Genomic DNA, 72,089 nt, shown 5'->3' with positions numbered 1-72,089 from the left:
GGGACACATGTACCCTAATGTTTATAGCAGTACTATCAACAATAGCCAAAGTATGGAAAGAGCCCAAGTGTCCATCGATGGATGAATGGATAAAGAAGATGTGGTATATATATATATATATATATATATATATATATATATATATAATGGAGTATTACTCGGCAATCAAAAAGAATGACATCTTGCCATTTGCAACTACATGGATGGAACTGGAGGGTATTATGCTAAGCAAAATTATTCAGTCATAGAAAGACAAATATCATATGACTTCACTCACATGAGGACTTGAAGAGACAAAACAGATGAACATAAGGGAAAGGAAACAAAAATAATATAAAAACAGGGAGGAGGACAAAACATAAGAAACTCTTAAACATGGAGAATAAACACAGGGTTACTGGAGTCGTTGTAGGAGGGCGGGTGGGCTAAATGGGTAAAGGGTATTGAGGAATCTACTGAAATCATTGTTGCACTATATGCTAAATAATTTAGATGTGATTTTAAAAAATAAAATAATAAATAAATAAATAAATAAATAATAAAAAGTACACCAGTTGTGAGGGCCTGGGTGGCTCAGCCAGTTAACTGTCCTGCTCTTGACTTTGGCTCAGGTCATGATCTTATGGTTCATGAGTTTGAGCCCCACATTGGGCTATGTGCTGGCAGTGTGGAACTTGCTTGGGAAACTCTCTCTCTGCCCTCCCTGGCTCATGTGCTCTGTCCCTCCTTCTCTGAAAATCAATAAATAAACAAACAACAAAATACAAGTACATCATTAGGAAACATTACATGTTCAAGGATATTTGTCTATTGTGGCCAAAAACTTAAGTGAAATGAATGATCAGTAACAGAGTAATGGTTAAATAAATTGTGTTGTATGTCCACCATTAAATAATATACAGGTATTCACAAGAATAAATTTTGCCCTACAAGTTGGCAGGCTAGGGGTGAGGATTGGTTAGATTTTGTAAGATCATATTAAGAGAAATAAAATGTTCATTAACAAAATGGAAAGGCAACCTACTGAATGGGAGAAAATATTTGCAAATTATATATCTGATAAAGGGTTAATATGTACAAAGTATTCATACAGTATGTACATAATATATATAAAGAACTCATAGAACTCAAGAGTAAAAACAAACAAAAAAACCATGCTATTAAAAATGGGCAGGAGCACCTGAGTGGCTCAGTCATTTAACCTTTGAGTCTTCGTTTCAGCTCAGGTCATAATCTTGTGCTTCATGGGTTAGAGCCCCACTTTGAGCTCTGCAGCTAGCATGGTGGAGCCTCCTTGGGATTCTCTCTCTCTCTCTCTCTCTGTCTCTCTCTCTCTCTCTCTCCCTCTGCTCCTTCCCTGCTTGCTCTACCTCTCTTTCAAAATAAATAAACATTTTTAAAAATTGTCAGAGTCTGAACAGACATTTTCCCAAAAATATACAGACAGCCAACAGGTACATCAAAAGATGCCCAATATCACAAATAATCAGGACAAGGCAAATCAAAACCAAATGAGATATTACTCTACACCTGTAAAAAGAAAAGAAAGAAGTGTTGGCGAGGATGTGGAGAAACGGGGACCCTCAGGCACTGTTGACAGGAATGTAATTTGGTGCAGCCACTGTGAAAAATAGTATGGAGAATACTCAAACAATTAAAAAAAAATAGTACTACCATAGGTCCTAAGTACCTGATTATACTTCTGGGTACTTATCTGAAGAAAATAAAAACACTAACTTGAAAAGATATTTGCACCCCCTGCAGAATCTATTCTTTGCAGTATTTTTCACACTACCCAAGATATGGAAACAACCTTAGTGTTCATTGATGGATGATGAACGGATAAAGAAGATGTGGTATACGCATACAATATAATAGTATTCAGTAGTAACAATAATGAAATTGGGGCAGCTGGGTGGCTCAATCCGTTAAGCATCCAAGTCTTGATTTTGGATCAGGTCACAATCTCACCATTTGTGAGTCTGAGCCCCATGTCCAGCTCTGCTCTGACAGTGCAGAGCTTGCTTGGGATTCTCTCTCTCCCTGTCTCTCTGCCCCTCCGGTACTCACACTTTCTCTCTGTCTCTTTCAAAATAAATAAACTTTTTAAAAAGTTTTTCTTAATGTTTATTTATTTTGAGAAAGAGAGACAGAACATGAGCAGGGGAGGGGCAGAGAGAGAAGACACAAAATCTGAAGCAGTCTCCAGGCTCTGAGCCATCAGCCCAGAACCTTATGTGGGACTACAGTTCACGAACAGTGAGATTATGACCTGAGCTGAAGTTGGACACTTAACCAACTGAGGCACCCAAGCTCCCCATCAAAATAAATACATTTTAAAATAAATAATGAAATCTTTCCAGGGGTGATAACATGGGTGTACCTTGAGGGAATTATGCTAAGTTAAAATAGAAAAAGACCAACAATGTACAACTCATTTATATGTAGAATTAAGACAACAACAAAAACAACAAAAGAAAAAAAAAAAACCCACAACCTAATAGATACAGAGAACACACTGGTGGTACAAAGAGGTGGGGTTTGAGAGAAATGAGTAAAAGGGTTCAAAAACCACAAACACCCAGTTATAAAGTAATTAAGTCATGGGACGCCTGGGTGGCTCTGTTGGTTAAGCGACTGGCTTGATTATGGCTCAGGTCATGATTTCATGGTTTCTGAGTGTGAGCACAGAGTCAGACTCTGCAGTGGTAGTGTGGATCCTGCTTGGGATTCTTTCTCTCTCCCTCTATCTGTCCCTCCCTTGCTCATGCTCTCTTTCTCTCTCTCTCTCTTTAAAAAAATTTTTAAAATAATTAGTCACAGGGACATAATGTACAGCATGGTAACTATAGTTAACAATACTATGTTGCATATTTGAAAATTGCTAAGAGAATAGATCTTAATAGTCCTTATCACACAAAGAAAATTATAACTGTGTGTGGTGATGGATGTTAACTAGACATATTATGGTGATCATTCTGCAACATATAGAAATATTGAACCATTATGTTATATACCTGAAACCAATACAATGTAATATGTCAATTATATCTCAATAAAAATAAACAAAAATTTTAAAATTTAAAAAAAAGAAAAAACAAAATGCAGAAAAGTGTATACAAAATAACTCCATTCTAAAAAAAGGAAAATTGTAACAAAAAGTTCTATAGTTATACTATGTGTATTATAGGTCTGTATGTATATCATTTACATATAATGAACATGGGGAAAGTAAGGAAGGATACCCACCAAGTTATTAACTTGGGCTGTTGGGAGTGATTGCATTTAGGTGAAGAGAGTGTTAAGGTAGTCATACTTTCATACAGTCATTTTGAGGGTAATGCCAACATTTATGTGAAGTGCATATCACAAAATAAGAGTGTGAAATGTTAAGTATAAATCCAGATTTTTTCAGTTTCATATTCTGCTCTGGTTTCTGATCATCACTCTTGTTTTATTTTCACCTTTTTTTAAAATTCTTGATCAAATGAAGGTAATTTCTACTTAGCATCTAGAAACAAACCACATATGGTTTAGGGCTATTTACTCTGAAATATCCTGTAAACAAAGTTGGTTCATTTTTTTCCTCAGTGTGGAATCTCATTAGTATCTATCATAAAAGCTAACTATATATCCATTTGCAGAGATAAAAAAATCAGAATTTTTTCCACATACGTCAATAAACTACAAATTTGTGTTAGTATCATAAACTTGTATTCCTTTATTCCCACATAGAGAAATATTTCTTGCTTCATTTTATTGTAAATTGTCAAGACAATATATGCCTTAGAATTTGAAGATAAAAACTGTAAGTGTATTTCCAGCTGAAATGAAAAGAATGCTCATATTCATTGGACTTGGATAATACCTTAACTAATTTCAATGTTTTGTGTGATATTGGACATCTAAGAAACAAAAGACCAGTCTAGTTGTGTGACCAACCATATTTCCCAAGTTTTCAGGAAATAAAAGAAACAGAAGTTTTTCAGGAGCTGTATTATGCTAATGCAAAGCAATATCGTTAACTAGATATTGAATAAAGCAGTATAAGTTATAACCACATATTGTAGGTGAAAGAAAAATAATATTGTTATCTTAACAGGGAACTCTCTTTGTACAGGAAATAAATTTACAAGTACTGTTGAGTGTGTGAACTTAACTTCTGCTGTATGAACGAGATACAAAAGAAAAAAAAAAAAAGAGAGAGACGGCCAAGTTCCCTATAAGTCAACAGAAATGTATACGGATGGGAAGAAAAGAGAGAGACAAGTCGTGGAGAAAAATGGAGAGTAGATAACAAAACAGCAGGAGGCTGCCACTGTGGGAGCAGTCAACTGGTGAAAAATTCTAAGTGGTGGCAAAAATCCAACAGTGTATTCAAAGAGGGTTTTTTTTAAAGTTTATTTATTTTTGAGAGAGAGAGAGCAGGGGAGGAGCAGAGGGAGAGAAAGAGAGAGAATCTTAAGCAGACTCCACCTCAGTGCAAAGCCTGATACAGGGCCTGAACTCACAAACTGTGAGATCATAACCTGAGCAGAAATCAATAGTTGGAGGCTAAACTGACTGAACCACCCAGGTGCCTCTCAGTTTTTTAATGAAAAGTATATATATATATATATATATATATATATATATATATATATATAATCTTGGGATGACAACTGTTAGCTGTGCAACCTCTGCTTTAACTTTATGTGTTAATTTCTTCACGTGAAAGAAATGAAAATAATCGTTCTAGTATCTACCTGATGAGGTTGTTGTGAGAATCAAATGTACTAAAATATATAATCACTTAGGCTGATGCACATTAGGTGTCATATGGGTTGGGTTTTACTATTTTTTTAATGTTTGTTTATTTTGAAAGAGAGACAGGACACACAGGGAATAGCAGAAAGAGAGGTGGAGAGAGAGAATCTCAAACAGGCTCCAAGCTGACTCAGTCTCAGTGCTGGATCCCAGGAACTGTGAGATCATGACCTGAGCCCAAATCAAGAGTCATGCACTTAACCAACTGAGCCACACAGGTGCCCAGTTTGTTTATTTTTATTTATTTAAAGCTGCTGTTATTTCTGTAGGTAAAATGCTTGCATTACTCCTAACCTTTCAGTAAAATCTGCCACAAACATAAATTGTGTGAATAGTTGGGGTGGGAGTAGCATATCAAAAAAAGAGCTGTATAATATGACTGCTGGCTTTGTGCCAGATATAATAACAGGACTGCAACACTGAAACATGAATAGTAACATTTCATTAGTCAAAATACTCACAGCTAGAACTGACCCTGCTATTATAAACTGTTCATAATTTACAGATTTTGGAAGAAGATTTTGGATTACCCACTACATGTAAGATAGAGATGCAAGCTAATTTGTTTAAAATCTTAAAGAAAGAAAGAATGCTTTTGTATAAAATTTACACAATTTTTAATTTAGGTTATTCATTCACTTCATTTAAGAAACATATTAATTAAAATGTTTAGGTACTGTGCTAAACACTAGGAATATAAAAATTTAATTCCTGCCTTCAAAGATCTTAAATCTAATGAGAAAGAAAGATAGGAAAGTTGTGACACATTTTTAAGGTAGAAATATGCAGCTAGCAATATACTTCTGACTGTAGCAGGCAAAATGAGACCAAATGACAATATGACATTGATATACTTACATTCATATCAATTGTATTGCATAATTATCAAACCTGTACTTTATTGTAAAATAATTTGCAAAAATAAAAGACTAGTTATTACAAATATAACTAAGAGCTGATTCTTTGAAACATTTTATACTTTAAACCTTCAGAAATGTTGTTTACTTTCCACAATGAAGGAGGGTGTGGAGTATTATAATTTAAATAATTTTTAAAATACCTCATTGATTTAAAAATTACAACTGAATTCCATGAATAATCATAATAAATTTGAAAACTCAGAAAATGTTATAAATCTTCAAACCACCAGAATAAATATATTTCATAGAATATAGTTATTGAAGAAATTAAATTGAAATTTAAAAGTTGCCTGTTCCTGAATCAAACATTTGCAAAATAAACAAGTAAGACATGGCAGAAACAATTTTAAAGTCAAGTTTCACCAAATCACCAGGGGCAGATCAATTCCACCTTATATAATTTGTTACGAGAATTAATGGGACTGACTCAATTCATTTTAAATGGCTAATGTGTTTTTAGTACCCAAATTAGATAAGGACTTTTTAAGAAAATAAAAAATAGAGCTTATTGTACTTATAAACATAAATGCAAAAGCTATGAATATAATGTTATCAAATCAAATATAACAAAAAGGACAAAATAATAAAATTACAAATAGAAAAATATTTTATTGGATTTAATCCTGAATTATGTATGTATATATGTATGTATGTATATTATATATTATGAACATATGCCATATATTTTAACATAATAATATAGAAAAAGTATGTTTTTAACTTTGGAATAAGAAAGCTCATATTCAACAAGATCAAAAAGAAAGACATGAAAAAAATCTATAAAATTTATAAATTCTAAAGTCACCATAAATAAGTTTAAAATAAAAAGAAACAGACTGGTTGAAAATAATTTTTACAGATATAATGGACAGAATATCCATTATGGAAGAATATCTTCAATGTGCAACAAACTGCAAAACCACAAGAAAAAAAACCAGGACATATGACACAGATTAATAATAGTTTTAAAACAGTAAATATGCATTTCAAATAATTTTTTAAAATCTTTAAGAGTAATTAAAGAAATGTAGAAGTTTAATCTAAATTTTGTTTTAAAATAATGTGCGGGCACCTGGGTGGCTCAGATGGTTAAGTGTCTGGCTTAAGCTCAGGTCATGATCTCACTGTTCATTAGTTTGAGCCCCATATGGGGCTCTATAATGTTGGTGTGGAACCTGCTTGCTTGGGATTCTCTCTCTCTTCCTCTCCCTCTCTGCCCTTCCCCACTTGCACTCTGTCTCTAAATATGTAGGCTTTAAAAATAAAATAACAAACATAACATAACATAACATAACATAACATAACATAACATAATATAACATAACAAACATAACATGAAATAATTGTTAGCAAGGATAGGGAAAGTGTTACTCTTACATAGTAAGAGTAAAGGGATGCAGACATTTGGAAAGGCAATTTGACTGTACAACTAAAAATGAAAATACAAAGATTCTAAAAATGATAATTTTCAGGAATTTTTCTAGAAAAATATGCACATGAATTTGTATAAAAGTGGATTCATTATTTAATTGTCTGCAATGACATAATATTAGACATGACATCAATGTGCATCTATATCAGGGAAGGACTACACAAACAGCACATATGCATGTCATGTGGATTTTTGACACAAGGTAGCTATATGTAGCATCATTGATGGATCTCTGGAACATATTGTTGAGAGCAAGAGGAAGTTTCAGGTTGATAAAAAATATTTTGACACAAATACCTCCCACACTCCTATAAAAGTGTATGTACTATACATTATGTGCAATATAGGTGATATTTAAACATATTAAAGTTTCTAAATGAATGAAGCCTGAAGGTAATAATACCAAAGTGTTATCAGTAGCTACCACTTAAAAGGAATTAGAGTCAAATTTATATATATATATATATATATATATATATATATATATATATAGCATAATGTTTCAAATGTTTACAGAAGAAAAAAATGCTTCCATATTTTACTTGTATAATTAAAACAGAAAAATTATAAATCAATTTTTCACTCCTTTATAGACACACATGTGCATGTGTGCACATCTGCACACACATACAAACTACATTTTTTAAATATGTCTGCTTCCCTACCTACAGTGTCACAGTATGCTGTATGTTCACAACAAAATACTGTATATATTTATTCAACAAATATTTAATGAATGCATACTATGTGCCAGACACTATTTTGGGCATTGGGGATCAGTAAACCAATAAATAAAGGTCTTGCAGGCCTTAATTTCTAATATTTAAGATAAATGGGTGTGTGTGCAGGAAATGAGGCCAAGGGAGAGTTTATGAATTTGAATTTCTATCAGAAGCCAAATTGGCTCTGTTGCTAACGAGTCAACTATTATAACTGGTGTTTTTCCCTCTTTAGTTTCAGAAGGTAACTTGAAAGAGAGATGAGAATGAATAAGTAGGATTTTTTTACTTCGAGGTCTGGGGAAATTTTGTTAGTATCACTCTTTCCATCACAATGAGACCACGCATTTCTGCAACCCTAGTCTTATAGAATCATTTTAACTTACAGCTGCTGTACATAACCTTCTAACTATTAAAGCCACAAATTATCTCAGGTCATCTAATGCTTCCTATTTAAAGACAACAGAGAGATAGGTAAACAGAGATCATTTCTAATTACTACATTTGAGCCCATGAAATTCTCAAAAGAGAAGTTTAAGGAAGTGAAAGATAATGTTGTGATGGTAAAGTGATCTCCATTAAACCTAGCAATGTTTTATTACTACATCGTCTTTCTGAACATGAACTCTGGCAGTTCTAATATACTATGGTGGGGTGAAACTCTACCACTAAGAGTCACTGATTTAGAGATTCTGCTTCTAAATGATGAAGCTAAATACGATCATAATAATTCTTATGCATGCTGAGTTACCTACATATTATTTACTCTGGTGACAGTTATGTCACAGCATAATACTTTAAACCCAAATACCTATAAGAATACAAGGACAAACATGTAAAATAAATAGAAGCAATTATATTTAAGAAACTAGGGGTCTGGAGGATTGTGTCAAATCAGAAAGCACCTGCTTCATCTAAATAACATATTTAAGCCCAATTTTATTTTGACAAAACATTTCTGAGTATCAATCCATTCTGCTCCATCTTACGCTCAGTGTGTTACCTTCATGGTCTACAACCTACCCATCCTCCATGGTGCCCCCTTTTCCTATTCCAATACAGGCAGATAATTAGAACTGGGTCCTGTGATCTTGCCAAAGGGAAGACGTGTTGTGTGACAAAAGGCACAAAGAAGCTTGATTTCCATGACTTTGTCTTCATAAGCTTTTTTTGGAACTAAGAGGATTCAATTTCCAGAAAACAAAATATTTGAAAGAAATAAGAGAAAGTGATAGCCTTGCCACTCTACTTCAAATCTCATTATAAATAAAGATTTGCTGGTCAGGGAGGAGGATGAGAAGTTGAAGGGATAAAAAAGACATGCCCCATGCAGAATTTTCTAATAGTCAAATGCAGCTCATTTAGACAGCTATTGCTGTAGACAATCATAGAATTTCCCATACCCTAGCTATGGAAATGAGGTGGGAATGTCTATGGTCTCCAGAATGTGGTGAAGTGTTATAAATACCATTCCCTGGCTCGAGCATGGCCTAGTGATATATCCTAATGACCTAATACCAGAGACAATTTAAAATAATTAATTGGTACTGTATGCTTCTCCTAGAATCTAGCCACATATGTGACAAGGATACGTGTGGGGGATAGGGCTGAAAAGTGTGAAGTTAATGCTTTCTGGCACACTCACAGAATGGGGTCTGGAATTTCACAATATAATTTATAAAGCGAGGAATCACTCTTGCATGAGGACTCCCAACTATTTTTATTGGTATAAAAGAGTCAGGATTCATTCATTCTTAATTTTATAAAATGGGATTAAAATCATTTCAGTAAATTTTGAATACCTCACAAGTACATGTCCTAAAAGTACATGCCTTAAACTGTACTTTTAAATTTTGGTATTTCAATTCATCATATCACTCAATATTAAACTCAACATTCTTAATAAATTATTTGCATAATAAAAATATTCCATATTTTCAACATGCATTAGATATAATTTGAGAATTAAACAGAAAATTTAATAAGGCATATATCATGGCAAGAAAAAGAAATGCATAGATTTATTTATAGTAACACTATTTATTTGACGTATTCCCAAATTTACCCTGGAACAAAAAATACAAAGTATGTTTGAGCAAAAGAAATTTCATGAAGTCTAAGCTTTAAAATCTAATGCCATTTCTTCATTGAAGGGCCCTCAAGACTATTAGCTTTAATTACACACACATCTAATAAACTTGACTATTGGCATTACCTTCCCATAGCCGATATAACCACTTTAAGGGAAACTGTAAATTCAAGAACTTGAAAAACATAACTGGCTGCATCCATTTAGTATAAAGTATTGTACCTGCTCTATCCATTTGCACCTTCGATTTGAAGCCCCACGGGACAGAATAAATTTTCAGAAAAAAAATTGTTTCAATTCTCTATGGATATAGAAACTAATATAATAAAATAGTCAAGTGTGAGGCTATGACTTTCCATGTCAATATTCCAAATGGATTATTTTTTTTTATTCCAAACCTCCTAACAGAATTGTTTCTATTTAGATTTTTTTTGTTCATTTATTCATTTTGAGAGAGTCTGAGAGAGAGAGCACAGGGGAGGGGCAAAGAAAGAGGGAGAGAGAGAATCCCTAGCAGGCTCCCTGCTGTCAGTGCAAAGCCTAATGCAGGGCTCAATCTCACAAACCGTAAGATCATGACCTGAGTCCAAATCAAGAGTCAGATGCTTAATCGACTGAGCCACCCAGATGTTCTGTTTCTATTTAGATTTTTAAGAGACAAAAGAATAGTTAGCTTTAGTAAACAATAAACTTTATATACATTATTAAGATGGTTTTATTAAGATACATTTCATTTATTACAAATATCATTGGTTCAATTAGAATTCATTGGGACTTGAGAGGTCATATTAAGCTAATGCTTTTCTTACACATTTAAACTGATTCCAATGTACATTTTATTTTTCACTATCATTTTAACTTGAATAATTTTGCATTTATTATTTCTTCAATCACTTAATGTATCTTTACTGAGTATTTAACGTGTGCTATATCCTAAGTTTAGTTTGGGAAAATGTTAGAAATAAGATAGATAAGTGTGGCCTTGGCATTGTAATTTTACTCTCTAAAGCCAAATAGAGATAAGGTAATCAGAAATTACATGATAGAGTATGGGAAATTATCGAAGAATTTTCAGGAAGGAAAGTGCATTATTTGCTTTTGTTTTATACAGAGATTGACCTGTGCTACAATGTGAAAAATGGATCAGAAGGGAGCTAATGGGGAATTAGTGAAACCAGGTAAGATATATAAGGAAGAAACAAAAGAGACAAGTGCCTATGTGTGCTAAATAATATCAATAGGACTCGTGATGAGTTGGATGTGAAGTGACAGAAAGAGGGATGAACTAGGGAAAACACCCAGACTTTTAACTGAATGGTATCATTTATGATACCATAGGAGCATGGATCTGGAAGCCAGAGGACATTGACAAACTTTAAGAAACACTGAGTTTGAAGCACGGTGGGACATTTCAATTTGGATATTCAAGTTATATCTGGAGCACTAAATCCCAGAAGTCAGCTGTGAGCATAGAAGTTTGGGTAGGAAGGAGTCTGTGGTGGTGAGTTAGTCTATACATAGGCATTAGGTAGAGAAAGAAGAAAGTGGGCTTAAGGCAGAGGGTTTTTTTTTAAGTATGTATTATCTTAAAAATTCTTTACTTAATATGACAATGCAAAAAATGTTCACTATGTTCATAGATTTTAACTGTTCTAAACTTGGTTTCCATAGACTTCTGGATGTTATAATACAAACAAATATGTGGAAACATGTTGAATATATTTTGACTTAGGGGCGCCTGGGTGGCTCAGTCGGTTGAGCGTCTGACTTCGGCTCAGGTCACGATCTCACAGCTTGTGAGTTGGAGCTCTGCCTCCGGCTCTGTGCTGACAGCTCAGAGCCTGGAGCCTGCTTCAGATTGGATTCTGTGTCTCCCTCTCTCTCTGCCCCTACCCCACTCGCATTCTGTCTCTGTCTCTCTCAAAAATAGATAAAACATTAAAAAATTTTTTTTAAATATTGTGACTTAAATAAATGCTAGAAACTGTGTACCTTGCCATATTTCATATCTATATTATTTTCTTCAGTTACCTCAGTCCAATGCATACATTTTCCATTTGAAACTCCTATGTCATTGTGAACTTAACATTTCCAAATTTGAACTCACAAACATATCTCCCCTTCCCCTCCTTCCAATAATTCCTCATATTTCCAAGTCTCTATCAACATTTTTCAGAGTATCTTTGTTCAAAACTTTGGAGCTTCTTCCACTTATTCAGTCATCTTTGGGTTTTGTCCTCTATCTCTCTCTGATTAGACATTGTGACTGTAAGGACATTTTTGGAAAAATTTCTAATCTCTACATGTGCCTTCATTGTAGCTTTGGGTTCTCACACCTTACAACTTTTTCATTGAATCAGCCCCAGAGCTGCTTACTCAAATTGAAATTATTCAACTCTCTACCACTCTGCTGCCACTTTATCCTACTTCTTTCATCATATGAGTTTTCTTCTCAAAAGCATCCAATGCTTTATTTTTTCTATCATGCTCAAAGTCATCCATGGTCTTTGGTGTTCTTCATAGTCTACTCATACTCTAACATATGATCTTATTTTCTTCCTCTCATATAAAATGTGCAAACTCATTGCAGCTTTTTCAATTTTACACACATTCCTTATGCTTTGAGTTGCCATTTTCCCTGAACTGAATCCTTTCCACTTCAATTCTAATACACTTCATTTTTCGAGACTTAGTTCAGATTTAAAGTTTTCCATATCCTTCTCTGCTCATCATACCCATTATTCATGATTTCCTGTTCAGAATTTCTGCAGGACTAATGGTTTTACCACGTATGAAATACTTAGAAAATCTTACTTTTTAAATTCAGGGTAGATTGTAAACCCCTTGAGGCAGGGACATGCCTTATATAAAGATATTAACAGCAGCACACACACAAAAAATAACATTTTATGCCTTACCAAACCCAATGAAGCAAATATTATTATTCCCACTTTTGTAGCTGAAGAAATGAGTCACAGAAAGCTTAGTAAAGTTTACAAGGAAATACAATAGAGGATCCATTTAAAAACAAGTTGTTTGACTTTTGTGCCTGTGCTTTTAGCAATGACTATCTTCATATTTCCTTTGTGCAGAACATAGATCTCAATAAAGGAATATACTAAATAAAATATTTTTAGTAAAATGAATACAAAATCTTGAAATAATCAATATGTGGTGGTTGGAAGTATCTTTTATATCGTTTTAACCACCTCTCACAAAGAAATATAATCTCAAGGTTTTGTTACTTTCTTTGCTTCTTCACATCTTACCCTTCTCTTCAGCTGCATGAATAATTTTCCAATAGCCCAAATGCTTTTCTTACTACAGGTTTAATGAAACCAGCAAAGCTAAAAATCCTGAATGCTCAGCAGTGACAGCATCAGTAAGCAATTAATCTCCAACAGTTCACCTACCATGTATGAACTTCAGAGCTCAATTCAGCACCTCACATGACTATATGTCCTAATTCTCTCCTGGAGGAGAAAGTCTACAAGCCAAAAACAGAACATTGGGAAAGTAGTAAGAAATAAATGATATAGATATAACAGTTTTTTACCTGTGAAAAAGTTTGTGCACATTTTTTGTAGAAAAAATAATTCTGATCTTGGAGTTTTTTGATTGGTTCGTTTTCACCTTGCTTCTTTCTCACCCTCTGCTAAATAGGTTTAATAGGATTTGTGCAATAGAGAAGGACACTATAGGACTTAATTAAAACTTATGAAACATGGAGGGAGACTCTTTGTAATTACCTTGCCACTCACCTTGGTCATATAACATTCCTCAGGGGGACCATGTTTTTTATCAGTTGTAATATAGAAGAAAACCACAGAACACCATGTGATGTAATTGTGGGAAAGGATTTTATGCAGCCATAAATAAGTAGCAACATAAGGCAATGCTTGGCAAGATAAAATTCCAAGCATAGAAAAGCTGCAAAAAAGTATAACACGAGATTTGTCACTGTGTCAGCTTCTACCCTTACCTACCTAGAGCTTATTCTCAAGTGCCAGAGCACAGAGTGCTCCTTTAAAAATATGACTTCTCACCACGAAAAAGGAAAGTAACTATGTGAAATAATAATGTGTCAATTAATTTGATGGGAGGAAATCATTTCACAATGTATATAATAGATCAAATCATCACATTGTATGCTTTAAATGTCCTACAATTTTGTCAATTTTCTCAAAAAGCAGAAAAAAATATGACTAATAACATCATTTTGCTTCTCAAACTCCCAATACTTTTCCCTTTCACTGAGAGTAAAGCCAAAGGCCTACAGGAACTCCTTACAGGACTCTTCACTCGTTATTTCAGCCCTCATACCCCTCTAACCACACAAGTTATTGTCTCCCAAATCATACTGGCTTCCTTGCCAGCCAAGCACCCACTGTATGGATTCTGCACCATTTCGTTCCCAAGCCTCAAATGGTCTTAGCCTGATCTCTGCATGGCTCATTTCCTTCATCTTTTCAAGTCTTTACACAAATGACACCTTGACAGTGAGGACTTGTTTGCATACTCTATTAACAATTATACTCTGACCTTTGCTAATGTTCTTCCTTGCTCAATTTTTCCCTAGTCTTTATCACCATATGACAGACTACAGATTTCAGTTGTGTGTTAATTGTCTGTTTCTCCCTACTAGGTTGTAAGCTACATGAGCACAAGGATATGGAGTCATTTGTTTACTGACCTATTCCTGGTACCTAGTAAACTATCTGTCCCAAGGTTGGTTTACCAAGGTAAACAGTTATTGAATTAATAAGCGAGATAGAAAAATTTCAAATCTCAGAACAGAAATGAGTTAGCATGGAACACAGTTAATCAGAGATTTTCCACAGGGGGAAAAAAATGTCCAGATGAATTTATGCATAAAATCTTTATTTCACATATATTATTTGTTGTTATATTTTAAATCATATGATTAATTAGGCTATTACATAGTTTAATATTTCTTTAAAAAATTTGTACATATAACATCTTCTCCATCTTATGGAAAATAGTACAGAAAAGATGGTCTCATATCTCATAATAGCCAAGAAAAGAACTCCCCAGTCTTACATTCTTATTACCTGAATTTATAATCCATGTTGCAAAAAAAAAACAGGGGAAGAGAGAGAAAAAGAGAGAGGGAGGGAGAGAGAGAGATTAAATAGGCACATAAATCCATAGAAATATAGGGATTTTTAAAGTGTTATGTTAAAAGGAAAGGGATTTAGTAACATAAATCTTAGTTTGATTTAATAATTAGATGTTCATACCATTAAATGGAATGCAAATTTATACATGGGGTATTGCTTTTATTTATAGGTGCCACATTAAAAAAATCAGGGTCTAATGGGAAATGTAATATTTAAGATCATGTTATAGGAAGTAAGCAAAACAAAACAAAGAAAAGAAAACAAAAAAGTAGAGGAAACTACACCCCCATTAAATGCATTTATCTGTCATACAGAAAATAAATTACATTTGTTTTGTTGGCCCCTAAAGCAATAAGCAAAGACCAGACAAATGAAAATATATATTTAAAGAAAAACGTGATGAGAGAATTTCCCAGTCTGAAATGGCATACCAGGGAGGTAGCACTTTTGTACCACTAAATATTTTCACATATAAACTAACTGAGTAGTAAGCAGGGTAAATTTGAACAAGGATTCAAGTATTATAATTTATATCAAATTATCAATAATTGCAGGCAAACACCAGAGAAAGAATATTTTGCCAAGGGCAGATTTCTGATGTGTTATCTAAGAGCAAGTTACAATTCTATTATTCATTTCATTCATTTTGAAAGGATATAAAATATAGGAAAATGAACTAAATTTTATAAAACATGCTCACCCATCAAATCCATTTCTAGAAGTGTACCCTAAATTATTGCTATCATATATACTACTGCATTGTTTATAACAGTGAAAATCTACAAACCATTCACACTTCTAAAAATAGTGCATGAGTTAAATAATTCATGATATATCCAAATATTTGACTAAAATATAGCTATTTAGGTAACATTAGAGGAAAAAAAATGAATGACATATAAAGATGCACAGGTTATATATACTGTTAAAATTTTTTAAATGTGTAAAAGTTGTTTGTATGGTATAGTTATTGTTGGTTGTAAAAATTAGCTTATATATGAATTCATTACTAATACTGGTGTCTATAATGTGTAACCCATAAAATAAGTTTCATTCCATCACACACACACACACAAACACACATATACACATTGGAATAAAATAAAGAATATTTACAAAAATATTGATAGTAGTTTTTTTTCAGAGAGCAAATTAGAGGAGGTTATTTCATTTTAAAAATTAGTTCAGTTTTAAACTAAATATATATTCCCAATACAATTATGCTCAATTTGGTGAACTATGAGAGAAAAGTCACCTTGATTCATTTTTTCCTTATTGTCTCACATTCAATTATTTACCAAGCTGGACTGATTCTAACTACAGAATATTTCCAGAATTACTCTTTCTCTTCACCGACTATTTCAAGACTCTTTATTTCTGTTTCCAGATTTATTGCCCTCAATAATGTCTGAAATGTTAACTATTTAAGTGTAATTTTGCTGTCATTCACCAAGACATGTCACATAAGAGAAAAAATAAGAGAAGATGATGGATATTTTGAGGAAAAGCCAAAAATTTTCTTAGATCATGCATTGACCAATAATAGACTTCTTCTACAGCACTTTCATAACAGTTGTCAGAAATGATTGTTAACAACACATAGACTTGGAGAGTATTTTAAAGGAATATAATAAAATCACATTCCAAGATTCTTGTCTTACTTAGCTATATTTGCATAACCAGGACAGATAAAGTCCTAAAAATATTTTAAAGGTAGAGATTTCAAAACAATCAAATTTCACATTCAGATCACGTATCAGCAATTATAGACACAGAGAGTCCAGATATTTTTCTTACTTTATGGTCCATTTTATTTATTTATTTATTTATTTATTTATTTAAAGTTTATTTTTTTTTGAGAGACACAGAGAGAGCATAAGCAGAGGAGGGGTAGAGAGAGAGGGAGAAAAGGAGAATCCCAAGCAAGCTCTGCACCATCAGCACGGAGCCCAACATGGGGCTCAAACTCATGGACCATGAGGTCATGACCTGAGCTGAAATCAAGTCAGATGCTTAACTGACTGGGCCACCCAGGCACCCTTAGTCTCTATTTTAGACAATGTAATCTATAAATCTATGTTTCTAATCTGAGTTATTGAAGAAAAAGAAATTATTTTCTTAAACCTTTCTGGATAACTTGTTATCTACATTTGTCTTCCCATTATAACTAGCACCAAGTTATCTAGAAAAAGGCTGTTAAAACAGAACAGGGTGTGATAAATATTCTACTTGAATATCTTGGCTTTCCGAGTTAGTTACTAGATTTATGTACACTTTACAACACAAAAACAAATTCTAGTATTGAGTTTTGCCTAAAACTCACTATGATGAGCTAAAAATAAGCTCACTATTACAGTTCTACATGTTATTCTTCATTTTATTTGTATTATTATAAAAGATTTCCTTCAGTACCTCTCTACCAGAAATAACTGTTTACAATTATATGATAGTTTTTAAATGTGGAATATTTGTGTGGAATCAAATAAGGGATGTGATTCCCTTTAATTTCCTAAGGGCTTACTTAGTTCAACTGCATTAGATTCTTCATATTTTCTGCCAAGGAAAATCTCAGACAACACCCTCACCTATACAATCTTACTTCTCACATTTTTTTCTTTTCCAGAAATAGACAAATTTGTGAACTATCTCTTTGAAAGAACATCTGTAAGGGTAAGTCTTAAATAAGGGTGTTTTAAAATAATGCTGGTAGACTAGAAACACCAACCAAGAATTTTATATTAAGAGAAACATGCTGCTTGACATCTACTTTTGGTCTCAAGAAGAAACACCATTTATTAATTTTATTGGAATATTTATTGGAATGAGCATTTTAGCCTTTTCATCATTGGTCTAGATAGTTGCACTTTTTAAATTGTGTTTACAAATGAATAGACCCCAAAAGTGACATTTAAAGCATACTTTTAAAAGAATTCCCTGAAGTCATGTCCATGTCCATATACCCAACTGAATCTAGTATTTAGGCAGGTATTTCAGTACTGATTATAAGAACTTTCAGATCCCACCAATGGAACCTCATCATAGTCAATCCAGGAAGGTCATTATTATCATCAGAAATGTTTTATCATAACTATATTAATGGTTAATAGGAGTGGACATGTAGGAATTGCACTGGTCTCAACAATGATCACAACACAGAAAAGAATGAACCTAAAACGAGTTGTCTACTTTTGTGAACAGAGATTGACTTTTTCTATATACAATGGATACACAGGAGAATTGGGGTTATTAACTTATATTACTAGTGAAATTGCATTATTAATTGTAATATATTAACAAAATAAATAATTTATTTCTATTTTCTTTATTAGGGAAATATTTTTGCAAGTCTTTGGTTTTTTTACATTTTTTGCCACATCAGGCTTAAATTTAAGATTTAAACCATTTAATGGTTTTAATTTTAAACCATTTAATGGTTTCTGATTTCACCACAAATCTATTTAAAATATACTCAAGACTGAGTCAATTCCCATTTTTTGTCAGGTCTGACATGAGCTATCTATGCATTGGATATTTTTACATCTCATATACTCACAATCAGACACATGTATCTGCAGACACCATATACACATGGACACATAAACAGCAATCTGCACCATACATAGATACACACACACACACACACACACACACACACACACACACAAAGAGAGAGAGAGAGAGAGAGAGAGAAACAGAGAAACAGAGAAGCTGTTATTTCACTGATTAATAGTCCCCTACAAGGTCTTTGGTTGACCTGTCTCCAGTTATTGATTTTTGGCTATTTCACTTAGACCAGAAGGAAATAGGTAGTGATTCAATTTCCTATTACTCAATTTAGAAGTAAGGAATTAGTGTCACACTGAAGAAAAAAGAAATACATACTGTGTAAAAATGAAATATAGTATATCTTGGAAAGGTAGATGAAGAAAAGAGACTGATAGAATAAGAAAAATCTGAAAAAGGTAAAAGTCTTGATGAGAAAAGGTAAAGAAATGACTATGAAACATAACAAGGTAGACAGAGGAAAAGAGATGGGATTGAATAAAGAAAAGAGATTCAGCGAGCAAAATCTTCACTTTCTCTGTCAGAATGGCTTTCCTTCCCCATAACAAGGGAGAATATTTGCAAAAACAATGAAGACATATCCATTTTCCCTTGGCACTTTTTGAGATTGAGTCTGCCTCTTCCCTGTTAAATTCTTAAATGTAATGAAAAAAGTAAGCTGACAAAGCTGAAGAACAGGTCAAAAAGAGAATTCAACCATTTGACATATTTTCTATGGTTCAGTAAAATCCCTCTTCCACTATCACCATTTCAGCCAACCTCCCCTACCAGTGAGATATTTAGAATGTAACTGACCTAAATACTTTCATTTCTAGAAATATATTTTAAAAATTAAACCTCTGCTTGATGTTTTTTTTTCTCTTATTTTGTAAAAAAAGACACCTATTCCCTAATGTTGCATAAAACATTTTTATCAGATTTTTCTTAAGCTAACATGCTAGCTGGTAAAATAGTCTATTAATTATCAGAACTAATCTGCTTTCTATTGTTTTTATTGGATACATGTGGCCAGGGAGCAGAAGGATAAGGATATTTTATTTCTCTTTTTATTTGTTTTTCAATTTACAACCATCTGGCATGAACCTGAAACTTGTGGCAGGAGTCCCATTAAAAGGAGGAATACAAAAACATGAACAAGGGTTATTTTCATAACTGAAGATTTAGACTGGGTTCACACATTTATGGAGGCTTGGTTGAAAGATCTAGTGTGATTACATATTTCAGAAATCTGTGCTTCAGGCTTTGTCATGACTGACAAAAAGAAGCAGAAGTTGGTGACTTTTCCATAGGAACAGAATGGATTATTAAATGGGGACTCCTTATTAATTAGTGATTAAGGGTACAGGTCTGAAATCAAATAACTTGGATCCCTTTTCTGCCACACTTCAGCTGTGTACCTGTAGGCATTTCACAATCTCCTTATATAAATGAGGATCATAATACTGTTCCTTAAGGGGTTGATTTGATGATTAAATGAGAAAAATGCATGAAAAGCAATTAGCACTGTGCTCAGCTATTCTAATTTTTCAAAAAATGTGTGTCATTATTACTTGAGAAGAAAACATAGGTTTAGTCATACAGTGAGGCCATATAACTGTGTCAAAACTTTGATTTAGAAGATTAATCTTCTATATGTGGACCCAACTGTTAGCCCTGAAAGAATTTTAAACAGTAATTTGTCAGGTTATATTTCTACTTAAAATGAAGAAACCTGCAAGTGAATTCCATACTCAAGAAAAAAGGAAGAAAGAAAAAAGAATAGAAAACTGAATAAATTACAAAATGATACATTTTGAGCCTGAGAGCTAAGGTTTCAAGGCAACCAAATTAACTAAATTTCTGAGTGTATCAAACTCCTCTGAGGAGAGACAGAGACACACAAAATGTCTCAACATTGTCAGAGAATAAGAGAAGGAAGTGGAAATCATAAAAACAGATAGAATACACACACACACACACACACACACACACACCCCAAAAACAGAAAAGCCCTGAAATTTTAATGAATTCTTAAAACCCAAGTATAGGTTATTGTGACAGTTTAAAATCTTTGGGAGACCCAAACAAAAAGAATTATCTAATTCATGAATGATTCTTTTCAATAAGTTTCTGTCAGGAACCCACTAGAAATATAGAAGATATGACTTGTTAGATTCTCCTTTAGTGTCACAGGCATTCAGGAATGCTGAAGTTTGAGGCTGGGTCTGGAGTTTCTGATGAATCCCATTCCCACTCTGGGCCCTATTTGAATTCAAAGTGACAAATGTCTGCCATTGAATGACAGGAACAAATGTTACCCATGTACCAAATTCTCTAATATGTAGCAAACTCTGTCTACTACTGGGAGTAAAGAAGAAAAACCCCAACCCATGCTCCAAGGAAGGACGAACTTCTGCTGAAAGAGGAGTAATAAATTCAGTTCCCATCCCTACTTTTCAGTTTATTAATACTAAGTAAAAATTATCTGCTGCTGGAGGACAGCAGGACAACTGCTTTTATCCAGGATTCTTCACTAATGCAAAGCAGAGGTCTACTGTCACTGAAGGAAGGCGAAGACACCCACCTGTGTTCTAGAGCCCACACTGAGTAGGAGACAGCTTGCCTGTCACTGAATGAGAGAGGTGCAGGAATATTGGGCCCACCACAGCAGCTCAGGTGCATAAGAATTGACTACAACTGAACGTGGAGCAGAACTGAAAAATCCCTACCTCCACCCCGCTTCCATAAGAACCTTTCAATGAGATAAAAATGACTATAGTCTATTGTTTGGGATGGGAAAGAGCTTACAAAAAGATCCTCTCTGTGTTGTTTTTAGGTGCCCAGATCCTTTTGAAAAACCTCCCGTCACTTTAGATCTCCCGCTAGCACTAAGGAAACAGCAGTGGTCCAGCACTGAAAAGGTTTGAAGTCTATTATACACTTAAGGTAACCACAACAACAGCAAAGTGAATCCTACCTAGGGCATATTGATTCAACTTACCACACTAATGGCCTGACAGTAGAAAGGGTCCATTTTTGGACATTAATGTTATTTGTGTTGGCCACATCTTTTCCTTTATAAGCAATGTTTGGCAATTTAGAAAAAAATTATAAAACACACATGGGAAAAGAAGAGAAAAATTATGCATTATTATGAGAAAAAAATGTCAAACAAATTTAGAAATGATCTAGATGGTAAAACTATCAGTAAAGGATTTTAAAATAACAATAATTAATATTTTTTAAAATCCAGTGAAAAACTAGCCACAAGTGGATAAATAGGAAATTTCAGTAGAGAGACAGATATAAAAAAAATAATTTAAAATGGTAGAAATCAAAAATATGATATGAGCAATGAAGACTATTTTTATGGGTTATTTTATATTCTACATAGCAAAGAAAAGAATCAGTTGGCTTGAATATATGTGAATAGAAATAATCTAATAGAAACACAAAAACGGAAAAGTGGGGAAGAACACAGAAGGAAACATTGTCTCAATATCAAATAATCTAAAATATTTATAAGCACTGTCACTGAAAGAAGAATGAAGAAGAAATAAGAAATACTGAAAGAAACTGCATAAAAATTTTCTAACATGAATGAAAGCTTTAAAAAAAAGCACAGATTGAGGAAGCTCTGAAAACCCTAAGTAGGAAAAGTAAGAGCAATAAAAAAAGACTAATCAACCAACAAACCAAACAATAGACACATAATTTTTCAGCTGCTGAAAAACAAGCATAATGAGAAAATCTTGAATGAAATCAAAGAAAAAGTAATTATTTCATTCAGTGAAATGAAATTTCTTGTCAAAAATTTTGTCATATGTCAGTGGAGAGACATACTGAAAAATATTATTTTAGAATTCCCATAGCCTACAAAACTATTTTTCACAAATGAAATACAAATAAAGACATTAAAAAGGGGAGGGGCAAGAATTCATTGCAGCACTTAGAGTAAAACAAATATTAATGGGAGTTCCTTAGGTATAAATAATAGAACAGCAGATTGAAATTTGAATTTATGGAAAAAAATTAAGACCAGAGACAATGGTAAGAATTTGGGTAATATAAACTAAATTTTCTTTACTTTTAATCTCTTTAAATGACAACTGTTTTAATAAAAAAAAAGTACTGTATTGTGATTTTATAATATATATAAAATAAAATATGTGACAAAAATAGTTCAATGTATGATAGGGAGGAAATAAAATTATGTTCTTGTAGACATATTACATTATATATGAAGACATATAATAATACTTGAAGGTAGTCTGTGTAAGCTACAGATTCAAGCTGTAATTCTAAAATCCCTAAAATAATATTGAAATGTGTAGCTAACTAGTCAATAATGGAGATAAAATAGAAAAATAAAAAATGCTCAATTTAAAATAACCCCAAACAAGTAAAAAAAGAATGAACTATATATAAATGATAGATTTGAAACCCCTATATATATCAATAATTACCTTGAAAATCAATAATATAAATGCTCCAATTAAAGGCAGATATTGTAAGATTTGATTTTTTAAAAATAGACCTGATAGTATGACATCTATAAGAAACCCATTACAACTGTAAAGAAATGAAAGACAAAAGGGCAGGAAAAGTTATACCATGAGAATACTAATCAACAGAAAATATTAAGGTCACACAAAGAAGATTTCAGAAGAAGGAATTTTACTGAGGGATAAAGGTGGTTATTACAGAAATATAATGGGTCAACTCATCAAACTCATCAAGAAGACAAAACAATCTTTTTTTTTTTTTTTTTTTTTTTTTTGAGAAAGAGAAAAGAGCATGAGCAGGGGAGGGGCAGAGGGAGAGAGAATCTTAAAGAGGCTCCACACCCAGTGCAGAGCACTGATTCAGAGCTCAAGGCAGGGCTTGACTAGAATCTCCACTGGGGCTCAATACAGAGCTCCATCTCATGACGCTGAGATCCTGATCTGAGCCGAAAGCAAGAGTCAGAGGCTTATCTGAACGAGCCATCCAGGTGTCCCAAGAAGACACAACACCCTAAATGGGTATGTATTTAATAACAGGGCTTCAGAATGAATGAAAAAAATTAAAAAACAATAGAATCGAAGGAAGAAATAGACAAATACACAATTATAACTTGAGATTTTGACACTTCTCTCTTTGTAACTAATAAAACAAGTAGACCAAAAAACAAAAAATAAAAAAAACAAAAAAACCCACCAAAAACCAGTAAGTATATAGAAGATTGAAATAACACTACAACCAGCTTGACCTAATTGTCATTTATAGAACATCCCAATTAACAGCAGAAAACACTTTTTTTTAGAAAACAAGTTATTTTTAAATGTAAATAGGACATTCACTGAAGTTCTGAACCTAACACCTTATAACATTTGGAAGAATCAACATACTATAAGTCACACACTTTGACCATAGTAGAATTAAACTATAAATCAGTAACAGAAAGACATATTGAAAATGTAAAATATTTAGAAATTAGAGAGCTCACTTGTAGATAAATTGTAAATCACCTTTGGAGTGAAATCACTAAGGAAAATAGAAAATGTGTTTTACAGACAAAAATAAAAATGCAACATATCAAAATTCATAGATTAAACAAAATCAATGCTTAAAGAGAAATACGTAGTTTAAGTGCTTGTTTTAGAGAAAAGAAAGATCTCAAACTAGTGATCCAAACTTTCAACTTAAGAAACTAGAAAAAGATGAGCAAAGGAAACACAAAGTCAGAAAAAGGAAGGAAAATTTTTGAGGTAAAAGTAAAAGTTAATGAAATCAGAAAAAGGAAAATAATAGAAAAAATTAATGAAAGCAAAATATATATTTGGAAATAATCAGCACAAGTGATAAATTTCTCACCAGTCCTTACCAAGAAATAAAGACATCACAAATTACCAATAACTGAAATCAGAAAGGGGACATCATTACAAATTCTACAGAATTTAAATGAATAATATGAAAATGTCATAAAAACTAGAAACCTTTAAAAAGTAGATGAATTGCAAAATACCTTGAAATATACAAACCTCACTCAGGAAGAAATAAATAGCTGAAAAGTATGTATCTTGAATTTGTAGTTACATCTTCCCAGAAAGAAAACTCCCAGTGCAGTAGGCCCCACTGGTAAGTTCTGCTACACATTAAATAGATAAATATCACTTCTACAAAACTTTTTCCAGACAATAGAAGAGGGGGAGATACATTCCAAGTCATTTTAGGAAACTCACATTACTGTAATACCAAAGACAGACAGAATAATTATAATAAAGAGAATTATAGCTCAATATACTTTATAATAGACCAAAAAAATCTTTAACAAACTATTAACAAATTAGATCAATAATCAGTTACATCACGATAAACTCATCATAAGTGGAAAACACCATAAGTCAAAAATCCATTTAATATGCCTAACCTACCAAATATCATGGCTTAGCCTACACTACCTAAAACATACTTGGAACACCTACATCAGCCTACAGTTGGGCAAAATCATCTAACACAAAGCTTATTTTATAATAAAGTGTTGAATATCTCATGTAATTTATTGAATATTGTACTGAAAGTGAAAAACAGGATGGTTGTGTAGGTATGGAAAGGTTTAAGTGTATCAGTTATTCACCCTAATGATTGCCTGGCTAACTAGGAGCCTCAGCATGCCGCTGCTGCACAGCATCATGAGATGGTACTGTGCTGCATTTCCTTAGTCAAGGAAAAGGTCAAAATTCAAAGTACAACTTCTACTGAATGTGTATCACTTTCACACGATTGTAAAGTTGAAAATTTCTAAGTGGGACTATCATAAATTGGGAACTGTCTGTATAGAAAAATTATAATACATCATGAAAGAGACAAAGGTGGCATAGGAAGTTTATGGCAGGAATTCAAGATTGCATCAAAATTCAGAAACTTGTCAGAGGCATTCACCATATCAAGAAACAAAAGACAAAACAAAACAAGCTTATCATCTTAAATACAAAAGTAAAAATTGATTCATTTAATGGAAAAATGAATATTTTCAAAAAACAAAGAATAGGAGATCTTCCACCATCTGAAAACAAAACAAAACATATCTAAGAGAAATGCACCGCCAATATAATTAATGGTGAAAACTGAGTAAGTCTCTGTGAAGACTGGGAATGAATCAGGGATATATATTCTTACCTGTTCTATTCAACACTCTAGAGGATGCAATGAATATAGTAAGTATAATAAAGTAAAAAAAAGATATAAAAGTCACACAATTGGTATGGAAGAATTAAAGGCGTCACTTGTGGCCAACATAAAGTACTCACAGAAAATCCTAGAGGATGAATGAAATAATCAACTACAACTTGTAAATGTGTTACCAAGATCACATGTAAAAGGTCATTATGCCAAAATCAATTTTCTCTACACTAGCAGCAAAATAACTAGGAATTTAGTTGAAAAATTCTTTATATAATAAGGTAAAAATAGCAAGAAATATTTAGAAATAATTTTAATGTGAAGTGGATAAGAAGACAGTATTGTTAGGATGCCAATTCTTCCCAAACTGGTCTATTGAGTCAACAAGACTGTAAATTCTAAGTTTATTTTATTATTTTTTTTTTGTAGAATTTGTTTCAAGCCTATATATGAAAACTTGGAATGACTAAAACTAGCCAAAATAATTTGAATGACAGCATTACTCGAGGATGTACACTAACTGACTTTAAGACCAACCAAAATTTTATAATAATAAATACATTGGTGGACTATGAAGATAGACACATAGATCAATAGAACAGAATATAGTCCATAAATACATCCTCACATATATTGGCAATAGGTTTTATGAAAGATGTCAATACAATTCAGTGGAAAAAGGGTAACTTTTCAACAAATACTGCTGGAACAATTAAATAATCATATTAAGAAATATATATCTATTTTGGAAATATATCTATGAAATTGAACCTCTACCTGTATCTTAAGCCATATTCAAAATATTAATCCAAAAAAGTAATGAAAAATGGAAAATAGACCTAAATATAAAGGCTAAAATTATAAAATTTCTGTAAGAAAACAGTAAAAATAAATATTTGTAACTTTTCATTCTGTTATGTTCACCCTATGGAGGAAGTTGTTTCAGATGTTGTGGTACACAAAATAATGGTCCCTCAAGGATGTCAGCATCCTAATCCCTATCACTTGTGAATACGTTATATTATTTGATAAAGGTGAATTAAGATGCAAATGGAATTAATGCTGTTAATTAGCTGCCCTTAAAATAGGGAGATTATCCTAGATTATGTGGATGAATCCAATGTAAAAATAACAGTTCCTAAAACTGAAATAGGGAAGCAGAGGGATCAGACTAAGAAACAGGTTTGAAGAAGCTATACCGCTGGTTCGAAGGTAGAGAAAGGAACCATCAGCTAAGGATTGCAGATGGTGTCCAGAAGCCAGGAAAGGCAAAGCAATAAATTTTCTCCTAGACCCTCCATGAAGGCATAAAGCCAGGCCAACACATTGATTGCAGTCCAATAAAACTTCTATTACAGAACTGAGCTATTTTAAGCCACAGAGTGTGTGGTAATTTGTTACAGCCACAATAGATAATTAATACAGATGTCAGACTGATGTCACATATGCACCGAGAGGGGATGAAAAGATTTATTAATCATATAATAAGTCTTTCTGGGGAGATCAGGGTCGGCTCTCAAGCCCGTTCAAAAACTGAGACAGCAGGGGCACCTGGATGGCTCAGTCGGTTAAGCGTCAGACTTTGGCTCAGTTCATGATCTCCCGGTGAGTTCAAGCTCACCTTGGGCTCTGCGCTGACAACTCAGAGCCTGGAGCCTGCTTCCGATTCTGTGTTTCCCTCTCTCCCTGCCCCTCTCCCGTTCGCACTCTCTCTCTCTCAAAAATAAAGAAACATTAAAAAGAAATTGAGCCATCAAAGAGGGTAATTGGTTTTGGGAGATTTATGATGGTTAGGAGGTAGAGTTAGGGCTAGGGTTCTTACGCACACTGCAGGGCTTGCTTTGTTTGAACTTCCTGTCAGCACCAAATGAGGAAGCATTTGTAATTTCTTATCAGCTTTTCTAGACATGGGGCAGAAGGCAGAGAGATATAAGTGGAACATGAAAGCTGTCAATAAACATTAAAAATGTAATGAGACTCTATTATAGTTTACAGGTTTTATCAAAATTAGAATATTTAATTCTTCAACACTCTTAGGAAAAACATACACTTAGCAACAGAAGTGTGTTCAAAATATTTTTTAAAGTGTTCTTACAACTGAATAATAGAAAAATAATCAAATAAAAATATAAACGATATTTAAAATGGCATATCAACAAAGATATAACAATGACAAAAAAGCACATGGAAAGATGTTAAACATCTTTATGTATGTATGTATGTATGTATGTATGTATGTATGTATCAGAGAAAGGCATTACCTCCCAATATCAACTAGAACAGCTACAATTTATTTTTTAAATGTTTATTTATTTTGAGAGAGAAAGAGAGAGTGTGTCAGCAGAGGTGGGGCAGAGAGAGAGGGAGAGAGTATCCCAAGCAGGCTCTGCACTGACAGCACCGAGCCCAACATGGGGCTCAATCTCACGAACTGTGAGATCATGACCGAAGACAAAATCAAGAGTCAGATGCTTAACTGACTGAAATTTATTTCTTAAATATTTCTTAAATGTTTTATTTTATTTCATTTCACTTCATTGCATTTCATTTCATTATTTCATGTTTCAAGTTGTTATTTAAATTCTAGTTGATATATAGGATAATATTAGTTTCAGGGGTAGAATTTAGTGATTCATCTCTTACATATAATACCCAGTGCTCATCAAAGCAAGTGCCTTTCTTAATATCCATCACTCATTTAGCCCTTCCCCCTGTCCACCTCCCCTCCAGCAAACCTCAGTTTAGAACAGCTAAAATATAGAAAGCCTTGTTAGTTTAGTCTTGGTGAAGTTGTGGATTAAATGGAACTCTCGCAAATTACTACTGGGAGTGCAAAAGAGTATAGGTATTTCAGAAAACAATTTGGAAGTTTCTCATAAAATTTTATATAATTATTATATTATCTTGTGACATCACTCTTAGGTTTTACTCAGAAGAAATGAAAATATGTGACTACAGAACGATCTGCAAATAATTATTAAGAATAGCTCTATTCATAACAGCTAAATGTTGGAGAAATTCCAAGTGGCCAACAATTTGAGAATGGGTAAAAAATTTAGTATATCATTAATTAATGATATACTATTTAGCCATAAAATGTGATGAACTACTAATACATGCAGCAAAATAGTTGACACTCAAAAACATGTTAAGTGAAAGAAGCCAGACACAAAACATTAAATATGATCTGAATTTATTTATATGACATTTGAGAAATTGTAAAAAAGAAAAAAACTAGCGGGAAAGAAAGCAGATAAGCATTTTCCAGGGATGCAGATGAGGCAAAGAGATTGATACAAAGGGACTAAAGGTAAATTTTCAGGGTTATGAAAATACCTTATATCTTTATAGTAATAGTGTTTACATTACTGTATACACCTGTCAAAACTCACTAAACTCTTAATTTAAAAAGTTGGATTTTTAGTGTAAATTATATCTCTCTAGATAGATGGAGCAAATAGGGCAAAATGTCAATAAATATTGAAAGTGTTGTTCATATGTGTGCTCATTGTTCCGTGCTTTCAATTATTCCCTACATTTGAAAATCTGCTATGCTAAAATAAATGAGAACTGTGGGGTTTTGGAATAAAAAAGACTTGCATTTAATTACCAGCCATCTTATTAACAAGTTCTTATGCTTAAACCAAAATTTTCCTTACTGTTAATGTAAGGAAAACAATGCCAAACTAGTAGGGTTATGCAGATTAAATTAATCAACTTGTGTAAAGTACCTCTAATATAATGGATGCCTAAGACATGGTCCACTAAATTTTCTGTAAAATTTTTCAGCTCCTTAATTCACTTTGTCAGTGATGCCTTACTACCATAGAATATGAATAACATTATCTCTTCTTGCATAAGTAGTTTGCAGCATGTCTATTTAGGTATTTCAGAAAGCTTTCTTGTATCCAAATATTCTTTCCACTGCTATATGTGATAGAGCATTGTCATCATTCATGGTTTTAAATTAAATATTGAAGGGTCCTGTAAATATAAATATGTATTATGTGGCATAAACAAAACATTAATTCATGATGAAATAGAGTGTAAACTAGTTGGATACAGGAGCAGAATTCATGATGCTTTATGTTTTATTAGAATACTTGCACACAGAGTAGGTGCCCTAATACCAGTCTCTGTTAGATGCAAAAACCTGAAAATTTTGTACTATTCTTTTCTATTATTTTTTTAATAACCACTTTCTTCTTTCCCCTGCACCCACTCATCCTAATCTTTTTAATGCTAAAATTTTCTTTTTTTTATTCACTATCTACTTCAAATGATATTTCTGTCACAAAGCCTCTTCTGATCTTATTTTAATGATCCCATTCTCTAGCCATTTCACCATCCGGACCACACATAATCTCTTCGTTTGATAAATTTCCACAGCACTTTTATTTTACTTTAAAAACTCTAAACTGGAAATACAGAAGAACTTGGATCATTTTACTCATTCTACCAGATTTTAGTCATATAACATTTAGAAAGTTATATAACATAGAAAGCTTCAATTTTCTCATTTGTAAAATAGATATAAAATTACTTGTTCTATTCCTTAACATGGTTGGTGAAGAGATACAAAAAGAACAAGGTTGCTGAACAGATAAAAACACATTTACTATCTGGTGGGATACTATTTTAAAAAAATAAGTGAAGTATGACGTTAATGGGTATGTAAAATTCTCATGTCCCAAAGACTGGATTCTGAATATTTGACAGAGGAGAGTAGGATCCAAGGGAACTTCTGGATAAGATTAAGAGATAACACAGCAGGGATCTGTGTAGGCCATAGATTAAACTTCGGAATAGAATAAGGACATCAAACTCAATGGCAGAATAAAGAGATAAAATCTCTGATTAAATGCCTATAATTTTCTGCTACACACACTCATACACACACACGCGCGCACACACACACACACACACACCTCTCTTGAAATACACTTGAATTCAGAAACAATCCTAGTAAAGAGAGACAGACATCTTGAATTAGCTGAGACTGTATTCCCCAAGTTATAGAATGGAGGTTTAAAATATAAGTTGGACTGATATACAAAAAATCATATTCCATAATAAATATCTATATTTTCTATATGCACATCTAATGAATTAGGCAAAGTAGACAATACAATGGGTTCCATGGAGAGTACACTTTAAGACTAGATATATCTGGATTCAAATTCTATTTTTTCCACTTGCCAAAATTGAACAAATCATGTAAAGTCTTTGACTTTAAGTTTCTTCATTTGTAGAAATGAGATCAAATTAGGATCTAATTCATTAAGTCATTTTGAGAATATGAGATAATAGATTAAAATGTTAAATGTGGAACAAATGTTAAACATGGAATGGAATGAGTATTTGATAAATATTCTCTATTATTATTTTTTATTATTATTATTATTTAGGATGATGATTTTTATTCTGCCTGGTATAATGTGTTTCCTATCCCATTAGATTATTATTTTATGTTACAGCATCTGTTTTATACTTACTTTATGTTCCATTAACATGAACTGCAGCTTGACTAGAGAAGCTACCTAATAAGTGTTTATTGAATCGAACTGAGTTAAGTCAATTGAATTTTTTGGTCACTAATATATTTTCATTAGTTGGCTTATAAAATTCTCTCTGAAGTGCAGAGTCCTCAGGGGATACAATATAAGGCAAAAGAATTTTGATGAGGAAGGAAAAAAAAATCTCTTGAGGTATTTCAGCAAGCAGAGTATTCAGTAGATGTCTTTAGCAATCTGGAAACTGCCTTAGGCAAAGTAATGCCAGGGAAAAGGTGCAATGAAAAAGAGGGTGAAAGACCCTTTAAAGTTTTTGTCTACATTAGGGGTGGAAACATATAAATCTAACCTAAATTGTTCACGAAAACCCATATCCCACAACCCATTTAGGAAATAACAGAGCAGGGAGGATCTAATTTTTTTATATATGGCTGGCAATTATTCCCAAGTCAGTTTTCTTCTCCTTCTTCCTGACCTCCACTTGATTCTAAGAATGAATTTGATTTGTATTAATTTTGGTAAAATATTTACAACATAAAATTTTCCAATTTAATCATTTTAAGATGTACAATTCAGTGGCATTAACTATATTCACAATGTTGGGTAACTATCTAGTTCCAGAACTTTTTGTCATCCCAAACTGGGTTTTATACCAATTGAGCACCCACTCCCTATTTGCCCTCCCTATAGTCCATGGCAAACATTACTCATTTCTGTCTCTATAGTTTACCATTTTGGATATTTCATGCAAATATACAATATGTGGACTTTGTATTTGCTTCTTTCCTTCAGCATAATATTTTTGTGGTTTATCTACATTGTACCATGTTATAGTATTTAATTCCCCTTCGTGGTGAAATAATTATTTCTCTGTATGGATATACCACATTTGTTAAACCATCAATCCACTGATAGACATTTGAGTTGTTTCCATTTTTTGACTATTTGTATATTGCTGCTAAAAACATTTGCATCCAAGTTTTGGTTTGAATATCTCTTTTCAATTCTTTTGGGTATATATATGGACAAGATTTGGCAGGTTCGTATGGTAGTTCTTTGTTTAATCTGTTGGAGAATTGACAAAGTGTTTTCCACAAAAGCTGTACCATTTTGTTCTCATCTGCAATGTATGAAGGTTCCAAATTTTTCCAAATCTTTGCCAACACTTATTTTTCTTTCTTTCTTTTTATTATGGCTGATCTAGTAAAGTGATATCTTATTGCAGATTATCTTATATATATAATATCTTTATATAAACTATCATATATATCTTATATATCTCATATATAAAAATATATAATTTATATAATATATATCTAATATATGAGATATATATAATTTATATAATATACATTTTATTAATATATATTATTATAAATAAATATATTTAGAGAAATGCCTTTTCAATTCCTTTGCTTATTTTTTCACTCGATTGTTTATTGTGTTACTGTTGTTGAATTATAGGAGTCATTAGCCTTTTATCATATAAATGATTTGTAAATATTTTCTCCCACTTTGTGGGTTGTTTTTTCACTTTCTTGAAAGTATCCTTTGATGCACAACATTTTAAATTTTGATGAGGTGCAACTTATATATTTTTTGTTATTGTTGCTTGCATATTTGGTTTCATATCAAGAATGCCTTGCCAAAACCTCTTGAGAAGGTACTTCTATGTCTTCTTCAAAGAGTTTTATGGTATTAGTCCATACTTAGACCTTTGATCAATATTTATTTATTTATTTAAATTAAAATTACTTGACATACAATGTAATATTGGTTTCAGGAGTAGAGCCCAGTGATTCATCACTTTCATATAACACCCAGTGTTCATCCCAACAAGTGCCCTCCTTATGCCTATCACCCATTTAGCCCATCCCCCCACCCACCTCTTCTCCAGCAACCCTCAGTTTGTTCTCTGTATTTAAGAGACTTTTATGGTTTACCTCCCTCATGTTTTTATCTTATTTTTCCTTCTCTTCCTCTATGTTCATCTGTTGTGTTTCTTAAATTTTTCATATGAGTGAAATTATATGACATTTGTCTTTCTCTTATTTATTTTGCTTAGATACCACAGTGTCAATCCACATTGTTGCAAATGGCAAGATTTCATTCTTCTTGATCGCCAGGTAGTATTCCATTGTATACCACCTCTTATTTATCCACTCATCAGTTGATGGGTATTGGGCTCTTTCCGTACTTTGGCTGTTATTGATGGTGTTGCTATAAACATTGGGGTGCATGTACCCCTTTGAATAAGCATTTTGTATCCTTTTAATAAATACCCAGTAGCACAATTGCTGGGTCATAGCATAGCTCTGTTTTTAATTTTTTGAGGACCTTCCATACTGTTTTCCAGAGTTACTACACCAGCAGTGCAAAAGCGTTCCCCTTCTCCACATCCTTGTCAACATCTACTGTTTCCTGAGTTGTTCATTTTAGCCATTCTGACACATATGAGGTGATATCTCTTTGTGGTTTTGATTTGTATTTTCCTGACGATGAGTGATGTTGAGCATCTTTTCATGTGTCTGTTAGCCATCTGGACATCTTCTTTGGAAAAGTGTCTATTCATGTTTTTTGCCCATTTATTCACTGGATTATTTGGTTTTTTTTGGATGTTGAGTTTGGTAAGTTCTTTATAGATTTTTGATATTAAACGTTTATCAGATATGTCATTTGCAAATATCTTGTCCCATTCTGTCAGTTGCCTTTTAGTTTTGTTGATTGTTTGATTTGCTGTGCAGAAAATTTTATCTTGATAAGGTCCTAATAGTTCATTTTTGCTTTTGTTTCTCTTGCCTCCAGAGACATGTCTCATAAGCAGTTTCTGAGGCCAAGGTCAAAGAGGTTGTTGTCTGTTTTCTCCTGTAGGATTTTGATGGTTTCCTATCTCACATTTAGGTCTTTCATCCATTTTGAATTTGTTTTTGTATATAGACTTTTAATAAGTTTTGAGTTAATTTTTGTTATGTTGTATGAGGTAAGAACCCAACTTCATTGCTTTGCATGTAGATATCAAGTTGTCTTAGCACAATTTGTTGAAGAGATCATCTTATTATTGATTTTGGTACCCTTGCCAAAAGTCAAGTGACCATAGATGTATGGATTAACTTCAGGACTCTCAATTTTATTCCATTAATCCTTATATCTAACCTTATACCAATACTATATTTTTTATTAATATAGCTCTGTATTAAATTTCAAAGTTGGGAAGTATGAATCTTCCAACTTTGTTTTTTTAAGATTGTGTAGGCTATTCCAGATTTTTTGCAGTTCCATGTGAAAAAGGATTCATTTCCTTTTCAATTGTGATTTTGATAGAAATGCCTTGAATCTGTAGATTGCTTTAGAGATTATTTCCATTTTTAAAAATATTGTCTTCCAATCCATAAATGTGGATTGCCTTTTCATTTGTTTATGTCTTCTCTAATTCCTTTTTGTTTTAATGTGTATTTACCTTTGAGACAGAGAGAGACAGAGTGAGAGCTGGGGAGGGGTAGAGAGAGATGGAGACACAGAATCCAAAGCAGGCTCTAGGCTCTGAGCTGTCAGAGCCCGATGCGGGGCTCCAACTCAGGAGCCGTGAGATCATGACCTAAGCTGAAGTCAGCTGCCCAACCAACTGAGACACCAAGGTGCCCCTATATCTTCTTTAACTCCTTTCAGTAATGTATTGTAATTTTCTTGCATTTACTTTGTTAAATTAATTTCTAGTATTTTATCATTTTTGATGCTATTGTAGATGGCATTGTTTTCTTAATTTCCTTTTTGGATTGTTCATTGCAACTGTGTGGAAATACAACTGATTTTTTAGTGTAGATCTTGTGTCTTACAACTCTGCTGAATTCATTTATGAGCTCTGTTTCTTTGTGTGGCTTATTTAATGTTTTTTACATATAAAATCATGTCATATACAAATAGAGACAGTGTTACTTCTTCCTGTTGTATTTGGATGCTATTTATTTCTTTTTCTGATGATACGTAAGTCTGTGTTGGAGAGAAATATTGAAAACAAGTATCTAGTCTTGGTATCCTTGTTATACTGACCTAATAAAATGAGTTAGGAACTTTTCTCTCTTCTTCTATGTTTTGGAATAATTTCAGATGGATTGGTATTAATTCTTCATTAGAAATTTGGCAGAATTCACCAATGAAGCCATCTGGTTCTGGCATTTTATTTGTTGAGATTTTTATTATTAATTCAACCTTTCTATTTGTTATAGTTTGATTCAGATTTTATCTTTTCTTTAGTCTATTTGGCTATCTAATTTGTTGGTGTAAAAGTGTTCATATATAGGGGTGCGTGGGTGGGTCACTTGTGTAAGCATGTGATGCTTGATTTTGGCTCAGGTCATAATCTCACAGTTTGTGGGTTCAAGCCCCGCATCAGGCTCTGTGCTGAGTTCGTGGAGCCTGCTTGGGATTCTCTCTCTCTCTCTCTCTGCCCCACCACCCCCTTTCAAAATAAATAAGCTTTAAGAAAAAGTGTTCATATGTAAGTGTTTTCTTATAATGCTTTTTATTTCTTTAAGGTCTGTAGTAATGGTTCTACTTTTATTTCTGATGTTAGTGATTTGTGTCTTCTCTCTTTTGTTCTTAGTCAATAAAACCTAACATAATTGGTTTGCCAATTATGTTAATCTTTTAAAAAAGCACACTTTTGGTTTTGTTCATTTTCTGTGTTGTTTTCCTATTTCCTGTTGTGTTAATTTCCACCTTCATCTTTGTTATTTCTTTTACTCTGGTTGCTTTGACTTTAGTTTGTTCTTTTTGTTGTTGTTGTTGTTGTTGTTGTTGTTCCTTCAAGTATAAACGTTATTAATTTTAGATTTTTCTTCTTTTTTAATGTAGATGTACACAGCTATAATTTCCCTCTGAGCGTGGTCATGTATATGTTTTCTTTGGTGATGAGTCTGTTAACCCCTTACGCCTATATTTTAATTGGAGAACTTGTTTATTTTTGAGATTTAAGCATTCTTTAAACTGTCTGTATACATTTTCCATCTGTATGTACTTTGAAAATGGTTTCTCTCAGTGTAACATTTTTTCATTTTATTAAGAATATCTTTGGAAGACCAGAAGTTTTTAATTTTAATTTTAATAAAGCATGGATCATGCTACTGTTGTTGCATTTAAAAACTCATCTCAGGGGCTTCTGGATGGCTCAGTCAAGTAAGCATCCAACTTTGGCTCAGTCATGATCTCACAGTTTGTGGGTTCAAGTCTTGCTTTGGATTCTGTGCTGACAGCTTGGAACCTGGAGTCTGCTCCAGATCCTAAGTCTTCCCTTCTTTCTGCCTCTCCCCTGCTTTGCTCTGCCTTTCTCTCTCTCCAAAAAATTAACATTTTTTTTTAATTCAAAAACTCATCACCAAAACCATAGTCAGGAATATTTTCCCCTATGTTTACTTCAGGATGTCTTATGCTTTTGAAATTTTATTTAGTCTATGTTTTATTTCTAGTTAATTTTTATGAAAGTTGTACCATCTATGTCTAAGTATGTTTTACTTTTCATGGAACATTTCCAATCGTCCCAACACCATTTGTTGAGAAGACCATCTTTTCTCCATTATTTGGTTTTTATTCCTTTGAAAAAGATTAGTTGACTTCCTTTATATGGGTCTATATAGGCTTTTTATTCTGTCCATTTATTTTTGGGTCTCTTTTTTTCTTTAATATCATGCTGTCTTGATTATCATACCCATAGAGTAAATGGTAATATCAGGTAGTGTGAGTCATCCAACTTTGTTCTTCTTCTTCTTTGTTAGTATTTTGATGGCTGTTCTAGGTCCCTTGCCTCTTTACATAAACTTTAGAATATGACAATATCTACAAAATAGCTTGCTGGGATTTTGACTTTGAATCTATAGATCATATGGAGAGGCACTGATATCTTAACAATAGTGAGTCTAATCCATGAAAAAAATATGTATTTCCATATATATAGATCTTTGATTTTTATCTGTGTTTTGTAGTTTTCCACATACAGCTCTAATACATACAGTATTAGGTTTGTATCTAATACACATTTTATTAGGTTTATATGTATTTATTTCATTTTTATGAGTATTATTATAAATTATATTGTTTTAAATTTCAAATTACAGGCAGTTTCATATTTTTTATTTAATACACTTAATATACAACATAGTACCTCTTACATAGCAGTCACTGGATAAATGGTAGATATTATTATTTTGCATGGGAAATTATAATTAAACAATAGAATGTGGATTTGTAGGAAGAAAATGATTATTAAAAGTCAGATTACTTACCAGACTGTGATTGGATGATTTTTATAACAAATAAGGTATATTCTATATTTTCAATAACGCAACCAATAGGAACTCTAAACTTGGTAAGTAAAACCAGTATGTTAAAATTATAGATGGATTTGGCTCATAAATATCTTGGGCTTGGTAGTAAGACACAATGCTTATTTCCCGCAACTATTATTTAATTTAAAAAAAACTCAGTTCTTAAACATTGTGTTTTAAGAGACTGTAAGAAAGTAATTTCCCTTAAATAATATTCATATTACAAAATCTATCATGTATAAAATCAACGATGAAACTATACATCTTTGAAGGGAACTCACTTGGAGAGAGTTTACCTGACACAAGAAATAGTACATGGCCTTGTCTCACATTTGTTTCAACTCAATGGGTATAATTTGATTTGTGAACACAATGGCCTTGATGTTGAGGCAAAAATGGTTGGAAGACTAGACCGGATCAGAGAAAGAAAGAGTCATGAAAATCTAAGATGTGGTCACTAATTCCAATGATCATTAATTTGAGTGTTGATTAGTACAGCCCTGGTATCCCAAACCTGCTACGTTGTCCTTTTTTCCTTGATACTCTCTGTTTATGCCACTTCACCAGTCATGGAAATCGCTTATGCCGCTACTAGGAGTACAATCTTTGTTCTAAGGCTACCTTTTTAAACTTCTGTTACTAACACCACAGAAAGTGCAAATACTAACCTTGCTGCTTTCACGTTGATTGCCTTCCTTGATGTTATTACAACACTTGCATTACTTTACACAAAGAATATTCAGTTTCTTCAAACCTTACAATCTCCTCTCTCAAATAATTTGGGAAAAGCTATACTGATGTTCTTGGATATCTATTTATTGTAGTAATTTCTGCTTATGTGAGAAACTCCTTTCTCTATAGGCTAAATTTTGACTCACGTTTCTATTTTTAGAATTGACCATGTGATAACTTTCAGTATATGAAACAAAAGCTTACATCTGCCAAGTATTGGGGGGAAAGATTTTTCTTTTCTGGAATAAAAGTGATAAATGAGGCATTTGTCATTTATTCTATCTTATTCTATCTTATCTTCATCAGATATTTGAAGATAGAGGCCATCTTATAACAATAAAATGTAAAGCATGAGGGAAATGCCAAAAAAACTGCAAAGATGCTAGCCATGTATCAGTGCCTGAAGTCAACTATCTTCAGACTTCCATTTATGGGGAAAAATAAACCTCTAACTACCTTATTCAGTTTTGTTATTGCATGTGACAGCATTCTTAATCCAGGCACTTTTACCCGGAATTTAAGTAAAGTAGTGTTGTGCTAGTTCTAGGCCCTTCAGCTCCTGGTGCTCTGTTATTAATCTCAATGAAATTTCCAGAAAGTTTCATTGCTTTTGTGCATAAAGACCCTGATTTAATTTTCTAGATTTTCTGAGGTGGCTATTCAAACTAAGTTCTTTTTTGCTATCTAATTTTTATGGAATCTTGAATATATAGGAGCAATTATCATAATTCAATTATTAATTATGGTTCAATCTATGTAACAGGGGTCCGTTATGAAATTTATGGAGAGAGTTTCAGTTTGCTCAGCTTCTACTTTGGATATTTGTTTCTCTGTTGCCTGAATTCTGACCATCATTGTCAACATACATATTTTAGAAGTTTTGATTAAGAAAATTGGTATTGATGACGATTAGAACAGTTCTGTACAACAAAGTAACTACTGGACATTATTTAAATGTTGTTTATGAAGATTTTATAATATCATAAAATTTATATGCTCTAATGCAAGACAAAAGTTACAGAATCATTAGATGTAAAAAGACCTCTAATAGATACATAGGTAGAGAGATAGAAATACCCATGAAGTAAAATTCTGAATTGACTAAAAATGGGCTAAAAAAGAGGCTCTGTGTAGAGACATTGTGGAAGAGTTTTTCCCCACCTTTCCTTATATTTTCTAATTTTGTAAATAAAAAACTGCTATTGGCACAAATACAGAAATAATATCAAATCAGTTATTGCTAGGGTACAAATCACCACAAAATCGCAGTTGCATTCAACAATTTTAGTTTGCAAGTGCTGTGGTAACAAAGTGGCACAAACCAAGTAACTTAAAACAACAGAAATTTATCATCACAGTTCTAGAGGCTGGAAGTCTCAGACCAAGACAAAGCTGGTTTCTTCTGAGGGCTGTGAATTAGAACGGGTTCTATGTCTCTCTCCTAGATTCTGGTGACTTGCTAACATATCTTCATGTGTTGATTGATCACCATCATCTCTGCTTCACTTGGTGTTCTCCCTGTGTCGATCTTTGTGTCCAGATTTCCCCTTTTTTATAGGGATTAGTAGATTAGAACCCACCTTAATGACCTCATCTTGACTTAATCATTTCCAGGGATACTCTTTCCAACTAAGCTCATATTTACAGGTACTATAGATGGTAGGACTTCAATTTATTTCTAGAGGATACAATTCAGCCCATAACAGACAGACAGACAGACAGACACACACACACACACACACACCCCAAAAACAAAACAAAACAAAACAAAACAAAACACTTATTTTGCTCTGTAAAATATGGTTGTCGGGAGCAGCTCTACTTTAAGCCATCATCGCTGAGGCAGTTGTGCTCCACGCTGCTTGTCCACAGATCAGCTAGACTGGTTATGCTCCACAGGAGATCATTCTTAGGCTTACACTAAAAACACAGCTGGTGTTTGAGGGAAGCTCTTCTCGTGGCTATGGCAGAAAGTCCACCTGCACTATTGTAGCTTACCCTGCTGTGTCATATCCACTAACACCCCATCCAGCAAAGTAAATCAAATGGCTAAACTCAAAATCAAGGTGGAGGGATGTGTACTTTGCCCCTGTGAGAGGAAATGCAATGTTATGTGGCAAAGGCTACAGCTACAAGATAGGATGAAGAAAAAGAAAGAGGCAATAATTCAGTCTGTCAGATAAGGTATTGGTACTAGCAAAAAATTCGCTTTTCACTTTGGCAGGTTTGTTCTTGTTGTTGTTTTGCTTTTGATTTGTTTTGTTGTTGTTGTTGTTGTTGTTGTTGTTTTTGGAGAGAGAGAGAGAGTAGGGAAGGGGCAGAAAAAGAGGGAGAGAGAATACTAAGCAAGCTCCACATCTAGTGCAGAGTCTAACACATGGCTCGATCTCATGGCAGGCTGTGAAATCATATCCTGAGCAGAAATCAAGAGTCAGTCACTTAACTGACTGAGCCACCCAGGCACCCCTTACTCCTGCTTATCTTTCTTATTTACATGTAGAAGAAAAAATTAACTGTACTTCAAAATGTAAGTAAAATAATATAGGAAAGTGATATTCCATATATAAATTTTATATTTTGCATTATGAACATAGCTTATTTTTTTCTGAATTCTTACGTATTATGATAATATTTGATATTTGATAATATTTGATAATATTTTTGATATCTGGGGTTGTACACTTAAAGGCTGTATCAAATATGATTGCCTTGTCTGTATTTTTTAATGTTTTTATTTATTTTTGAAGGAGAGAGAGAGAACATGGGCGGGGGAGGAGCAGAGAGAGAGGGAGACACAGAATTCGAAGCAGGCTCCAGGCTCTAAGCTGTCAGCACAGAGCCCGATGCGGGGCTCGAACCCACAAATTGTGAGATCATAACCTGAGCTGAAGCTGGACGTTCAACCGACTGAGCCACCCAGGCGCCCCGCCTTGTCTGTATTTTCACGTGTTAAAGATTAAATTTAGAATTGTGTGAAGACTGCTTAATAGCTATTTTGATTCTATCATTAAGAGAATTACTGTACCTCAAAAACACAATAAAAATTAACATATTTCAGTGATTTTTTTTTGAGTGAGAGAGAATGGGAGCTTGGGAAGGACAGAGCTAGAGGGAGAGAATATCTCATGCAGGTCTCATGCCCAGTGCAGAGCCTGATGGGGGGCTCAATATCATGACCATGAATGAGATCATGACCTGAGTCTAAATCAAGAGTCAGATGTTTACCTGACTGAGCCACCCAGGCACCCCTCTATTTCAGTGATCTTAATGGAAATGACTACATGATATTAGCTGTACCTTTGTTTCATTTTCTGACTCACTGTAAGTGTTTAGATAATTTCCTGATTTATTTCAAATTTTTAGAAGAGTGTATCATACAAATATACCAAAATCAAACAGGTAGGAGAGAGAGAGAGAAAGAGACATTGACAGAAAGAGGAAATGAAAGTAAAGGAAATAAATGTCCTAGCTGTCTATAAACAACACATTGGAACTTAAATGCAAAATGGAAGATATGTATATGTGTATGTATTTGTATGTTTCTGTGCACTAAAGGTAATTTCTCTAATCAAATTAGTTATTTACATGTATTAAGTAATTTTCACCTATCCTTTGGAGATAGGTGAATTTTTTATTTTATTTCAAAACTATAAGCATATTGAAATAATATTTTAAAGGGTATTGATTGGTTATTGATTTTTTCCCACTTGGGAAATAATAGTAGCTCCTGCTCTGCTTTGCTGACAGAAATGTCTAATGAGATAATTTACCTGGAAAGAAAACATTACCTGCTTGAAAGATACGGGTGATGAGCAGTCAAACAACTCATCTCCAAAAAAATACCATTTTTTTCAAAAATCTTGAATGAACACAACTGTTATTACCACAGGGAGAAGATGCTTATTACCACTTCATACCTCACCGCAAAAACTTAATGTGCCTTTCTTTTCCCTTCTGCTGCAACTAACCTTGTGCTATGTATTTCTTTACTTTATTTATACATCCATGTATATCTATAAAATATGTGTGATTTTTCTTCTGTAGATATCCCAATCACTTATAAAATTTAACCCAACTAACAATTTTAGTCTACTCTTCTAAGAAAGGCAATGCATGTATAAGTGTGTATGTATCCTGTATATAACCTATAAAAATACTGACTTTGACATAGAATCACACAAGGTTCTTTCTATATATATATATATATATATATATATATATATATATATATATATACATGTTTTTTTTTCTTTAGTCGTTCTATAAAGTCCTAGATGTTCCTGTGATAGGTATCTTACAGGTGTGGAATAGAACAACCTAAAATATATTTTAGTGTAAAAAATATAAAGTATCATTTGTTCACTGACTGATATCATTTCTGAAAGGAAATCCTTAGGTGACTTCAAAACTTACACAGAATCTACTTTCCACCACTTTTCTCCTGGTCAAAGCCAGCATCTTCTCTTAATCAAATTTTCAGAATACTTCTTTATCCAGCAGTCAAAGTGTGCATTCAAATGTCAGATCACAGTCACTACTCTAGTCAGTCCTCTAAGGGTTCCCAAGTTGGCTTAAAATTAAAAAAAAAGTCCTTACTATAGCTTTAAGATTTTAAGAGTTCTGCCAGACTTCCGCTTCTAACCCCATCCTAACCATTTCCTTTCTGACCTGTTCTGCCCAAACCTTTCAACATTGGTGTCTCGTGTATTTCTAGCAATGCCAGGGTTGCTTCTTGGAGCCCTTCCACTAACTATCCCCTCTGGTGGGAATGCTCTTTCTCCATGTATCTGTATAAGCTCCTGTATTCACTAAGTTCAAGTCTGTTGAATGAAAGCTTTTTCAGGAAACTTTCCCTCACTTAAAATGTTAAATATGGGGTGCCTGGGTGGCTCAGTCAGTTAAGTGTCCAACTCTTGATTTCTGCTCAGGTCATGATCTCACAGTTTGTGAGTTTGAGCCCCGCATCGGGATCTGTGCTGATGGTGTGGAGCCTTCTTAGGATTTTCTCTCTATCCCTATCTCTCTGTCCATACCCCACTTGCACTCTCTCTCTCAAAAACATAAATAAACTTTAAAAAAAACCCAAAAACATTATCCAAAAAAATATAATAAAATAGTTAAATAACAACTACTTAAAATAGTAACATTCCCCTTCCCCTTACCATGACACTCGCAATTCTGTTTATCTGTTCTTTCTTTTGTTTAAATAGCAGTTGTTTCATTTATTATGTTTTAGTGTCTGTGTTCCCCTACTAAAATACTTCTTAAATATGGTATTTGTATCTGTTTTCTAGCTAAAGTAACCTCAATGTATACAACAGTGATTGGAATATAGTAAGTATTCCACAAAAAAATCGCTTGGTTGTAAAGAACCAAGTGATAGTAATTGGGAAAGTTTTGAATAGCCCAAATCAATGAATGACAAGTAATAAAAGGTAGTTAACAGAGACCTGCAGAGAAGGGCATGAGCAGACCTCTTAAGAAATATAAGTGATCCTGGATGAAAACATTCCCATCCACCTGAAAAGAGTAAAAGGAATAGAGTCAATGTTGAATGTACAAAATAATACATGGATATCTTTGAGTTTGGCTTAAACATAGTTACATATGACTCTCCTTGAGTATAAGGATAAAGAAAATGGCTCAAAATGAGGATACACCAAAGGCGTTCAATAAAATATACGGCCTCAATCAATAAAACAGTAGAAAAATATGGTAAAACATTAGTTAATAACTCAATGATGAATTTAAGTTTCAAAATATTATGTACTTCATTGTAAAATATTCAAACTTCAGAAAATTATAAAGAAAAGAGTTAGATACTACATAGGTAATTTCATTTGCTTCTCCTGGGATTGAAGTTAGCATGAGTGATTCTCTCTTCTGAGAATCCTGAATAACATAAATACTCTTATAGTCTTTCTATGATGTGTTGTCAAATAAGGATATCATGGTTTCAGTTGTTACAGTGCTAAGTGTATATCTGAAATAATGATTTCACTAACATTTTATGTTACTTTTGATGGCTACACTTTAGCCCTGAACTCACAAAAAGAGTATTGAAAACCTCACTGGTAAGGTCCTTCTCATATGTCCAAAAAACAGTTATTTTGAAAAAGCAAATGTACCTGTCTTTAGGATAAATGGTGTGTATAATGCATAAAGTTTACATGAGGGCACAGACTTTCTATGATTCATTTTTGCTAGTTAGGTAACATTTATTACAGTGATGTTTAAGAAATATTTGTAAAATATATATTAAAAGTCTACTATGTTCTAGGCAAATAGTTAAATACACAAACAAAGACACACACAAACAACAAAGCAGATGTAGTCTAAGCTTGCATGAAGTTCAAAGTCTATCAGAGTAGAGAGATAATCAGGAACTAAAAAGTATACAATGGTAAACCATGATAAATTATATAAATGATCACAGAGCAGTGACATAATGATAGGTTCAGAGGTGGGGGCATTGCCCAGCAAGAGTGAGAACGGAAGAACTCTCTGGGAATGGAACAAGCTAGAGTTTGAAGAAAGAGAGGGAATCAGTCACACAGAGAATTAGAAAAAGATTGAAACAGAAAAGGGAAAAATTATGGCCAAAGTCCCTGTTTTGTGAAATAATTTAATGTATTTGAGGCAGTGAAAAAAGGCAGGTAGATCAGAAACATAGAATAATGGTATAAGAACTACCAAATAAGGGAAATAACACATCAACATGAGTTTAGTTCACCATAATAAGGAGTTGGTAATTTATGCATAGTTATGAAAAGCCATTACCTTATTTTAAGAGTGGGAGTGATATGATCTCATTTATGATATAGAAAGGTTACTTTCGCTGCTGAGTGGAGAAAGGGATGAGGAGGCAATGACAGAATCAAAGGACAAGTAAGGAGAGTATTGCCACTGTCTAGAATAGAAATCTGGTGCCTAAAAATAAGGCCAGGGCAGCAGAGACAGGTGATAGTCTTAAAATATGTGTTGGATAAACAATGAGGACCAAGGGAGTTATCAACTATGACTCTAAGATCATCATGCTGGATGGCAATGACCTTTGCTGACAATTAGAAAATTAGTAGACAAATAGGTTTGTATTGGGATAGCTAATGAAATAAAAGTTTCTTCTTTTTACTTTTAAATTTTTAATTTTGAATTACCTTTCAGACAATGCAGTGGACTTGTCCAATAGGCAGATTGATATAGACACTGACACTCCAGTCCACTCAGCCTTCTTTAGATTACATCATTCAGTCTCTGCATAGGAAATTCCACATAATTGCATTGGACCAATGAACCAGATTAGTAGAAAAGGGGTGTGACAGTGGACACATGACTAAGGTCCTATTATATAAAGCACAAGCCAAAAGCTGCATTCCTAATAGAGCGAAGGAGGAGACTCTTGAAGATGCAGCTGAGATGTGAGCTAAGAAATGGTACTCTGCAAGCACAGGGCATCATCCTCCATCGTTTATTGTACAGCTCTAAATCAACAACTATTGTATCATGCTGCATTAAGTTAAATACTTGGAGCCAGATACTAAAAGATGGGAAGAAAGGTAACTGTGTTTATCATGACTCCCAGTGACTTACTTGGGGTTTTTCTTTACATTCTAACCTCAGACATCTGAGCTCTGTGAGTTTATAGGTCCTAATTCTTAGATGGAAGCATATTCTGCCTGGACACACTGGGCTCTGCCTGCCAAGGGTCAAGTAGTAAAGGAGTGACCATTCTGGAAGATGTAAATTATCTTGTTCATGTAAAGGAAGTAGACCTGCTGTTATACAATAGAGATAAGAAAGGAATACATTTACCATACAGGTAATTTGATTGAAAATCTTATTGTATGACTTTCCCAAATTTGATGGTAAATGGTTAAGTTCAATAGCCACTTTCTGATCAAAGTATGATGTAGAGGAGTTTAGATCCCTTAAGGACAAGTCTCTAAATAACTCCACCAGGTAAACCTCTGGTCTCAATAAATGCACTAGCTGAGAGTGAAGGGAATCTAAAAGGGTAATAAAGGAAGGAGAAGATAAATACTAGTTGTGGCCTCAAGACCAGCTGCTCCTAGAACTTGTGCTAAACAAGTGAATCTCTGCAGTGCAAGTAGATAGAAGATTGTAATGGATACTCTGCTAAGACACCCAGATGCTCCCTCAGGCCTTAATTCCCTCAACTGCTGAAAGTGTTGGTTATAAGCTCTGTCAGGAACTTTATTTAAAATCATAACCTTTCCCTGAAGCAAACTACACCTAATGACTGCTCTATGGAAGGTACAAATGTCCAAAACCCTTTCCCTAACTGGTGGCAATTCTGAAGGTCCTCTTGAAAATGACTGTTACTTATCTATCAGGATCATCCAAATATTTTTCTGCTCTATACAATTAACATGGTAAATTATATTGATTTTTTTAATGTTAAACTAATATTGAAATTCTGGGATAAGCCTCAGTTGTTATGATGAATTGTCCTTTTAAAACATAATTCTATACTTGATTAATATTTTTAAAAATGTATTTGTGTCTAATTATGGGGGAATATTAGGACCTTCTTATACTGTCAGCTATTGGTGTCAGAGATATGCTGGTTTTATAAACAAAGTAGGGACATTTTCCCTCTTCATGAATTTTGTGTGAAATTTTTAATATTTCCTAATTAATTGTGTGATAGAACTCACAATTACCTGGCAAAATCATCTGGTTCTTGTATTTTCTTCTGGATAAAATTTAAATTATTAGTGTAACTATTTAAAGATGAAGGGCTATTAAAATGTACTACCACTTTCTGTGTAAGTTTTAGTAAGCTGTATTTTTCAAAAAAAATATTTATTTAATCTAATTTGTTGAATTTATCATCATAAAATTATTTGATATCTCCCTACTATCTTTTTAACATCTGTTATTCCTGATATTATTAATGTGTATTATTTCTCTTTTTTCTTCATCAATCTAAGTAGTTTCTTTAGTTTATAAATATTTAATAAGGGCAATATAAGACTTTGATCAATTGCTCTTTCACTGAGTCCTGCTTTTATTTTTATTATGTCCTTTCTATTTTCAGAGCTAATTTTTATTTTTTCATACATTTTTATATGATCTGATTTAAAAATCAGATCATTAATTTTTTAAAGTTTCTTATTATAAGGATTTTCAGTTATAAATTTTTTCTCAGGCCTGCTTTGACTGCATCTCACATTATTATATGGTACACTTTTATTATCATTTGGTTCAAAATATGTTCTAATTTTCTTTGTGAATTCTTTTCACCCAGGAGTATTTACAAACATGATGTTAATTTCCAAATATTTAGGGTTTTTCTAGTTATTTGTTGTTATGTACTACTAATTTGTTATTCTTATAATACAGAAAACATTCTCTGAAGATGTGAGTCTTTCAGAATTTGTTGAGATTTGTTTATGACCCAAGATAAGATCTTTCTTGTTATACACTATATCTATATTTGAAAAATGGTTATTTTGAAGGACTATCGTGTTTTATAAATATCAAGTTGGTTAAGAGCATTGACATTGTTGATTCTTTCATATCTTTTTCTCTAGTTTCTCTATTAATTTTAAAGAGAAATGATATTTAATTGTCCAGTTATGATTATTGATTTGCCTTTTTCTCCCTTTAATTCTGTCAGTTTATGCATCATACATTTTGAAGCTCTATTATGGGTCACATACACATGTATACCTTTGATGAATGGAGTGTTTAATCATTAAAAATATGTCTCATTGTCAGTGGCAATAATTCTTGACATAAAATCTATTTTGCCTGATATTAGTATAGCTACTGTAGCTTTCATATGCTTCCTGCTTTTATGATAATCTATTTTTTCATCCTTTTACTTTTAACCTATGCCATCTTTTATTTAAAATGCATGTCTTATAGATCTTGCATAGTTTGGCCTTTTTAAAAAAATCAGTTTGATGAACTCTGCTCTTATTTACTTAATTTTTAATGTTTATTTATTTTTAATGTGTATTTATTTTTTTAATTTTAATTATACAACTTTATTGAACACAATATAAAGTATGTTCATTTCAACATGCATCAATATAAAAATTATTAATGAGATATTTTGCATTTTCTTTCTGCAAAGTCTTCCAGCTCTGGTGTGTATATTATCCTCAGAACATCTGAGTTTAGATGCTACATTTTAATGTTTATTTTTGAGAGAGACAGAGTGCAAGTGGGGAATGGGAAGAGAGAGAGGGAGACACAGAATCTGAAGCAAGCTGCAGGCTGTCAGCACAGAGCCCAACATGGGGCTCAAACTCACGAACCACGAGATCATGACCTGGGCCAAAGTTGGGCGCTCAACTGACTGAGCCACCCAGGGACCCCACAAACTTTGCTTTTATATTTGAGTGTTTATTTGTTAAATTTAATGAAATTTCAACATGATTGTGTGTAATTCTATCATTTGATTAGAAATGTTCTAGTTTTTATCCATCTTTTGATTAATTAATTTTTAAATCTATTATTCCTTTCCTCCCCTCTTTAGGTTTTTTTTGACTTTTTTTTGTTTTATATTATCCTATTTAGATATTTAGGTATATTTTTTGCATTATTTTAGAGTTCATGTTTTCCATTTCATGTAAAAATTAAAAAAATTATAACTTTATATTAACTTACCTGACCTTTGTGCTCTTAATAATAAATATGATGATATAGTGCTATAGTGTTTGTCTTATATTACCATCCATATTTTAAAATAAGTGCCTAGTCTTTCACATATTCACCCATAAGTTTAGTATTTCCTTTGTTGTTCATTTCTTTCTTTAGATACTACTTTCCATTTGTTACTAATTCCTTCAGACTGAAGAACTTCCTTAGGTATTAATTATAAAAGCAGATTTTGGCACAAAGGATTCTCTCAGTTCTATCTATCTACCTATTGATAACTATAATACACATTATATATATTATATAATATCTATTACATTTTTAAAAGTTGAAATACATTTGTGTATATTTTCTGGATGTAGGGTTCTGTATTGACAGTTGTAATTTTTCTCTCAGCCCTTTGAATATATCATCCCATTGCCTTCTGATCTTCTTTATAGAGTCCACTGTCATTTATATTATTGTATTTTTCCCCATTAACTACTTTTAAGATCTTATCTTCTCTTGTTTTCATTATCAATATTTGACTATTTCAGTAAAAGGACTATTTTATGCCTCATTCTGGCGTCTATGTATTAGTCCTGCTTAAGATTCACTGAGCTTTTTGGATCTGTAAATTTTATGTTTTAATACATTTTAAAATATTTGGCCTTTCATATTTTGTTTTATATATTTGGCTTTTCTTCTGTTCAGTTCTCATTCTTCTCTCCTTGCAACTTCAAATGCAAGTGTGCTGCACTTCCTTCATAGCTCACTGGAACTTTTTTTTTTTAAATTTTTCTGTGTTCTTCAAATAAGTGGACATTAAATGGCATGCTAATCAACAATGAATGGATCAATCATGAAATTACAAAGGAAATCAAAAAATACATGGAGACATATGAAAAACACACATGGTCCAAAATCCTTGGGATGCAGCAAAAATTGTTCTAGGAGGGATGTTTATAGCAATACAGGCCTACCTCAAGAAGCAAGACATCTCAAATAAACAACTAACCTTATACCTAAAGGAGCTAGAAGAAGAACAAACAAACCCACAAAACAGTAGAAGAAAATAAGTAACAAAGATTAGAGAAGAAATAAATGAAATAGAAACAAACAAACAAACAAACAAACAAAAACAATAGAAAGGCTCAATGAAACCTGGAGCTGGTTCTTTGAAAAGATCAACAAAATTGATAAGCCCTTAGCCAGACTCATCAAAACAAAAGTGAGAGAGAGAGAGGGAGGGAGAGAAAGAGAGAAAAATAACTCAAATAAATAAAATCAGAAATGAAAGAGGAGAGGGGCGCCTGGGTGGCTCAGTCAGTTAAGCGTCCGACATCAGCTCAGGTCATGATCTTGTGGTCCGTGAGTTCAAGCCCCACATTGGGCTCTGTGCTGACCGCTCAGAGCCTGGAGCCTGTTTCAGATTCTGTGTCTCCCTCTCTCTTTGACCCTCCCCCGTTCATGCTGTGTCTCTCTCTGTCTCAAAAATAAATAAACATTAAAAAAAATTAAAAAAAAAAAGAAATGAAAGAGGAGAAATAACAACTGACACCATGGATATACAAAGGATTATAAGAGAATGTTATGAAAAATTATATACCAGTAAATTGGACAATGTAAAAAAATGGCTAAATACCTAGAAACATATTCTATCTCAAAACTGAGTAGGAAAAAATGGAAAATTTGAACAGACCAATTAGCAGCAATGAAGTTAAATCAGTAATCAAAAAACTCCCAACAAACTAACATCCATGACCAGATGGCTTCTCAGGGAATTTTATCAAACATTTAAAGAAAACTTAATACCTATTCTTCTCAAACTATTCCAAAAAATAGAAGAGGAAGAAAAGCTTCAAAAAACATTCTATGAGGCCAACATATCAGGCCAACCCTGATACCAAAGCCTGATAAAAACAAGATGAATAAAGAGAACTACAGGCCAATATTTCTGATGAACATATGTAAAAATCCTCAACAAAATACTACCAAACTGAATCTAACAATACAGTAAAAAATTTTATTATTTACCATGATCATGTGGGATTTATTCCTGAGATGCAAGGGTGGTTCAGTATTTGAAAATCAATCAACATAATACATCACATCAATAAGGGATACAAATCATATGATCATTTCAATAGATGAAGAAAAAGCATTTGACAAAGTACAACATCCATTCATGATAAAAACAATAAAACCTCAACAAAGTAGGTTTAAAGGAAAAATGCTTCAACATAATAAAAGCCATATATGAAAAGCCCATAGCTAACATCATACTCAGTGGTGAAAAACAGAACTTTTCCCCTAAGATCTGGAACAAGACAAAAGTGTCCACTCTTACCACTTTTATTCAACATAGCATTGGATGTTCTATCCACAGAAATAAGACAAAAAAAAAAAAAAAAAAGGCATCCAAATTAGTAAGGAAAACATAAAGCTTTCACTTTTGTAGATGGCATAATACTATCTACACTAAGCCCTAAAGACTCCACCAAGAAACTACTAGAACTGATAAATGAATTCAGTACAGTCATAGGATACAAAAGCAATATACTTTTGCATATGCAAATCCATTGCATTTCTACACCCTAATAATAAAGTAGTAGAAAGAGAAATTACGAATGCAATCCCACATATAATTGTAACAAAAATATAAAATACATAAGAATAAATTAAACCGAGGAGGGGAAAGACCTGTACTCTGAAAACTATAAAACACTGATGAAATAAATTGAAGACATAACAACCAAATGGAAAGATATTCCATGCTCATGGATTAGAACAAATATTGTTAAAATGTCTATGCAACCCAAAATGATCTACACATTTAATGTAATCCCTATCAAAATACCAACAGCATTTTTCTGTCTTTTTTTAATGTTTACTTATTTTTGAGAGAGAGAGACAGAGTGCAAGCAGGGGATGGGCAGAGAGAGAGAGGGAGACACAGAATCTGAAGCAGGCTCCAGGTTCCGAGCTGTCAGCACAGAGCCTGACATGGGACTCACTCACAAACCACGAGATCATGACTTGATCCAAAGTCGGATGCTTCACCCACTGAGCCACCCAGGTGCCCCCCAACAGCATTTTTCACAGATCTAGAACAAATAATCTTAAATTTGTATGGAATCACAAAAGATCCCGAATAGTGAAAGCATTCTTAAAATAAAAACAAAACTGGAGGCATCACAATCTCAGATTTTAAGATATACTACAAAGCTGGGGCACCTGGGTGGCTCAGTCAGTTAAGCATCTGGCTCTTGATTTTGGCTCAGGTCTTGATCTCAGGGTTCATGAGTTTGAGCCCTACACTGCATCCTGCACTGACAGTGAGGAGTCTGCTTGGGATTCACTCTTTCTCCCCCTCTATGTCTGCCCCTCCCCTGCTTGCACTCTCTCTCCCTCTCTCTCTCTCTCTCTCTCTCTCTCTCTCTCTCACACACACACACACAAAATAATTAAATAAACATTTTTAAAAATAGATACACTTCAAAGCTGTAGCAATCAACACAGTATGTTACTGGCTCAAAAATCTAAATATAGATCAATGGAACAGAATAAAGAACCCAAAAATAAATCCACAATTATATGGTCAGTTAATCTTTAACAAAGTAGGCAACAATATGCAACAGGAAAATGACAATCTCTTCAATAAATGGTGTTGGCAAAATGGGACAGCTATATGCAAAAGAATGAAACTGGACCAGTTTTTTTCACCATATAAAAATATAAACTCAAAATGGATTAAGGACCTAAATATGATACCTGAAACCACAAAATTCCTAGAAGAGAACATAGATAGTAATTGCTCTCGCCTCAGCCATAGCAACCTTTTTCTAGATATATCTCCTGAGGCAAGGGAAACAAAAGCAAAAATAAACTGTTGAAACTACATCAAAATAAAAAGTTTCTGCACAGCAAAAGAAACAATCAACAAAACTAAAAGACTACCTGTTGAATGGGAGAAGGTATTTGCAAATGACATATCCAATAAAGGGTTAGTATACAAAATGTATAAAGAACTTGTACAATTCAACACCAAAATACAAATAATCCAATTAAAAAATCGGCAGAAGATATGAATGGGCATTTCTTCAAAGAAGACATACAGATGGCTAACAGACACATGAAAATATGGTCATAATCATCATCAAGAAAATGCAAATCAAAACTATCCTGAGATATCACCTCACATTTGTCAAAATGGCTTAAATCAAAAATGCAAGAAACAAGTATTGGCAAGGATGTGGAAATAAAGGAACCCTTATGCACTGCTGGTGGGAAAGCAAACTGGTACAGCCACTGTGGAAAACAGTGTGGAGCTTCCTCAAAAAATTAAAAATAGAATTACCATATAATTCAGTAATTCCACTATTGGGTATTTACCCAAAGAATATGAAAACATATATATGTTTATGGAAGCATTATTCATAATAGCCAAATTATGGAAGCACTCCAAGTATCCATCAATAGATAAATGGATAAAGAAGTGATAAATACGCGCACACACACACACACACACACACACACACACACACGAATTTTACTCAGCCATAAAAAAGAATGAAATCTTGCCATTTGAAATAACATGGATGGATCTAGAGAGTATAATGCTAAGTGAAGTAACCACTCAGAGAAAGAAAAATACAATATAATTTCACTCATATGTGGAATTTAAGAAGCAAAACAAATGATCAAAGAAAAAAAAACCCAGACAAACCAAAAAACAGACTCTTTGCCACAGAGAACAAACTGATGGTTAGCAGAATAGAGGTGGGTGGGGAGATGGGTGAAATAGGTGAAGGGGATTAAAAGTACACTTACTGTGATGAGCACTGAGTGATGTATAGAACTGCTAAATCACTATATTGTACACCCGAAACTAATAAAGCACTGTATGCTAACTACACTGGAATTAAAATATAAAAAAAAAAAACTTCTGTCTTCTTCAGATTGCATTTAAGTTCAGGGGTCCTTTCATCTGCCTTACCCCACGTAATCATGAACCTTTACAGCAAAATCTTCATATCGGATATTGTATTTTTAGTACTAAATTTTCTATTTTTATAGCTTTAATATTTGCTGTGATTTCCTTTCTATTCATTTCATTAAGCATATTTCATATCATATCTTTAAGAATTTTTATAATAGCTACCTAGCCATCCATATTTGTTCATCCCAAAATCTTAACTATCTTGTGTCACTTTTCACAAGCTTCTTTGTTAAAATAAATAAATAAATTCCTTTATACATTGTCCTTCTTCTACAATCTAGTGATTTTTAATTAAATGCTGATAATCATGTATTCTACTCTGGACATTTGTTATGTTGCCTTAGAGAGGCTTTTGTTGTTTTTGGGTTTTGGTTTTGTTTTCCTGGCAGTTTTTAACATTCACTCAGATTGACCTTCCTGAGGCATGTGTTAAGCTTTATAAGGGCAGGTGTAGAGTTGCATCTACATCTACTGCATAACTAGGTTATCCCTATTCATAAATTTTTCTGGTGCATCAGCAGAGTTTCTGTGTTGTTTAAATGAGGTCTCTACCCTCTGCCTAATTAGAAATTCTACATCTTCTATGCAACTTCTGGAATCTCTGTTCTGTTGAGAGTTCTCCTATACCTTTTCCTGCCAGGTTTTATGAAGTTTTGCTCTGTTCAACTTTATTATCAGCCACAGACTTACAAAGAGTCCGTGCAAACTTCAGGATCTTCTTCTCTTCCTGTCTTCTTCTCCTCATAGCTTCCTCCTTCCTTAAATTCTGTTCAGAAATTTTAACTCCTTCAGAACTTTGATCTCTACCTACCCAGCTCATCTGTCTGCTTAGGTCTTGCATCGCAGTGCTGTCATCCAGAATGACTTCGAGCAGAAATCCGGTATAATCGGGGCACCTGGGTGGCTCAGTTGGTCAAGCCTCTGACTTGAGCTCAGGTCATGATCTCACAGTTCTTGAGTTCAAGCCTGGTGTCAGGCTCTGTGCTGACAGCTCAAAGCCTGGACACTGCTTCAGATTCTGTGTCTCCCTCTCTCTGCCTCTACCCTACTTGCGCTCTGTCTGTCTGTCTGTCTCTCTCTCTCTCAAAAATAAACATTAAAAATTAAAAAAAAGAGAAATATAGTGTAATCTTGAATTTGTTTTAGGCTTTTCCCATCCTTTGGTGATCATAGTTTCTGCAGAATCTACTACCCAGTGTTTAAAGACAGTCATTTCACATGCTTTTACCAGTTGCGTAGATTTTTGTATATTAAGAACTAGATTAGTAGCAGTTACTCACTCATGGCTTAAAAAATTGGATTTTGATATTAGAAGAAACACAGCACCAACTGTAATAGAATGGAAAAAGAAATATGGGTATGAATGTATACAGACTTATAATTCCTTATTATAAGGAAAAAAGTTTCTACCACATGGATTCCATCTTCTTACTAATGTATGAAATCTATTAATAAAGAAAAGAGGGTGGTTGGGTCAAGGATGGGAAAGTCAGGGTGAGAGGAGCCTCCTAGCTGGAGGAGAACATGACTGCTTTTTAAAAATGGGAAAAATTCATACATAAAACCCTTCAAACTTTTCTTAATATTGAATTTTGAATGTTCTAATCATTGCTATAAAGGTGTTGTCTGTTCTATTACATAAGTTTGTATAAGAATAGAGGATTAAAAAAAAACTGACAATAAGTCAAAGATTACAAATGGATTTCAACACAACTCAAAATTGTTGAGAAATTTCTAAATTTCTGGATACAATTCTAACAACATATAAATTTTCAATAAAAAATACCCTATGATCCAGCAATTGCACTACTAGGATTTACCCGAAGTTTACCCAAAGAATACAAAAATACTGATTCAAAGGGATACATGCACCCTGATGTTTGTAGCAGCACTATTAACAATAGCCAAATTATGAAAACAGCCCATGTCCATCAATTGATGAATGAATGGATAAAGAAGATGTGGTCTTATATATACAATGGAATATTACTTGGTGATCAATAAGAATGAAATCTTGCCATTTGCATAAACATGGATGGAACTAGAATGTATTATGCTAAGCAAAATAAATCAGAGAAAGACAAATATATGATTTCACTCATATGTGGAATTTAAGAAGCACAACAGATGAATATAGAAGAAGGGAAGGAAAAATAAGATAAAAACAGAGAGGGAGGCAAAGCATAAGAGACTCTTAAATACAGAGAACAAACTGAGGGTTGATGGAGGGGAGGTAGGTGGATGGGCTAAATTAAATGGGTGATGGGCATTAAGGAGGGCATTTGCTGGGATGAGCATTGAGTGCCATGTGGAAGTGATGAATCATTGGCTTTTACTCCTGAAACCAATATTACACTGTATGTTAACTAACTTGAATTTAAATTAAATAAATTAGTAAATATGAAGTAAAGAAAATTAAATGAAACAAACAAACAGTAAGCAGGGTTCAAAATTCCATCCACATTTTTGGAGTCCATTTATCCCAGTGAAAAGAAAAAGTTTCCAGATCTATTCGTTTACTTAAAAATCAAGTTACTATGTGCTATACACTGTATCAGGCTTTGTGAATTAGTAGACAAAATATCTAAATTTTACTTCCATAAAACTTACCTTTTGATTGTTACAATAGATATTAAACTGAGAATAACCATAAAATGATAAATACCAGGAGTGAAGTAAATGCAAGGGTAATATTATCCCCCCAGTTTCCACTCACCCAATCTAATTTCTTATCAAATATCATTTTTCTTGCACTAGGCTTTGCATTCCTTCTGTTCTTCTCCAGGGTCTTTCTACTGCCCTACATCCTCTCTCTGCTGCATCATAAGTATTATTTTTTGTTGTTGTCATTACTACATCATTTCCATCAGTATACATATGTGCTCTTAATTCACATTCCCTTTTGCTGTCTTTCTCCTTTCTTTCACCATCTACAATAACAGTCTTACACATGCCTATGTCATTATCACTCCTTAGCCCACTCAAATTGTCCTTCATTTCTATGACTCAATTGGGTGTTTTCTTGTCAAGTTTGGCAATCTCCTCCACATTCTTCTTCATGTGAGTGACATTTTGGCAGCATTCACATTTGGCAGTATGTGAGCACCGGCTTAAAAGTCCTTCAGGATGTTGTTACTATCTTACTCTCCAATTCCATTTACTACCACCATTCTGTTTAACCTCTGTGATCCAACAACACTGGCCTTCTTTCAAATTCTTCAATATCTCAATGCAGGCCTTTGCATAGGCAACTTCTTCTGCGTGGACTTCTCTTTCTTCTGAAATTCACATAGCTGACCCCTTTTGTCATTCAGCTCAGAATTAAAGGTCACCTCATTTAGATCTTCCCTAACTGCTTAAAATAAAATAGCCACATAGTCAATTTCTATCAATCATTTTTTATTCCAATTTTTTTTTGCATAGTGTGCATGATTCTTAAAGGTTAACTTATATATCCCATATTAGAATATAAACTTCATTAAAGCAAGAACCTTGCATGTTTTATTCACTATTGTCATACAAAACGTATAAGGCAGATAATCCATGCTTAACTGACATTGGTTAAAATGATGAATAAATAAATAAATGAATACAAAATAAATAGGAGATGTATCCAACCCAGACTAAGGGATCAAGGGAAGGTTTCCTGCCACAGATGATACTTGAATTGAACCTTGAGGATACACAAATATTAGCCAGTACAAGAGAGGAGGATAAACTTTCCAAGTTACAAAGGTCAAAGTTGAGAGAGAACCATGACCTGGCACAGATGGACAATTATGATTTGGCTTTTCTTTGTTAAGTATGGTAGATAAGTTCATTAATATCTTTGTGCATAAAATTAAAGATATTTTCTCATTTATGAAATGAAGAATAATTTATCCTACAGGATTGTTTTGTGTTATTCCATGATAAGAAAAAACTTAATGCAGGTCAGTGTATAATTTCCATTTCGCAAATACACAAACAATTGTCCATTCCTTCTCACTGTCCTTTAGCTGTGCATTAGTACTCTATATTAAGGGACAAATTACCACAAATTTAGTATCTTAAAATAACACATATCAATTATCTCACAATTTAGCTGAGTCAGGAATCTGGACATGACTTAACTGGGTCCTAGGCGAGGTTGGAATCAAGATGTTGACAAGGGCTCAGTTACCTAGAAACTCTATTGGCAATGATTCTGCTACCATGCTTCCTGAGCTGGTTAACAGAATTCATTTTCTTGAGGCTTTATGACTGAAGACCCTACCTTCTTGCTGACTATCAGGGTATTCTGATTATAGAGACCACCCACATGTTCTTGCCATGAGACCTGTACACAGATCTCTCATGTTTTTTCTTCAAAGACAGAAAGAGTTGTCTTCCAAAATCATATCTTATAAAACATGTACTAGGATTTACATCCTGCCACCTTTTGTCATGTTTTGCTGATTAGGAGCAGTTCACAGATCCCACCCACAATAAAGGGAGTAAGTAGTATACAAGAATGTGAATGCCAGGGGGTGAGGATTATGGGGGCCCCTTGAAAAGCTGTCCATCCCAAACCATGATGATAACATTCCTAGATCTCCAAACCAAATTATGAGTAACTCCTACCTTCTACCTTTCTCCTTTCTTAGGAAAGAAAATCTACACCAGTGAAGTTTCTTAATTTTCAATTATTTTAAGCTTCTGCAAAAAGTACTATTTCCCAGGTTATTTTTTGGGCCCCTGGCCACAAATCCTTTAGCCAGAAACTACAACAACCTATTAGATAAACTCCTACTTTATCTTATTGCCACTACCCTTCTTCAACTCTTGGCAAATAGTTTTAATACAAAGAATAATAATGTACAGTTTGTGGTTTTTTTAACACAAAATCACTACTCCTTTCCCAATATTCTTAGGCTTTATTTTACTTTGGATTAACCAAAAAATTCAGACACTTGATGTTTTCATACTTCAATCTTCCTAACTAACTGCTCTACTGGGCCAGGGGTTCTTTAAAAATCATCCTGCTTTATAAGATGTGCATCATAATACCTGGCTATTACCTAGTTCGAGTCACTTTTAGCCTGTCACATGTAAAACAAGAGCCTTGGAGTTTGATAACTAATTTGCCCAAGTGACAAGTTCCCCTTTTCTATGTTGTCCTCCTGCCCAGCCATGATTGAGGATCATTGCCTCCTCCTCCTGTAGTATGAACTTCACTCTACTCAACTTCTTTTCCTCCTAGTCTTACTCAAAAGAAAACAGGCTGTTTTTCTACAAAGAATCTTCTTGGTTCTGCAGGAAGCTTCATTTACATTTATTTTCAAATTTTCTTTCCATTCGTACAAGTGGCACTAGATTGCATTATGGAAAATAAGCACATCAAAATCAGGGAGAAGAAAAGGAACTTGCAGCACCCAACATGGTTGTCTATAAAATCTGCCTTAATTAATAAGTGGACATTGATGTGAAGGGAAAATGTGGCTTTGGGAAAGGGGCAAGAGGTCTTTAGAGATTCAAGTCACATAAAACCATGGTTGCCATTTCATAAAATATCACCCTTGAACTTACCTGTGGTACTACCAATTAAACTCCTCTTTTGAAGATAGTTTTCAGTCATAAGCTTTTTAAAAAGGAATCAATTAACATATTGTCAAAAAAGACAAGGAAAGAATGACAGACTATAAATTATAAGACAACATAGACAAAATTAGAAGAAAATATGTTTAACCCTTGATTCAGAACTACCTAGGTCTCATTTGAAATAAGGAGATCGATTATTTGACCTTTATAGTATTTTAAGCTCTTTTATATTATGAATCCATTTGTATAAACAGAACCTTTTAAGGAAATGCACTCAGAGACTAAGGGAAGAGACTGCCTACAATTATACAGATCTCTTGTTTTCTTGGACTTTTTAATGTCATACATATTCCATTTAACAATTTTCTAGTCCTTAAACTCCTAGAATATATACCTATATAGTAATTTGAGAGTTTAGGATCTTTTGAGACCTTGCACTAATTTCTGACCAATAGTGAATCTTTAGTAACATTAGCTTTACCCAACTCACTTCTATATACTTTGGGTCAGGTTGTTTGAATTACATTCCTTTGCAGTAGTCAATGGGAAATTTTTCTCTGTAAGGCTAACTTTAGGACTATATTAATAACTTACGTTAAGCCAGCATATTAGCAGACTGTTTTCATGGGATTATAAAATCAATACAGTATTTATTATTTTGGGGATACAAGACAATTATATGTGAAACAGTGGGTAAAGTGAAAAGAGCAAATAATTGGTTTGAGGGCTGGCATTGCAAATAAAACTTGATTTACACAAAATTTAAATTGCAATCCCTTCAAATGATTCAATATGTGAAAACTGAAGAATACACAAGATAAGATTGTTTTAAATATTAGATGTTATTTTAGGGTGCCTGGGTGGCTCAGTCTGTTAAGCGTCCAACTTCAGCCCAGGTCATGATCTCACAGTCCCATGTCAGGCTCTATGCTGACAGCTCAGAGCCAGGAGAATGCTTCAGATTCTTTGTCTCCCTCTCTCTCTCTGCCCCTCCTCAACTCGCACTCTGTGTGTGTGTCTCTCTCTCAAAAGTAAATAAACATTAAAAATTTTTTTTTAAATATTAGATGCTATATAAGGAATTCTATTTTGAATACCACATGAAGATAAATTATAATATAGGCTAATCTTGCACTCTAGTAAAAATGTAGGAGAAACTGCTCCATAATTGGAGGGCACCAGAGTACAAAATGGGGCTTGACAAAAGCTGAAATATTTTTTTCAAACAAAAATAACCTGCCAAATTCAAATAGAAAAAGGGAGGATGTAAGTTGATATTTCAAATATGTTACATCCAGGAACATATTATGCTACTCTATTTATACATTCAATTAATTGGATTCATTATCTGGGCTAAAATTTTCTGAAAATCTATCCCTAATATTTTAAAATCTCTTTTACAAAATATTTTGTTGTAGTTAATAGAACCCATTTTCATTATAATTTCTAGCCAATGGCTTCTATTAGAATAGTAAGCTGTTGTTTTTGTGGGTGTGTCTGTGTTATTTTGTATTGAACTTTGATTATATTTTAACAATTTTACCTGTGTCTCGTACATTTAAGCCTACAAACGCTCAACCTAACAATAATGACAGAGTGTCTTTTATTCTTCAATAAGCATGGATACTAATACTTCTTTTATACTTGTTAGACATTCAAATTTAATCTTCTCTCTATGCATTATTTAAAAAGTGTTAAAAAGTGTTGTGTGGTCCTGGCTTAATTAAGATGACACCTTAAGAAAAATCAGAAGCTGTTTGGCTATTTAGATCTTATATACTAAATTTTTTATTTATATTAATTTAAAACATTAATAAAATGGTGAATAACAATGGGAAAAAAGATACTTGTGTTCTTCCTAACTTGAAAGCAAGTACATGCTTCAAATATTTCACTCTACTTGATAGTTTCTAAAGGGTATTTACGTTAACAATTTCATTAAACAATAGCTGTAAGTGGGCAAAGGCATGTTTTTATGTCACTGTTTTACAGGTACAAAAACTGAGATTCTGACACATTAATTATCATGCTTGAGAACTGTAGGTACAGGATATCAGAGTGTTGGGTTAAAAACTCCGGTTATCTGATTGCCTCAGAAGTGATTTTACAACATCATATTTAAAAATCAGTGGCTTTCATCAGGTCGTTGACCAAAGCTTCTGAATCAAAGATCAGCTACTTGTATTCCTTTTGCTTTCACACCTTCTTTAGTGCCTTGCACTTCTGGTTTGCATGGTAGTATTAAATGCTTTTGCCAAATGTTTAGGATTCTTTGACTCTTACAGTCTGAGTCTGGCTGTGTGTTTAAAATGGTTTATATGGCTATTGCGTAAGTAGAAAGTTTCTTGATGATTTGAAATTATAAGACACAGGGGCCTAGTGCCATAAAAGGATTCTTTTAAGAGATGCCTTTTTGAGGAGCCGGAAGATGGCGGCATAGGAGGATGCAGGGCTCACAGCGCGTCCTGCCGATCACTTAGATTCCACCTACACCTGCCTAAAGAACCCAGAAAACCGCCAGAGGATTAGCAGAAGGGAGTCTCCGGAGTCAAGCGCAGACTAGAGGCCCACGGAAGAGGGTAGGAAGGGCGGCGAGGCTGTGCGCGCTCCACGGACTGGCGGGAGGGAGCCGGGGCGGAGGGGCGGCTCGCTGGCCAAGCAGAGCCCCCGAGTCTGGCTGGCAAAAGCGGAGGGGCCGGACAGACTGTGTTCCTACAGCAAGCGCGACTTAGTGTCTGGGAGGTCATAAGTTAACAGCTCTGCTCGGAAAGCGGGAAGGCTGGAGGACAAAGGGAGGGAGAGCTGCTGAGCCCCCGGACGGCAGAGCTCAGCTTGGCGGGGAACAAAGGCGCCAGCACCATCTCCCCCGCCCATCCCCCAGCCAAAATCCCAAAGGGAACCAGTTCCTGCCAGGGAACTTGCTCGCTCCGCGCAAACACCCAACTCTGTGCTTCTGCGGAGCCAAACCTCCGGCAGCGGATCTGACTCCCTCCCGCTGCCACAGGGCTCCTCCTGAAGTGGATCACCTAAGGAGAAGCGAGCTAAGCCTGCCCCTCCAGCCCCCGTGCACCTTGCCTACCCACCCCAGCTAATACGCCAGATCCCCAGCAACACAAGCCTGGCAGTGTGCAAGTAGCCCAGACGGGACACGCCACCCCACAGTGAATCCCGCCCCTAGGAGAGGGGAAGAGAAGGCACACACCAGTCTGACTGTGGCCCCAGCAGTGGGCTGGGGGCAGACATCGGGTCGGACTGCGGCCCCGCCCACTAACTCCAGTTATACATCACAGCACAGGGGAAGTGCCCTGCAGGTCCTTACCACGCCAGGGACTCTCCAAAATGACCAAACGGAAGAATTCCCCTCAGAAGACTCTCCAGGAAATAACAACAGCTAATGAACTGATCAAAAAGGATTTAAATAATATAACAGAAAGTGAATTTAGAATAATAGTCATAAAATTAATCGCTGGGCTTGAAAACAGTATACAGGACAGCAGAGAATCTCTTGCCACAAAGATCGAGGGACTAACGAACAGTCACGAGGAGCTGAAAAACGCTTTAAACGAAATGCAAAACAAAATGGAAACCACGATGGCTCGGCTTGAAGAGGCAGAGGAGAGAATAGGTGAACTAGAAGATAAAGTTATGGAGAAAGAGGAAGCTGAAAGAAAGAGAGATAAAAAAATCCAGGAGTATGAGGGGAAAATTAGAGAACTAAGTGATACACTAAAAAAAAATAATATACGCATAATTGGTATCCCAGAGGAGGAAGAGAGAGGGAAAGGTGCTGAAGGGGTACTTGAACAAATTATAGCTGAGAACTTCCTTGAACTGGGGAAGGAAAAAGGCATTGAAATCCAAGAGGCACAGAGAACTCCCTTCAGACGTAACTTGAATCGATCTTCTGCACGACATATCATAGTGAAACTGGCAAAATACAAGGATAAAGAGAAAATTCTGAAAGCAGCAAGGGATAAACGTGCCCTCACATATAAAGGGAGACCTATAAGACTCGTGACTGATCTCTCCTTTGAAACTTGGCAGGCCAGAAAGGCTTGGCACGATATCTACGGTGTGCTAAACAGAAAAAATATGCAGCCGAGAATCCTTTATCCAGCAAGTCTGTCATTTAGAATAGAAGGAGAGATAAAAGTCTTCCCAAACAAACAAAAACTGAAGGAATTTGTCACCACGAAACCAGCCCTACAAGAGATCCTAAGGGGGATCCTGTGAGACAAAGTACCAGAGACATCACTACAAGCATAAAACATACAGACATCACAATGACTCTAAACCCATATCTTTCTATAATAACACTGAATGTAAATGGATTAAATGCGCCAACTAAAAGACATAGGGTATCAGAATGGATAAAAAAACAAGACCCATCTATTTGCTGTCTACAAGAGACTCATTTTAGATCTGAGGACACCTTTAGATTGAGAGTGAGGGGATGGAGAACTATTTATCATGCTCCTGGAAGCCAAAAGAAAGCTGGAGTAGCCATACTTATATCAGACAAACTAGACTTTAAATTAAAGGCTGTAACAAGAGACGAAGAAGGGCATTATATAATAATCACAGGGTCTATCCACCAGGGAGAGCTAACTATTATAAATGTCTATGCGCCAAATACCCGAGCCCCCAGATATATAAAACAATTACTCATAAACATAAGCAACCTTATTGATAAGAATGTGGTCATTGCAGGGGACTTTAACACCCCACTTACAGAAATGGATAGATCATCTAGACACACAGTCAATAAAGAAACAAGGGCCCTGAATGATACATTGGATCAGATGGACTTGACAGATCTATTTAGAACTCTGCATCCCAAAGCAACAGAATATACTTTCTTCTCGAGTGCACATGGAACATTCTCCAAGATAGATCATATACTGGGTCACAAAACAGCCCTTCATAAGTTTACAAGAATTGAAATTATACCATGCATACTTTCAGACCACAATGCTATGAAGCTTGAAATCAACCACAGGAAAAAGTCTGGAAAACCTCCAAAAGCATGGAGGTTAAAGAACACCCTACTAACGAATGAGTGGGTCAACCAGGCAATTAGAGAAGAAATTAAAATATATATGGAAACAAACGAAAATGAAAATACAATAATCCAAACGCTTTGGGATGCAGCGAAGGCAGTCCTGAGAGGAAAATACATTGCAATCCAGGCCTATCTCAAGAAACAAGAAAAATCCCAAATACAAAATCTAACAGCACACCTAAAGGAAATAGAAGCAGAACAGCAAAGGCAGCCTAAACCCAGCAGAAGAAGAGAAATCATAAAGATCAGAGCAGAAATAAACAATATAGAATCTAAAAAAACTGTAGAGCAGATCAACGAAACCAAGAGTTGGTTTTTTGAAAAAATAAACAAAATTGACAAACCTCTAGCCAGGCTTCTCAAAAAGAACAGGGAGATGACCCAAATAGATAAAATCATGAATGAAAATGGAATGATTACAACCAATCCCTCAGAGATACAAACAATTATCAGGGAATACTATGAAAAATTATATGCCAGCAAATTGGACAACCTGGAAGAAATGGACAAATTTCTAAACACCCACACGCTTCCAAAACTCAATCAGGAGGAAATAGAAAGCTTGAACAGACCCATAACCAGCGAAGAAATTGAATCGGTTATCAAACATCTCCCAACAAATAAGAGTCCAGGACCAGATGGCTTCCCAGGGGAGTTCTACCAGACATTTAAAGCAGAGATAATACCTATCCTTCTCAAGCTATTCCAAGAAATAGAAAGGGAAGGAAAACTTCCAGACTCATTCTATGAAGCCAGTATGACTTTGATTCCTAAACCAGACAGAGACCCAGTAAAAAAAGAGAACTACAGGCCAATATCCCTGATGAATATGGATGCAAAAATTCTCAATAAGATACTAGCAAATCGAATTCAACAGCATATAAAAAGAATTATTCACCATGATCAAGTAGGATTCATTCCTGGGATGCAGGGCTGGTTCAACATTCGCAAATCGATCAACGTGATACATCACATTAACAAAAAAAAAAAGAGAAGAACCATATGATCCTGTCAATCGATGCAGAAAAGGCCTTTGACAAAATCCAGCACCCTTTCTTAATAAAAACCCTTGAGAAAGTCGGGATAGAAGGAACATACTTAAAGATCATAAAGGCCATTTATGAAAAGCCCACAGCTAACAGCATCCTCAACGGGGAAAAACTGAGAGCTTTTTCCCTGAGATCAGGAACACGACAGGGATGCCCACTGTCACCGCTGTTGTTTAACATAGTGCTGGAAGTTCTAGCATCAGCAATCAGACAACAAAAGGAAATCAAAGGCATCAAAATTGGCAAAGATGAAGTCAAGCTTTCGCTTTTTGCAGATGACATGATATTATACATGGAAAATCCGATAGACTCCACCAAAAGTCTGCTAGAACTGATACATGAATTCAGCAAAGTTGCAGGATACAAAATCAATGTGCAGAAATCAGTTGCATTCTTATACACTAACAATGAAGCAACAGAAAGACAAATGAAGAAACTGATCCCATTCACAATTGCACCAAGAAGCATAAAATACCTAGGAATAAATCTAACCAAAGATGTAAAAGATCTGTATGCTGAAAACTATAGAAAGCTTATGCAGGTAATTGAAGAAGACATAAAGAAATGGAAAGACATTCCCTGCTCATGGATTGGAAGAATAAATATTGTCAAAATGTCAATACTACCCAAAGCTATCTACACATTCAATGCAATCCCAATCAAAATTGCACCAGCATTCTTCTCGAAACTAGAACAAGCAATCCTAAAATTCATATGGAACCACAAAAGGCCCCGAATAGCCAAAGTAATTTTGAAGAAGAAGACCAAAGCAGGAGGCATCACAATCCCAGACTTTAGCCTCTACTACAAAGCTGTCATCATCAAGACAGCATGGTATTGGCATAAAAACAGACACATAGACCAATGGAATAGAATAGAAACCCCAGAACTAGACCCACAAACGTATGGCCAACTCATCTTTGACAAAGCAGGAAAGAACATCCAATGGACAAAAGACAGTCTCTTTAACAAATGGTGCTGGGAGAACTGGACAGCAACATGCAGAAGGTTGAAACTAGACCACTTTCTCACACCATTCACAAAAATAAACTCAAAATGGATAAAGGACCTGAATGTGAGACAGGAAACCATCAAAACCTTAGAGGAGAAAGCAGGAAAAGACCTCTCTGACCTCAGCCGTAGCAATCTCTTACTCGGCACATCCCCAAAGGCAAGGGAATTAAAAGCAAAAGTGAATTACTGGGACCTTATGAAGATAAAAAGCTTCTGCACAGCAAAGGAAACAACCAACAAAACTAAAAGGCAACCAACGGAATGGGAAAAGATATTTGCAAATGACACATCGGACAAAGGGCTAGTATCCAAAATCTATAAAGAGCTCATCAAACTCCACACCCGAAAAACAAATAACCCAGTGAAGAAATGGGCAGAAAACATGAATAGACACTTCTCTAAAGAAGACATCCGGATGGCCAACAGGCACATGAAAAGATGTTCAACGTCGCTCCTTATCAGGGAAATACAAATCAAAACCACACTCAGATACCACCTCACGCCAGTCAGCGTGGCCAAAATGAAGAAATCAGGAGACTATAGATGCTGGAGAGGATGTGGAGAAACAGGAACCCTCTTGCACTGTTGGTGGGAATGCAAATTGGTGCAGCCGCTCTGGAAAGCAGTGTGGAGGTTCCTCAGAAAATTAAAAATAGACCTACCCTATGACCCAGCAATAGCACTGCTAGGAATTTATCCAAGGGATACAGGAGTACTGATGCATAGGGGCACCTGTACCCCAATGTTTATAGCGGCACTCTCAACAATAGCCAAATTATGGAAAGAGCCTAAATGTCCATCAACTGATGAATGGATAAAGAAATTGTGGTTTATATACACAATGGAATACTACGTGGCAATGAGAAAAAATGAAATATGGCCTTTTGTAGCAACATGGATGGAACTGGAGAGTGTGATGCTAAGTGAAATAAGCCATACAGAGAAAGACAGATACCATATGGTTTCACTCTTATGTGGATCCTGAGAAACATAACAGAAACCCATGGGGGAGGGGAAGGAAAAAAAAAAAAAAAAAAAAAAAGAGGTTAGAGTGGGAGAGAGCCAAAGCATAAGAGACTGTTAAAAACTGAGAACAAACTGAGGGTTGATGGGGGGTGGGAGGGAGGGCAGGGTGGGTGATGGGAATTGAGGAGGGCACCTTTTGGGATGAGCACTGGGTGTTGTATGGAAACCAATTTGACAGTAAATTTCATATATTAAAAAATAAAAAAAAATAAAATAAAATAAAATAAAAAGAAAAAAAAACAGCAGGATAAAACTGAGAAAAAAAAAAAAAAAGAGATGCCTTTTTGCCAATTGTAAGCATAGCTAAGAATGAAGGAACAGCTATCATGGCATATGCTTCCACAGCAGAGAACATGAGACAGGGAGCCCCTACACTGTGCTGAAGGAACCTGTGATATCTGGTACCAGTCAATAGAATGGCTGGAATTTTAAAGTAACTTGTACAAAAACCAGAGGTTTCACAGGGCATCCTATGTGGGAAGGAAAATAATCATTTACCATTCAGCAGAATTTCCATTTCCGGAAACTTACTCTCCGTAATGTCCTTTTATAACAATGCACAGTGTACCAGAGACATCCTCTGGAGCCGTTGAGATTGATGACGAGGAAGCTGTAGGCTTCTATTCCAAGCTTTTAAAAATATTTTGAATTTTCACATTTTCTCCCACTACATTTCCCATAGTTGTTCACTAAGATGATGAGAGCTAATATTGATTGCACATTGGTTGCATTATACTTGTTGGGAAATCTAATCAGATCTTCCTTCTCCTCATGCATGCATCATATTGAAAAATTTTGTGTGTCTTGTTTCACTAAGATAGGATCCCAGAAAAACTCTGTTATCTCAGGTACTTTGATATCCTAATATATTTTTTTTATGTTGGATGTTTTCAGGGTTTGGTTTTGTTGTAGTGATAATTTTAGGATCCAATTTTGATTCTTTAGCATTCCACTCCTCTATACCACAAATTATGCTTATTTGTTTAATATAAAAAATGGGTTTGCTCACAGAGATTAATTCTAAATGGAATACATTTTAATTTGATTAATCTAGAGTTTCTCAACCTCAGCACTATTGCCATTCTGACTCAGATAATTCTTTGTTGTAGGGGGCTGTCCTGGGCATTGTGTGAAGTTCAGCAGCATCCTTAGCCTATATTAACTAGATGCTTGTACACATCCCCATTCCCCAATTGGAAAAACAAAAAAACTGTAGACATTGTCAAATGTCTCTTGCCTAAAGCAGTGTTTATCTAGTGAGGACATTTTTTTTTGTTCTGCAGGGGAAATTTCTAACAACTGGACAAGTGGGTATTACTAGCATCTAGTGAGTTGTAGGCAGGAATGCTGCTAAACATCCTACAATGTACAATGACCCCACAATCCTGACCAAAATTTCAATAGTCCTGATACTGAAAAACTCAATTTCTAAATCTGTGTAGTTCTTTATTTAGAAGTTAGAATACCAGAATGACTTCTTTAGGATGAAAGCTCTTAGGAAATTTCAACTCCAGTTTAGATGTGTGGCAGAAAGTAAAACATATCATTTTGCTCTGTAATTTTGGAATTTTTTTCCCGGTTTTCTATGTCCATCTATATCTGTCAAATTCAGTTACACAATCACCTCATGTTCTACAACTAGTGCTCTTCCATTTGGTTCTGTGGGTTCATTTACACACCTTTTGCATTTGTGATAAAGTGTATACATGGATAAGCTTTCAGATTAAGTTCCTCGTCTACATAGCAGTACTACATGTGCAATAGAGTCAGGGATATTTCTTAGCACCTTGCATTGCTTCTAACTATACCTGGTCTTTTTATTTTGTCCTTATATAGAAACTTAAATGTTAGCTTTTCACAAAACTGCAGAGCAAAATGGGATATTATAGTGTCTAAGTCTCAGTTTCCAACTGAGTGAATATTTAAACTACACATTGTAGAAGTGCCTATCTCTTAAGAAAGACTTTAAACTCTCTTTCATGAGTTTCTCTGGGATATTCTTTGGGATACCCAAACTTTGAAATATTGCTGAATGGCAGTTTCTCTCCTAATGGACAGTGACATATCTGAAATATAGGATAATAGGCACCACACATTTTTATTTAAAAAATTAATAAGTGGGTGTGGGTGGAGGGGGAATGGGGAGAAGGTTGTCAAAGGGGCAAATTTCCAGTTATAAGATAATTGAGTACAGGGATGTAATGTAATGTACAATATAATGACTATAACACTGCTGTATGATATACAGGAAAATTGTTAAGAGTGTGAATCCTGAGTGTTCTCATCACAAGATTTTTTTTCCCTTTTCTCTTTTCTCCTTTCTTTTCTTTTATTGTGTCTATAAGAGATGATGGATGCTAGTCTGAAAGTATTTTGGTACTCATTTCACAATACATGTAAATCAAATCCTGGTGCTACATGCCTTACACTTATACAGTGATGTATGTCAATTATTTCACAATAAAACTGGAAAAAAAGAAACTTAATAAGCTGTAAAACACCATTTTTCACCTAAAGTAGACAGTAACTGTACCTGCACAGAAAGATGTAGCAGATTTAGGGGCCATCACAGCATTTGCGATGCTGACTTCTCTCACTCACCTGTGGAACTTTGAGTTGTGTGCTGCTTTTGATTCAAATTTAACAATCCCTTTCTGTTCAGTATTCCAGTAACTAAACTGACTCTGGGCTTCTCTAGGCTGGTACTGGACAATGTTTCATCAGCACATATTCCCTCTTCCTTTCCTGCCCACACAGCAGACAATGGATCTTAGAAATGGGATGAAAATCCTCTCCACTACTTCCTGGGAGAGCAGCTATCTTTCCACTGACGCCCGCCTGTTGGCCTGGTGCTTGTGTGTCCTGTGATCCGCTATAGTTGCTGCCTTCTGAGAATTTATGGGCCATGAAGTCACCACAGGCTCCTTAGCCAGCTCTCAACTTGGGCTTTGCATCAAATAATCCTTCTAATCCTGCCAAGTGAAGGGAATATATTTTTTTCCCTGAGAATTTACAATTTTCTTTCCTGCTTTCAGTTTTTAAAGAATAATTTTTTAATGCTGGCCAGAGAGCCACTGCCAATTCTCATTTTCTCTGCCCACCTTGCCTTTCAATTTTCAACTCTCTCTATTGTGTATTTTATTATTATATTGTGTTCCAACTATTTTTAAAAAGTAGCTTTTTCACCTGTCATTTAAATGCTATTGACAAAGTCATATATTAAGCTATAAGAATAAGATTTTTAAAAAATCTTCTGTAATTGAGGACTCTCTTCAGGAGTGTTCTTCTCATCTCCTCACTCTTATTTTCCTGTCCCTTACAATTTAATCACTCTTATAATTGAGTTCCCCAGTTTCAAGACCATACCATATTCTAGAACTGATGGTCTTCCATCAAATTTTGTGGTTTCAGTTATACATCTTTTGCATTTACAATTAAAACCATACCTAATAAGCTGTCAGATTTAGTTTCTTGATTTTTAAAACATTTTATGATCCTTTATTTATGTATTTATTTATTTAATATTTATTTCTTTTTGAGAGACAGAGAGACAGAGAGAGCAGGGGAGGACCAGAGAGAGAGGGAGACATAGACTCTGAAGGAAGTTCCAGGCTCTGAGCTGTCAGCACAGAGACTGACGCTAGGCTCGAACTCACAAACCGCGAGACCTGATCTGAAGTTGGACACCCAACCGACTGAGCCACCCAGGCTCACCTATGATCCTATATTTAGCTGTCTGTGTACCTACTCTTGGTCTCTATTCATCTGTACCCTTGTCTATGGCATTGAATTAAATCTGTTCGCAGTTCTAGGTCACATGTAAGTCGGTCAGATGGACCCACTTTTTACAGAGAAAATGGGACAAATTACCATAAACAGAGACTCTGCAAATATGAGGCAGCATTTAACAATACTAAGCTATTTTCCTTATAACAACAATAATTTAAAACTATTTATAAAGAGCTGGTAATTTTTGATTCTGAAGACATGGTGGAAGATGTGAATATAGTAGTGAATCTTAAATATTTTGTCATGGGCCTTTGCAAATCTGATAAAAGAAATATTCTCTTCAGAAAAAAAATATTTTAAATTTCAAAGTGTTCATTCAAAATAGAGACCTTCCATGGACACTTTAGTGATCCAAAAATAAATTAGCAACCTTTGTGATAACAGCTTTAAATATTAAACATGGGGTAAGGACTTCTGCGGAGTCTCTCTATCTGTCTAGACCAGAAATATTTCAGTACTCTCCCAACATGGCACCAAATATTCTGGTGACAATTTCCAGGATTCAATAACAATTAAATAAAAATTAATAAGCACAAGCGAAATTGTATCCCAAGTTTTTCATTGCTAAATGCTTCTACGAATATACTCCAATGTAAATATA

Source organism: Panthera onca, chromosome C2 (genome assembly GCF_046562875.1).
Source record: "Panthera onca isolate mPanOnc1 chromosome C2, mPanOnc1 haplotype 2, whole genome shotgun sequence".
Taxonomy (NCBI): domain Eukaryota; kingdom Metazoa; phylum Chordata; class Mammalia; order Carnivora; family Felidae; genus Panthera; species Panthera onca.
This window is presented reverse-complemented; position numbering follows the sequence as displayed.